Source organism: Palaemon carinicauda, chromosome 31 (assembly GCF_036898095.1).
Source record: "Palaemon carinicauda isolate YSFRI2023 chromosome 31, ASM3689809v2, whole genome shotgun sequence".
Lineage (NCBI taxonomy): Eukaryota > Metazoa > Arthropoda > Malacostraca > Decapoda > Palaemonidae > Palaemon > Palaemon carinicauda.
Genome location: NC_090755.1, coordinates 14,208,330 through 14,280,418, shown reverse-complemented (window position 1 = coordinate 14,280,418; position 72,089 = coordinate 14,208,330). Strand labels below are relative to the sequence as shown.

The following is a 72,089-nucleotide window of genomic DNA, read 5'->3' as shown; positions in this document are numbered from 1 at the left end:
TCCATTAGATGAGAGAGAGAGAAAAGGGTTACTTAGATGTACCTGCTCGAGAATGTTAGGCCATCACACGCCAGAAAGGAAATTTGCACTTTCCACTATCGGCACAATGAAAGTATACTTCCCAGATGGTCCACTCCATACCCTACCCGAAGGATAGCATCAAAACAGATATAGAGGCACAGGTGTAAGCTGAACCCGCCTGTTAGGACTGAGACCAAGAAATTATGGAATCATCCTCCCCATATCTGTAATGACGGGCTTCCGGCCAAAAGCCGAGAGTCCTACCCCAAGCATTGGATCCCCCTGGATTCCGAAGACCCAACACTTGAGAATAGTTCCGCCAAAAAAGTCCAGACCATCTTCGGGGTGGCTGAAATCATCCAATACTCTCACATATAGCTTTGAATGCAAACACCTCCCAACCGTGACACCTCCTCCCACTCATCAAAGCAGGCAGCAATATAGGATGTATGAACATCCACGCCGGGGCTACAATGGATGAGAAACATCCAAGCCATAGGAAAGAGAAAAAAAAAATAATAATAATAAATATATATGAATTGGCGTGCTACTGTTATAAGCACACATTGAGTATGAGTTGTTTTTCAGATGTATTTAAATGGTACATGAATACATCTTAATAGTTTTTAAGTCTTTATTATATAAAAACAACAGAGTTAAACATCTCCATCACTGGAGGAAGCTGTGTTGGTCCAGATGACCAATTCTGGTGAAGTTTAGATATGAACTGAATAAATTATCGATATCACAGATATCGTATGCTTGGTTTACTTTAGACACGTGACGAAATCGGAAGACACCTGCATCCGGTGACGTCACAAACTTTCACACGATGAGACAATGTGTTGACGTTTAAGAAGAATGTCAAATTGCTGAGACTTGCATTGTATGTCCGGTTTACGATTTGAATGACTACAGCAAATCCCAGGGTTAGCTCTTCCAACCAACATGACATATTACGTCATTTGTTTTAAACATGTAATATTAACTATTCTAATCATTACATATGTACATAATATATACACATATATAATGAGGGAAATTTTTCTCATTGAGTTTGAAAAGCAAGACGAAAGAAGGTTTATGAAATTAAGATAAGGTCGAAGTAATATTGAGAAAAAGAAAAAGGTGAAAGAGAGAAATTTAGATTCAAACTGGGGGAGTAATTTCCCCAAGTTCGAGAGCCCTCTTGCCCGTCACCAAGTTTCAGCAGGGGAGTGAAATGCCGTGCTGAAGCTCAATGACTTCTTCAAGGCATTCTCTCATTAAGAGGGTAGTACGAGCTAGATGAAACTTAAGAGCTCTAACTGGGCACAGTACTCTTTCAACCTCGTTGCCTACGATTTCTGACAGGCAAGGTATATCAAAAGATTTAGGCCAAGTACGAGAAGGCAGTTCATTCTTGGCCAAAAAAAACCAAGCTGAAGCGAACATGTGGCTTTATCTGTAGAGAAGCCGATGTTTTTACTAAAGGCATGGATCTCACTGACCCTTTTAGCCAAAGCCAAGCACACCGAAAAAAGCGTCTTTAGGGTGAGATCCTTCAGGGAGGCTGAATACAATGGCTCAAACCTGTCGGACATTAGGAACCTTAGGACCACGTCTAAGTTCCAAGCAGGAGTTGACATATGAAGCTCCTTAGAGGTCTCGAAGGACTTAAGGAGATCTTGGAGATCTTTATTATATGACAGATCCAAGCCTCTATGTCTGAACACAGAAGCCAACATGCTCCTGTAGCCCTTAATAGTGGGAGCACAGAGGGAGCGAACATTTCTCAGATGCAGGAGAAAGTCTGCAATTTGGGCTACAGAGGTACTGGAAGAGGAAATGGATGATGACTTGCACCAATCTCTAAAGACCTCCCACTTTGACTGGTAGACCTTGATAGTAGATGCTCTCCTAGCCCTCGCGATCGCTCTGGCTGCCTCCTTCGAAAATCCTCGAGCTCTTGAGTGTCTTTCGATAGTCTGAAGGCAGTCAGACGAAGCGCGGGGAGGCTTTGATGAAGACTCCTTACGAGGGGCTGCCGTAAGAGATCCATCCTTAAAGGTAGACTCCTTGGAACGTCTACCAGCCATTGAAGTACCTCTGTGAACCACTCTCTCGCGGGCCAGAGGGGAGCAACCAACGTCAACCTTGTCCCTTCGTGAGAGGCGAACTTCTGCAGAACCCTGTTGATGATCTTGAACGGCGGGAATGCGTACGCGTCCAGGTGAGACCAGTCCAGCAGAAAGGCATCTATGTGGGCCGCCTCTGGATCTGGGACTGGAGAGCAATAGGTCGGGAGCCTTTTGGTCAAAGAGGTCGCAAAGAGGTCTATGGTGGGCTGACCCCAAGTCATCCAAAGACTCTTGCACACATCCTTGTGGAGGGTCCATTCTGTGGGGATCACCTGACCTCTCCGACTGAGAGTCCGCCAAGACATTCAATTTCCCCTGGATGAACCTTGTCAACAGTGAGATGCCTCGATCTTTTGACCAGATGAGGAGGTCCCTTGCGATGACGAACAGTGTGTGGGAGTGAGTGCCTCCTTGCTTGGAGATGTACGCCAAGGCTGCGGTGTTGTCCGCATTCACTTCTACCACTTTGTTTCGGAGAAGACTCTCGAAACTCGTCAAGGCCAAGTGAACCGCCAATAGCTCCTTGCAGTTGATGTGCAGGCTCCTCTGATCCGACGTCCAAAGACCCGAACATTCCAGACCGTCCAGAGTCGCTCCCCAACCTAAATCCGACGCGTCTGAGAATAACACGTGGTTTGGGTTCTTGACCGCCAGGGACAGACCCTCTCGAAGACTTATGTTGCTGTCCCACCAGTTCAGGCACGTCTTTACTGGCTCGGAGATCGGGATTGAAACAGCTTCCAAAGTCTTGCCCTTGTCCCAATGGGAGTCTAGATGGAACTGGAGAGGGCGAAGGTGAAGTCTCCCTAGCGAGATAAATTGTTCCAGGGATGACAGAGTCCCTAGGAGGCTCATCCAACTTCTCACTGAGCAACGGTCTTTTCTCAGCATGAGGCGTACTTTGAGCAAGGCTTGATCTATCCTGGTGGCAGACGGAAAAGCCTGAAAAGCTAGACTGCGAATCTCCATCCCAAATAGAGAATCGTTTGGGAGGGATTCAGTTGAGACTTCTCTAAGTTCACTAACAGTCCCAACTCCTTTGCAAGATCCAACGTCATTGAAGGTCCTGCAGACAGCGATGACGGGACGACGCTCTGAGTAGCCAGTCGTCCAGGTACAGGGAGGCTCGAATCCCCGATAAATGAAGAAATTTTGCCACATTTCTCATGAGCCTCGTAAAAACAAGAGGAGCAGGGCTGAGGCCGAAGCACAGTGCTCGGAACTGGTACACCACATTCCTGTATACAAACCTCAGATACGGTTGAGAATCCGGGTGTATAGGAATGTGGAAGTACGCATCCTGCAGGTCGAGAGAGACCATCCAGTCTCCCTCTCTGACCGCTGCTAGGACGGACTTCGTGGTCTCCATCGTAAATTTTGTTTTGACAACAAAAACGTTGAGCGCACTGACATCCAGCACTGGCCTCCAACCTCCTGTATGCTTTGGGACTAGGAAGAGACGGTTGTAAAATCCCGGTGATTGAAGGTCCGAGACTTTCACCACCGCTCCCTTCTCTAGCAACTGAGACACCTGCTGTTGTAGTGCCTGTCTCCTTGACTCCTCTCGATACCTGGGAGAGAGGTCTAAAGGAACTGTTACTAGAGGAGGTCTCCGTACAAAAGGTATTTTGTACCCCTCCTTGAGCAACAACACAGACTCTCGGTCTGCACCCCTCTTCTCCCAGGCCTGCCAGAAGTTGTTCAGTCTGGCCCCTACCGCTGTCTGAGGACGTGGGCAGTCAGACTCTGCCACGGGAGGACTTGGATCCTCTCCTCTTGCCTCTTTTACTGTCGGCACGAGCGCCTCCCCTACTGGGGGCTCTGCCACGAAAGGGCGGGATAAACCTCGAAGCTGGGGTATCGAGCTTGGGTCTTACGACATAAGACGATGAAGGAGCAGCCTTGCGCGCCGACGTAGCCATCAGGTCGTGGGTATCCTTCTGCACCAGAGAAGCCGCAATATCCTTGATCAACTGCTGAGGAAACAAGGCAGATGACAACGGGGCAAAGAGAAGCTCCGACCTTTGGCAGGGAGTTACTCCTGCCGAAAGGAACAAGCAAAGAGTCTCCCTCTTCTTAAGGACTCCTGCCGTAAAAGTAGCGGCGAGCTCATTAGAGCCATCACGGATGGCTTTGTCCATGCAGGACATAATAAGCACGGAAACATCACGGTCGGCCAAAGAGATCTTCCTGCTTAAGGCTCCTAGCGACCAATCTAAGAAGTTAAAAACTTCGAAGGCCCTGTAAACCCCTTTGAGGAAATGATCAAGGTCCGAGGAGGACCACTAAACTTTAGAGCGTCTCATGGCCAGGCGACGGGGAGAGTCTACGAGGCTTGAGAAGTCTCCCTGGGCAGAGGCAGGAACTCCCAAGCCGAGAACTTCTCCCGTGTCATACCAGACGCTCGCTCTAGAAGCCAGATTAAAAGGAGGGAAAGCAAAGGCTGTCTTCCCCAAACTCCTCCTGGTGATCAACCAGTCGCCTAGCAAACGCAAAGCTCTCTTAGAAGAGCGAGAGAGCACTAGCTTAGTAAACGACGCCGTCGAAGTAGCTAGGCCTAGCGTAAACTCTGACGGAGGCGAACGAGGAGCAGCAGTTACAAAATGGTCAGGAAACAGATCCTTAAAAATCAGCATGATCTTTTTAAAGTCCATAGAGGGCTGAGCAGCTTTAGGCTCCTCTCCGTCTGACAAAGTCCCCAAAGGAATATCAGTTGGAGGGGGATCAGCAACTTCCTCATCTGACGGAACCTCGTCCGACAACTGCCGAGTCTCATGAAAAGGAGAGACCTGCCGCGGCGGCAACGCTTGACAGGCAATGTCAACAAGCAAAGGAGCAGCAGTAGCAGCAGAAGAAGCGACGCCACGCCGCTGCTGAAAGGACTGAAATCCTTGTGACTGATCAACAACAACAGCTGAAGTAGATTGACGCTCGACGTCACGTCAAAACTGCCTTGACTGCATAGACTGAGCAGGCAAAACAACCTCCGACTGCGGTGACTGACGCTCAACGTCACGTCGAGGCAACGGAGCCGGTCGGCGAACGTCAGTGCGGGGCTGCGGCGGCAGCGGCTGAACGTCAATACGAGACTGCAGCAAGGGAGGATCCACGTCATGTGACTGACGTGAAAAACTACTGACATCACGTTTCAAAGTACTAGAAACGTCAGCACTAACGTCAAACGGACGAGTAAACACTCGTTTGGGCGGCTGACGGCCAGAGTCTCGATCAGCGTAATGTCGACACGAAAGCAAAGGATCATCGTGAACCTGCTCAACGTCATACTCTTCCATAAGGGAGGCAAGCTTAGACTGCATGTCCCGCAGGACAACCCACTTCGGATCAACGGGAGTCGGAACGGGCCATGACGTCGGTAACGTCTGCGTTGGCAAAACATTGCCTCTACCGAGACCCTCGGACCCCGTGTTACGCTTGCGCTTAATAGGCGAACAGTCTTCCGACGACTGCAAAAGGTCAGAGCTGTCCCAATGGCTACAGCCAGGACGCTGGACCTGTCCTGAAGGGACTGACTTTCGCTTCAAGGGTCTAGAAACCTTGCGCCAAGGTTTCTTGTGCGATAAGTCATCGGAGGACGAGGAGAACACAGTCTCACCCGTCTTATGGTAAGGGCGATCTTGACGAGAAACGTCCAATAACAAAGAGGGAACGTCTGTACGTTGGTTAACGCCTCTCGTCCCCTTAAGTCCTACGACATTACTTCTCCCTGGTGCAGGGGAGCCTGAAAGAGGTCTCGGACTAGGGGAGCGACAAGCACGAACAGACGAACCCTCGTTTGCAACACTAAATACACTTTGCGCACTTATCACTTTATCACTACGATTTTCTGTTTTACCACTCTGACACTTCAACAACTTAACATCTGACATGAGTTGGTTACGGTCCGATGCTAAGGACTCAACTTTTTCGCCTAAAGCTTGAAACGCAAGAAACATATCCCGCATGGACGGTTCATAAGTGCTAGTAGGGGGTTCAGGAACAACTACTACAGGGGAAGGATTAGGTTCAGGGGCATGGGAGGAGGAAAATTCCAACGACCTACAGGAGCTTCTCCTCACCCTATCTCTCTCCAGCTTAGCCTACGAGTATATTTGTCATATTCAAGCCAGTCGAATTCCAACAAGACCACGCACTCATCACACCGATCTCCTAATTGGCAGGATTTACCCCGGCAATTAGAACAAACGGTATGTGGGTCGATAAGAGGCCTTGGGAAGACGTTTGTTGCAATCCCTCGCACACTTGCGAAATTTAGGTCCAGGGATAGGAGAAGGGTCAGCCATATTGAACAATCAGAGAAAATCCAAGTCAAAACCAAAGTCATTAACAATAAAAACTAGCCAAAAAAAAAGGGTTTCAAGAGTTTAATTGAAGAAAAAACACCCGTCACAGCGAAAGCTCAAAAACAACCAAAATAAAGTACTTCACCAAAAAGGTCGAAAACTCAAGGTCATCAGCGAGCGGAACCAACTTGTCGACAAGACCGACAGAGAAGAACTGAAGCCCTTGGCAAGTATATGCGGTATCTGGCCGATAGTCGGCGCTGGTGGTCACACCCGCAACCTTCATGGCGATCGCTCGCGAGTTTTTGGTATCTGTCGAGCCGTCCGAGACGTCAGCTATTATATATTCACCGGCTAAGTTTAATATTTAAAAAGCACATGTACAAAGAACGACAGCGCCATGGCGACACCGGCGATCGGCGAAGATCCGCACACAAGAAATACACAATTTCATTGCGAGGCTAGAACTAAATTACATATTGTAAAGAATCAATACTCAACTTTCTAGATAGAGAAAGAAGCCGTAGAAGCATAAATATTCCCAGAAATCAATCTGAAATGTCAGATCGACAGGGAACACCACCGTAGCGTGTCGCTACAGATAAAGGAATGACCGCCAGAGGGAATTGGCGTGGTTTTGATACGATTGTAGTAGGGGAACCAGGGTAATCTTTGTTGCGGTCACCCTTCTATTCTGCCACGTTTTCCCCCTAGAGCCTAGAGGCATAAAGGCTATTCGGGGTGCAGACTGCCATGTGGCGTGTCAAGAATACGTCCCCTGATGATATACGATACCCTTGAGAGTAATCTTAAAGGTAATCGCGCCAGAAGTTAGAATTCTGTGAAACCTTTGGTTTGATTCTCTGGGAATATCACTGTAGTCATATATACCCTTCGAAAGCTACTAAAGGAACCTTCCATTAGGACGTCATGGCTTGAGCCCCCCCAAAAAAACAACGTAGCCTTTTGTTTGGCAGGACTTTCAGGCACATAGAAAACGTGATTCTCCATTCCCTTTTCTGTGGTGTTTCGGAAGTGTTCATCATGTTACAAATACCTCCTTAATTTTTTTATCTAAGGGTTTATTGATATTTGCTCTTATGCTCAGAATTTAACATTACCTCATTATTCCTACGTTCAGGGAGCTACTATTTTGGCGTTATTATTAATCATAACTTAAAGGGTAAATACACACTTCACAAAGGGGTGAGTGTAGCATTGCGCTCCCATTTCCAAAGATCAGATTAAATACATCACACACACGTTTCTACCGCAACCTTTTACCATTACCATATTATAAGAGCTATGATTATATTGCATATTCCTATATTGAAAATAAATTACAGAGAGGTTTAGAAAATAAAATGCTGGGTCCTTTATTCTGTTCGAACAAGTTAACTCAAGACAGAAGCACTATTTATCAGTGTTTTTCTGACCTATAGGTGGAAGCAGGCTCCTCTGCCCGGTTTATTCAGTTACAGTCAGGGAATCCTTTTCTAATAAAAAATACTTTTTCCTGTAGGAAATCTCACTTTTCTTAAAAAAACGGAAAATTATTTTTGGGGCTAATAAGTAACTAACGAGACATACCCCAATATATCCATCGATAATGGGGGTTAGCCAGTTGGAAATGGAGTTTAGGGGAGGGAAAATATACTGGGGAAAACATAATGGAATAAGTCATTTTCTGGGACACAAATTGCCAAAATTGGAGCCTTTGTAGGGTGACGGCCAGATCCCGTAGAAAACGGGAATATTCTGAACTGTGGCCGTCGTTCTAAAAACGATTTTGACGGGAGAAGCTAACTTAAAAACCCACCAAACTTATGCTAAAAGCCGTATCCTTACCCAAGGGGGCTTCGCTAAATGACGTCACGTCCGTCCTCATCCTTCAGCCTGTAGCTCCTTGCTTTGGTCGGATTTCCCTTTGTGCGATTTTCATCGACTTACATCGCCATTATGTCATTACCTTCAGCCTCGCCTTCTTCTGGAAAGTTGAGTACCAGGTCCCAGTGTTGTTTAAATAAGCTCGTTTAAATAAGCTCTAGCCGTAAAGTAACTCCAACTTTTCGTAAAATATTGTGTTTTGTGGCGGAGCTGTGCCGATCCCGGACGCGCTATTTTATGGCGTCGCTGTTCTATTACATGCCTTATTTAGCTAGCCAGAACAGCCTTATCCAGTCTCTTAACTAATTTATATTATTAGTTATTTAGTCTTCATAGCTAGGAATTACTTATATCGTGTTTTAGCGCTCATCTACTCGGTCGTCGTTCGACCCCATACTAGATAGCTAGCTTAGCCCCTAGGCTAGATAGCCTAGTGCTTGTGTTCATGCATGATATTTCCCAGTGATCCTAGGTTAAGTTATGAAGATTGGGGCATTATTAAACATACTGTTAACTGTGATGTAAGTGTTCTCGCCTTCGGGGACCATATAGGAGACTGGGTTGATTGCGTATCTTTCCACCCTAACCTAAATGTAGGAACCCCTATATGTTCCCTAATCCCCTGCCTGCGGGCATTCCCTCTGTGTGGCCATGCTTCCCCTTCTATATAGGAGAATCTTGTCTACAATCAGAGTATTTATCGCTTCTCTGTCTATCCTAAGAGAATGATCCCCCATAGGGTTGCGACCGAGAAATAAGGAACGGCTCTGCCTTTCCTCAGTTGCATCTGGTTGGGTTACTCCTCCCTCCCTGCAACTTGCGATGTGTCTTTCAGCCTACCTAGCCTAGGAATTAACCCTCCTTCTCTAGGTTAGTCTCTGGGGGCTAGTTCTGTACTTTTATAGTTTGAGACGGTACTCCTGTACCAATATCATTCTGGTTACCTAACCTTGGTTAGGAAGCGTTCTCCCTCTCCTTGGTGGCCGTTCTTGTACAGAGCCTCGACTATGAAAGACCCCCTCTTCTTCTCCCTCCCCACCTATCCCTTTGGTGTAAGCTTGCCAATACACATCTGTCCTTAGTCCTAAAACTCCTCCCTTGGGTGGAGTGGAAGGGCCAACTTGTTCTCCTGCTGAGCTGGCCGCTCTGGTACACATACCCTTCATAGCGTTCTATGGGGGTAGTCGCCGGCAGCGGTCTGGCCGGTGGGGGTTTCCCTCTCTTGAGTGCCCTTTAACCCTCCCTTGGGTTACCCCAGGCACCCGGCCGACTGCCGGCCCCCTGCCGCAGGATGCTATGAGTAACTACTCCTATCATGAGTGCACTCTCTCCGGAGGGATGCCGGAGGGGTATGTGGTCTTACCCCTCCCATCCCTCCTTACCTTTCTCTCCATCTATCCTGGTGCCGGTCCCTTCCGCCTCTACTGCCGGCGATACCGCCTTACCTCTGGTGACATTCTTTCATGAGATACCCTCCCCCCTCTAAGACGTCAGCCTTCCGTCGGCATACAGCAGGCGTCTCACCCCTCCTTTTACATAGTAACAGCTGGCCGACCTTCGGAGCCGGCCACCGGCATGCCGGCATTGATTGCTGGCGGTCTAGGTATACAACCATATTCATATCCATCTTATGAATTGATCCAAGTTCACCAGGCCGTCAGCCTTCGGCTGCCGGAGCCGCCACCTCCTGCCGGCGACCCGCCGCTGTGCCGGCGGTCGCCACGATGGTATTATATTTTAGATACTCAATGTGTGTGTCTTGATGCCTTCCACCCTGCTGGACCAGCCTCCGGCGTGCCGTCGGTCTGCCGACACTCTCCGGAGACGTTATGGACATGCACCCCTTCTCAAACCTGTCAACAACATGCCGACAGTCAACATTCTGCAGCCAGATGGCTTAACCACTTCTATATATAGGTATTGTCTTACCATCTAAATCTGTGGCTGTGCTGTTTGATTGGGTTTCTCCTATTCCGCTTCTACTCCAGGGATCTGAGTGGTCTCAGTCCCTGCAACACCTCGCGGGCAATTTCTGTTAGAGGCTCAGCTTCTACCCACCACGGCTTTCCATATGTATTTCCGTTTTGTGACCTTCGGCCACAAAAGAAATTGCCTACTGATAAGGTTACGGTAACCGACTGGGCGGGATTCACAAGTATGTGTCTATCTACTTCCTTTCCCGCTCTCTACTCTTAGGCAATATAATACCTTATGAATCGTTTTAATGCTTAAAAACTTAGATTAAGTTATCTTAATTTTAGAGTAATGTTAGTCCTTCTTATGCCTTCCATGTACTCATGATCCCTTTCTTTTACAGGAGGTGTATATGAAGTGCAAAAGCAACTTTTGCGGAGTGAAGCGCCCGGACTTCTACGGGCACAAGGCGTGCCGGACCCACGCCCCCTGCGCCGCCAAGAAAGGCGACCTGAAATACTGAGACCTGCAGCACTGTACAGTCTGCAAAAGTCGTCTGGTCGAAGTGTTCGACGATCCTCCTTCAGCGGAGGCAAGGGACAACGCTCGAGAGAAGCTACGCAAGTGGGTGCGTGGCTTCCAGAAGAATGCCACCGGACCGTATCTCGCCAGCGAAGATTTGAGGGCCTTGCTGTTTTCAAAGGCATCTAAAGACTCCGTGGTCCCCAGTGATCAGATCCCCACCGTCCAGATTGTGTTGGAACCTGATATCGTCATGGCCCAGTCCATGCATGAGTGTCACTTAGATTCCGATAACGTGGAACGTATGTCGGAAGTGTCGGAAGGGACGGAGAGGAACCTCATGGGCGAGGAGCTCGACTATGAGGAAGATCAGGTGGAATACCCTGATTCGGAGCATGAGGTCGCTCCCACTCCTACTCCCGCATCGACTCCTGCACCGGCCGAGGAACCTGTTCCTTCGACTTCTGCCACCCCGGACCCTCTTCCATCAGGCACTCAGGAGGTCTTCAAGATACTTGAAGCCCTCATGGAAAGAAAACTTTGTGAGACCCAGGAGCAATTCAGGTCTACCCTAGTAAGTTTTAAACAACCGAAACGGATTTCGGTTAAGGACCTTCCCTCTTGCTCGGATACTAACCCATGGAGGTATGCCGAGCATATGCCGATCACGACTGGTAAGATCTTCATCAGTGAGAAGGTCGGCTCGATCTTGTTGGAAGAAGTGGAATTCTTCCCGAACTCCGAGGCTTATCCGGACTGTTACGTCCGGCTCAGGTCCGAACCAGCCTCAAAGGAAGAGACCAAACCGAAGGAAGTAATCCTGTTCGATCTTGCGAAGGTCCAGGCTATGCTAGCCAGTGCGGTGAAGAGTAGGGGTTTCACCAACTCCAAGATGCCGGCGCTCAGCAAGAAGCACCCAACCTTCGTTGCGCCGAATGATGCGACCTTCCCCTTTATAGAAAAGGCCTTCACTGCGGTCTTGAAAGCAGTGGAAGAAAGGAAACCTTGCCCTGTACTGGAGGAGTGCAGCCCCTTCTCCCTTACCGTCCCCCCCGATGATAGACACTGGAAAGACATCCAGTCAACCTTCACGGTGGGGAAGTTACAGCCTGACGTAGCCGGTCGTCAGTTCAATGAGGACCTCCCAAGGCTAAATGATCAACTCCTTCGTAGGGAACAGGATACGAAGGAGAGGCTTGCCGCATCGCTGTCCCTCCAGGTAAAGCTCGAACTTATGGCCGGAGACACTAGAGTCCCGGACTTCTACATGGTCCTAGCCAAAACACATTTGGCAACGGTGACTAAGGACCTGTACAGCTTCACTAGGGCTCGCAGAGCCTGTCGTGAATTCGTGTTTGGCAGGGCGATAGTAAAACACGAACCCAGGAGGCTGATTTCCTCCAATATCTGGGGTAAATATCTCTCTCCCTCTTCCCTGGTCAAAGAGATTGCCGACAAGGCCGCCACAGAGAACAGGAACCTTCTCCACAAGTGGGGCATATCAAAGAAAAGGAAATCCTCTCAGGACGATGGCCCTCAACCTAAGAGGAAACCCACAAAACCGAAACCCCAGCAACGTCAACAGAGACGGCAGTTTCCGGGTTCCGCTACTCCCCAACTGGCAGCACAGCCACAGCAGACCTTTCAGTTGGTCACCCAGCCGGTGGTGTCGCAGTCACCGGTCTTTACCCCTGCATTCGAGCAACATACTACTACCTTTCGTCCCAGAGGTAGGGGCTCAAGCAGAGGTTCCGGCAGATATTCGTCCTGCGGCCCCTCCAGAGGCAGAGGAGGAAGGGGAGCTAGCGGCCGAGGTGGCAAACCCTCGGGACATCAGAAGCAATGAAGTGCTTCCGGTGGGAGGAAGACTCCGCCAATTTCAGGATCGTTGGACCTTCGATCCCTGGGCACACAGCATCGTCAAGAAGGGACTAGACTGGAGCTGGACGCAACCACCCCCAGCCTTCCAGCAATTCTTCCAACAGTCAACCCCTCTCCTGGAAGAATACGACCTAGAACTCTTGAACAAGAAGGTGATCAGGAGGGTAAAGTCAACCAGGTTCCAAGGGAGACTATTTTGCATTCCCAAGAAGGACTCCGACAAACTCAGTCATTCTAGACTTATCCCCCCTCAACAAGTTCATTGCGAACGACAAGTTCAAGATGCTGACACTCCAACAAATAAGGACCCTTCTGCCTCAAGGGGCCTACACGGTCTCCATAGACCTGGCGGATGCCTACTGGCACGTTCCAATGAATCATCACGCTTCCTCCTACCTAGGATTTCGACTCCAAAGGAAAAGTTACGCCTTCAGGGCCATGCCCTTCGGGCTCAACGTGGCTCCACGGATCTTCACAAAGCTGGCAGACGCCATCGTCCAACAGCTCCGCCTTCGCGGCGTCCAAGTGATGGCTTACCTAGACGACTGGCTGGTCTGGGTGACAATCGCCCGAAGATTGTGTAAGAGCCTGCAACAAAGTCACCCAGTTCCTAATCTGGGATTCAAGATAAACGCCAAGAAATCTCGCCTCTCTCCAGCTAAAAAGTTCCAATGGTTGGGAATCCATTGGGATCTTCAGTCACACCGCCTTTCCATCCCGCAGAAGAAAAGGAAGGAAATAGCAGGGTCTGTCAGAAGACTGCTGAAATCCAAACGGATCTCAAGACGACAGCAGGAACAAGTTCTAGGCTCTCTACAGTTCGCCTCTGTGACAAACCCAGTGCTTCGCGCACAGCTAAAGGATGTCGCGGGAGTCTGGAGACGTTCCGCATCCATCGCCCGAAGAGACCTCAAGAGACGGCTTCCAAACAGACTTCGCTTACTATTAAAGCCGTGGTCGGAAGCAAAGGCCCTGAAAAGATCCATTCCTCTTCAACACCCGCCTCCATCGCTCAACATCCACACGGACGCTTCACTGGAGGGTTGGGGAGGTCACTCCCACCAACGACAGGTTCAGGGAACATGGTCTCCCCTATTCAAGACGTTTCACATCAACATCTTGGAGGCCATGGCGGTTCTTCTCACCCTGAAGAAACTCTCCCCGCCTCCCTCGATCCACATCCGTCTGACTCTGGACAACTCAGTGGTAGTCAGATGTCTCAATCGTCAGGGCTCGAGATCGCCCCAGATAAATCAGGTACTTCTTCCAATCTTTCGTCTGGCAGAAAAGAAGAAATGGCAACTGTCTGCAGTTCACCTACAAGGATTCCTCAACGTGACGGCGGACGCTCTATCACGGACAAGCCCGATAGAGTCGGAATGGTCTCTAGACGCAAGATCATTCTCCTTCATCTCTCGCCAAGTCCCGGAACTTCAGATCGATCTCTTCGCAATGAGCGACAACAATCAACTTCCTCAATATGTGGCCCTGTACGAGGAACCCAAGGCAGAAGCAGTGGATGCCATTTCACTAGATTGGAACAGATGGTCCAGGATATACCTGTTCCCTCCCCCCAACCTTCTGCTGAAAGTCCTCTCCAAACTGAGAACCTTCATAGGGACAGCGGCCCTAGTGGCTCCCAAGTGGCCCCGGAGCAATTGGTACCCCCTGGTCCTGGAGCTGCAGCCCACGCTGATCCCCCTCCCGGGCCCAGTTCTCTCTCAACAAGTACAGAAGTCGACTGTCTTCTCTTCATCACTGAAAGTCAGGGACCTTAATCTCATGATTTTCTCTCCCTGGCCGCAAAGAAAAGGTTTGGGATCTCGAAGAAAAGTCTAGACTTCCTCGAGGAATACAAGACTGAATCCACACGACGGCAATACGAATCTTCCTGGAGAAAGTGGGCCTCGTTCGTCAAAGCAAAAAATCCTACGGAAATCACCATTGATTTTTGCGTGTCCTTCTTCATTCACCTTCATGGACAAGGCTTAGCGGCCAACACGATTTCCACCTGCAAATCGGCTTTGACTAGACCACTACTGTACGCTTTCCAGATTGATCTGTCCAGCGATATCTTCAATGAACTGCCAAAGGCATGCGCTAGACTACGCCCAGCACCTCCACCAAAACCTATCTCCTGGTCCCTGGACAAGGTGCTCCATTTTGCCTCTAACCTGGACGATTTGTGCCCTCTCAAGGACATGACTCAAAAAGTTATCTTCCTTTTCGCTCTCGTCGGGAGCCCGAGTCAGCGAAATAGTGGCATTGTCAAGAGACGAGGGTCATATCCTGTTCACAGATACAGGAGAACTTACCCTCTTCCCTGATCCGACATTTCCGGCGTCAATGACCTTAGATGTCAGGATGCCTGAAAACTTTAAATCATTCATTCATTCATTCATTCTCGCAAAGAATGAATTACCCACCAAGAGATGGGGCCCTTGGAGAATCTGCCCCCTGAAGGAAGATGTCTCCTATGCCCAGTGGAGAGTCTTAAGGTCTATCTTCGAAAGAACTTCAGACTTCAGTGGAGGTCAACTCTTCAAAGGAGAAACATCGGGTAGCGACCTGTCACTGAAACAACTAGGAGCGAAAATCACCTACTTCATTCGCAGAGTGGATCCTGACAGTACACCCGCAGGTTATGATCCTAGAAAAGTCGCGTCTTCTCTGAATTTCTTACAGAGCATGGATTTCAAAAGCCTCGAGAGCTTCACAGGGTGGAAATCGTCGCGCGTTTTCTTCAAGCACTACGCGAAGCAAGTGCATGAAGTTATACATTTCGTGGTAGCCGCAGGTAGTGTTATGAAACCTGCCGTTTAACTCTGCATAGAACAGCGAGTTACTTGGGACTTTAACTCTACGGGTGCCTGTGTTGACCCTTGTGTGATACATAGTGATTTCATGGACACTTAGTGTTTCTAATAGACTGTTCTTTTCAAGGTGAAATGTCATAGACTTCACATGAGTGCCACATGCCCTAGGCCATGATGTGTTTTTCTTTGAAAAAGACTGACGTTCCTCCGGAACTTGTGTTTCTAGAAGTGAAATTTCTTTCAGATTCAAGATTGAAGTCTTTAATTTTCTATGTACATTATTCTTATTATTTTAAATTAACTTTACACCTTTTATTGCAATTGTTATCACTATAATCTGCAATCTCTGAAATAAAATGTCTATTTTATTACATGTGCGTCTCTCTCCGCTCCTATTATTATTATGAAATACATGATTGTCATAGTTTCATTTACCCCTTTCCTTTGGAATGAGAAGAATAATATAAATTTACCTGTATTATATACTCACTCATGCTGTGTAATATTCCTACTTGAATACTTACCTTCGTCCTGCCTTCACGACCAGATTGATCTCTCCTCCATGGAGTGTAGTGATTAATTATCACTTGTTTATACTTGAGAATATTCCTACCCGAATATTACCTTCTGTCTTGTCTCCGAGTCCTACACGAACTCTCCGCAGGGTGAGTAGCCCTTCAATGATCACTTCGGATTTTGGTATGATCCGCCGGGACTTCTCTGCCAGGGGGGCAGGAAGCTGCATCCCCACGGATACTCTGACGAGGACACATTACATACCTCTATTCGGAGCCCTTGGCACTTAAAAAGGGGAAATTTTCCACGATACATTAATTCTCTGGTACACTTCTATCAGGACGTCATGGCTTGAGCCCAAAAACCGGATTTTGAGCGAAGCGAAAAATCTATTTTTGGGTGAGATAGCCATGACGTCCTGATGGACCCTCCTGTCCATTCTAGTCCAGCCTTCCAGGCCCCACCCTATCCTGCTGTATCATGGAGATTAGCAAGGAGCTAGCATCAGGATGAGGACGGACGTGACGTCATTTAGCAATGGCGCCCGTTTGTTTACGTTTCGAGTACCAAAAGCAGCCACGGACGAGTGTAACTGTGGAACGGCTCCCCAGTTATTCTCCACCTTTCCATATCGAAGTGTTAACTCTATAAGGGGTGCAGTTAGCTATGTGGCGTGTTAATACATACGTCCCCTGTTGATATACGATATCCTAGAGGGAAACCTTTAGGGTACTCGCACCAGAAGTTAGAATTCTGTGATAACCTGTAGTTTAATTCTCTGGGAATATCCCTGTAGTTAAATATACCCAAAGGAGCTACTGAAGGAACCTTCCATCAGGACGTCATGGTTATCTCACCCAAAAATAGATTTTTTGCTTCCCTCAAAATCCGTTTTATTTTAGAAATGTAATGATTCTTGCATCGCCATGTGCTCACTTCCCTCGCGGAAAAGAAGTCAAGCTCCAAGTTTTAATTGCAGAGAAAAATTTGTAATTTTCAAAGAATACAGACGTTTTGCTATGTGAAACATCTGACACTTAGTAGAACTGCTTTTCCGTCCGTAACTATAATAAAACCGTAAAATTTTGGTTCATTTGGGGAGGGGGAGGGTCTAACAGAAGGGTTGATTTGCCCCAAGAATAGAAATCCAATTCGGAGGAACATTATTTAATAAAAGGAAAAAAGGTATATTCCAATAGAAAAAAAAATGTCCCTGACCTGATCTATAATTTCACCCGTCACACAACACAATGACAAAATAGGTTTTTTCCAAATTAAAACCTGTAACTTCGTTAATAGAGGTTTCCGCCATTGATATATGGTATTCCAATTAGTGTACTTACAATGATCTATTCAAATATGAGTGTTTCAATGTTCTAACTAATATTGCATTTCGCCATCTTGATTTAAACTATCAAGAGGAATAGCTCTATCCTTTATTTAATATTAAGCAAGTGTAGATCTGAGTCATACTGCATTTAAATAACTAAAGCAAGTGTTTACACAATCAATAACAGTATAATTGCTCTACAAATAATAATAAAGAGAGAAGAAATACTCACCTGAACAGAGGACGGTTTCTTAACGTGAAGTTGATCCATAATAAAGGGGAAGTTGGGAAACAAGTTACGGTTCCAGTATTTTGTTCCAGTAATTGTAAGCAATTGGCGTCTTACTAATTAATAACCTTACTTAATTACTATCAGTCTTTTATAATGCGAATACTATTTATAGATATTTATTAAATATTTGATAAATTATCAATCTTGCAAAATGGTGCATCAGTAATTATATACGTTCGTAAATTAGGTTTTAAAAGAATATGTTGTTATAAATTTTGTTTGGGCTATGATGATATTAATATGATTTTAACCAAAGACAGATTTTTGCTTTTATAAAATGCTTGTTGTTATGTATTATTGTAATAATGTACTATATTATTTCAAGTGTTGCAGGTAGGCTATTGCGCAACATTGCCTCATTTTGCATGAATAAAACATATTGTGCTTTGTACATAAGTGTAATGATTTGTTTTGGTATTAGGATTCAAACATTTGTTGGTTACCTCAAAGATAGGATGTGATTCTTTATAGTTTTGTACTGGAGTAGGATTCAAGTCTTTTCAGAGCGATGCTCTTTTGTTTAGCAATGTTTTGGTTTTGTCAGATTGTGTAAGACGCTCCACACACACACTTAGGAGTCAGCTGTCAAAGAGCCATGTAGTCACATATTTCATTAAAGGCGTATTTTAAGAATACCAACGTCTTATTTAATCCCACCAAGACCACTACACTTGTCATTTTATATATCACACAAAATTAGATATTTGTGATATATCTCAAAAGTTATATATTAACTCATAATTTCATGGGCTTTAAAATCTATTACAAGAAAATCAGGGGACATCAATAATCTTCTAAAAAGATTCGTCAGTAGCCATTAGCCATTTAAATCCCAGTTAAGAACTTATTAAAAAGGTTTAAAGGCCGCTCGTGAATGGCAGAAGAAATGGACAATGACAATGCCCTATCAAGCAGAACAATGCTCTATTACTAGGTAATAGGTTGACAGGGCACCAGCCACCCGTTGAGATACTACCGCAAGAGAGGTATGGGGTCCTTTGACTGGCCACACAGTAATACATTGGATCCTTCTATCTGGTTACGGTTCATTTACCCTTTGCCTACATATACAATGAATAGTCTGGACTATAATGTTCTTCGTTCCATTTCCTTATATCTGCCAATTTGATTTCATTAGTTGGTGACTTTTAACTGTTAATATACACATGTATGTCTTAATGAATCACTTATCATTATATATATATATATATATATATATATATATATATATATATATATATATATATATATATATATATATATATATATATATATATATATATATATATATATATATATATATATATATATATATATATATATACACTGTATATTATTGTTATTATTACCTCCGCCAACGAAGTTGGAAGGAGGTTATGTTTTACCCCCTGTTTGTGTGTTTGTTTGTTTGCGAACAGCTTCCAGGCCAGAAGTTTAATCGTAGATTAATGAAACTTGCAGGGATGAACTGGTATGTAAAAAGCTGATAATAATTAAATTTTGGAAGGTCAAGGTCAAAGGTAGATGTCAATGCCCAAGCAAAATGTCCAATTCACGTAATCAGCCATGAGTTTGGAAATCGTTGTCACAGAGACTTCAAACTTGGTTCATATTTGAGTGTATGAAAACCCACACTAATTAGTACATGTTAAGGTCAACGGTCAAGGTTAAGGTTGAGCAAAAGTTCGAGAAATAACCAGCCATGGCGGAGGTCTGTGTGCCCCTCTAATTATTATTATTATTATTGACACGCACTTACCGGGAACTGGATCAAACCGGTATATCATGACCTTGATAAGTAGTAGCCCTACGTGAGGATAAAAATGTTGCCTGCACGCGATAAGGAAAGTCTACGATAATGGATTGGTGATTCTTGATTTGATTCATTCGAAAGATAAGAATGGTGATAAGCTATCGCTGGGGGCCCATTTAAAACGCACAATGTACTACAGATATAAATGAATCTCCTATCACAATCCTACGCTGGTCTAAGAGTGACATTACACCATATTTCTTTCTATAATTTGCAGTCAAACAAGGTTAATGGCATGTATTTTACCAACTTACTTTCATTATTATTATTATTACTTGCTAAGCTACAACCCTAGTTTGGAAAGCGGGATGCTATAAGCCCAGGGGCTCCAACAGGGAAAATGGCTCAGTGAGGAAAGGTAACAAAGAAAAATAAAATATTCTACGAAGAGAAACAAGATTAAATTAAATATCTCTTATATAAACCATTAAAACTTTGACAAACCAAGAGGAAGAGAATAAGATAGAATAGTGTGCCCAAGTGTACCCTCAAACAAGAGAAGTCAAACCCAAGACAGTGGAAGACCATGGTACAGAAGCTATGTCACTACCCAAGATTAGAGAACAGTGGTTTGATTTTGGAGTGTCCTTCTCCTAGAAGAGCTGCTTACTATAGATAAAGAGTCCCTTCTACCCTTACCAAGAGGAAAGTACCCACTGAACTATTACAGTGCAGTAGTTAACCACTTGAGTGAAGAAGAATTGTTTGTTTAATCTTTGTGTTGCCAGGTGTATGAGGAAAGAGGAAAATGTGGAAAGAATAGGACAGACTATTTGGTGTATGTGTAGGCAAGAGAAAATTAAGCCGTAACCAAGAGGAGGGATCCAATGCAGTACTATCTGGCTAGCCAAAGGACCCAATAACTCTCTAGCAGTAGTATATCATCAGGTGGCTGGTGCCTTGCCCAGCCTATTACTTATCAAGAATCAATTTGGGGAGTAGTCTCCTACTATTCCGAACATATTCTTCTTTAGTCTGATTGCTCACAGGAAACCAACCTAGTATGGGTGTGCCTGACTAGTACAGCTTTCCTGATCCTGGCGATACACAAACCCTTTCACCACGCCAAGGTATCCCCACTCACTTTAAGGGTGAGTCACTGCGCAATATGCATTTTTGTGTAGGTCCGGCGACAACAAATCTCAAGGACCTCCCTGGGCGCCATGCACTTCAACTACGCCGCTGACAGAAACGTATATCAGGAAAGAAGATAAAAAATTAAGGATATAAAATTTACGATAATAACAGAAACATAATAAGGGGGTTAATACTGATAAGAGATAAAGAAGAATTTGGAAGTGAAGCAGTTAAAGTTAATAGAGAGGAGAAGATACACATGTAGCCCTATGGATAAGAATAGACGATTGCCGCATTAAGATTAGATTAGGTGTTAAGAGAAGTAAAAGAATAAAAACAGATAAGTATATCTGTTTTTTAGGGTTAGTGGCCGATGCAACGTCCCTGACTGATGAACTCCTGCCTCCTCACAATCCTTGTGAGCTAAGGAGTGCGGATTGGGAGATCCTATTATTATTATTATTATTATTATTATTATTATTATTATTATTATTATTATTATTATTATTATTATTATTAGCCAAGCTACAACCCTAGTTCGAAAAGCAAAATGCTATAAGCCCAAGGGCTCCAATAGGGAAAAATAGCCCAGTGAGGAAAGGAAATAAAGAAATAAATAAATGATGAGAACAAATTAACAATAAATCATTCTAAAAACAGTAACATCGTCAAAACATATATATCATTATTATTATTACCACCTGCCAAGCCACAACCCCAGGTGGAAAAGCAGGACGCTACAAGCCTAGGGGGCCCCAACAGGGAAAACAGCCCAGCGAGGAAAGGAAACAAGAAAAAACAAAACACTCCAAGAGGAGTATCAACACCAAAATAAATATCTCCTATACAAACCACAAAACTTTAACCAAACAAGAGGAAAAGAAATTAGATTGAACAGCGTGCCCGAGTGCACCCTCAAGCAAGAGAACTCCAACCTAAGACAGTGGAAGACTACGGCACAGAGGCCATGGCACCACCCAAGACTAGAGAACAGTGATTTGATTTTGATTTTATATAAACTACAAAAGGACTTATGTCCACCTGTTAAAAAAAAAAAAAATGCTACAACTTTGAACTTTTGAAGTTCTACTGATAACTTGGTCACAGGTGGAATAAAACTTCTAGAACACTGTGTAGTATTGAGCCTCATGATGGAGAAGGCCTGGCTATTAGAATTAACTGCCTGCCTAGTATTACAAACAAGATGGAATTGTCCAGGGAGATTTGAATGTGAAAGATGGTCAGAGTTATAGAAAATCTTATGCAACATGCATAATGAACTAATTGAACGACGGTGCCAAAGATTAATATCTAGATCAGGAATAAGAAATTTAATAGACCGTAAGTTTCTGTCCAACAAATTAAGATGAGAATCAGCAGCTGAACACCAGACAAAATGCTCAAAACAAGGTAGAATGAAAGAATTAAAAAACTTATTCAGAATAGATTGATCACCGAAAATCTTGTAAGACTTTCTCAATAAGCCAAGTTTTTGTGCAATTGAAAAAGACACAGACCTAATGTGTTTCTAAAAGTAAATTTGCTGTCGAGAATCACACCTAAAATTTTAGAAGAGGGATACAAATTTAAAAAAAACATAACAATACTGAGATCCGGATGTTGAGGACCCACCGTCCTTGACCTACTTACAATCATACTTTGAGTTTTGTTAGGATTCAACTTCATACCCCATAATTTGCACCATGCACTAATTTTAGCTAAATCTCTATTAAGGGATTCACTAACCCCAGATCTACATTCAGAAGATGGAATTGATGCAAAGAGAGTAGCATCATCTGCATACGCAACAAGCTTGTTTTCTAGGCCAAACCACATGTCATGTGTATATAGTATGAAAAGTAATGGGCCAATAACACTACCCTGTGGAACACCGGATAATCCATTCCTATACTCACTATGGTGCCCATCAACAACATCTCTTTGAGATCTATTACTTAAAAAAACAATAACAATGCTAAGAAACGACCCACCCACTCCCAACTGTTTGAGTTTGAAAACAAGGGCCTCATGATTAACACGGTCAAAGGCAGCACTAAAATCAAGGCCAATCATACGAACTTCCTGACTACAATCAAGGGATTTCTGTACAGCATTGGAGATTGTAAGAAGGGCATCACATGCTCCAAGGCCTTTACGAAAACCAAATTGCAAACTAGGGAATAGTTGATTACCTTCAGCAAACCTAGGACGTTATGGAAATTGGGCGGTAATCAGTGGGACTTGAGCTACTACAAACACTTTCACATAGAGGAGTAACATTACCAATTCTCCAACAAGTGCTAAAAGCTTCTCTTCTTGCTAACTTGTGCAAAATAACAACTTTGGAGCTAAGAAATCTGCTGTATTTATACAAAAACAAAGGAAAAATACCATTTGGGTCTACACCTCCATAAGGTCTATATGCTGAGACACCAGCAGTCATTGTCTGGTCCTCTTGGTTATAGCTTGGATAGCGAGGGGGTTTAGGCGCTGATCATTTGTATATATGGTCTGTCTGTCTCTAGGGCATTGTCCTGCTTGATAGGGTAATGTCACTGTCCCTTGCCTATGCCATTCATGAGTGGTGTTCAATCCATTAATGTAACTATTCTTAAAATATTTCATTTTCTTAATAGTTTATTTATTTCCTTATTTCTTTTCCTCACTTAGTTATTTTTTTCCCCTGTTGGAGCCCTTGGACTTGTAGCATCCTGCTTTTCCAAATAGGATTGTAGCTTAGCTAATACTACTACTACTACTACTTCTTCTACTACTACTACTACTACTACTACTACTACTAATAATAATAATAATGATAATAATAGTCCTTTATCTTTCTCATTTAAATTATATACCATCTTTCATTACCATCTTACTCAATTTTCTAATACAATCCTTCAAGCAAAGTTTATCAAAATACTTTACTGCCTCCCCAAACTTAACTAGGGCCAAGGAGGGCCAGGCAATGGCTGCTGATGACTCAGCAGGTAGAACTATAGGCTCCCCCCCCCCATCCTTAGCTCACAAGGATGGTGAGGTTGCAGACACTGCAAGAAACTACCGAGGTTGAGCGGGACTAGAACCTCAGTCCAGTAGATCGTGTCAGGGACGTTTCCAATAGGCCACTACTGAATCTATTGAATTTTAAAGCTAAATATATGTTAAGAAAACAGAAGATGAAGGAAATGAATTTAGAAATCGTTTTAGTAGAGATAGGATCAATATTTTTTGCAATGCTTCGGTGATCTTGGAAGAGGGAATGCAAAAGAAGAAGAAGAAAAAAGAAACTTTCAGCTTTTAGTAGAAACCAAAAAATTAAAAAAATATTTTTTTTATTTAGATAAAGAGAAGAGCAATATCATTATATAAATATATAAACTAAAAAAATTAGATCACTTAGAAGGAATCAAAATATTAGAAAATTTAATATACATGGGAATTAAACTAGAGAGTAATAGGAACATAATTCAGAAAAGGGAAATGGTTGAAAAAAGGATAAAAAACTAACTTAAGTTATAATAAATTACTAAAAGGAAACACGCTAAGGAAAAGCTTCCTTCTAGAAGAGCAGCTTATCATAGCTAAAAGTGTCTCTTCTACCTTTATCAATAGGAAAGTAGCCGAATTTTTCGATTATCTTAATGTTGTCAGTCGTATGAGGACAGATGAGAATGTGTTAAGAATATTATTATTATTATTATTATTATTATTATTATTATTATTATTATTATTATTATTACAAGCTAAACTACAACCATAGTTGGAAAAGCGGAATGCTATAAGCCCAGGGGCTCCAACAGGGAAAATAGCTCAGTGAGGAAAGGAAACAATATATATATATATATATATATATATATATATATATATATATATATATATATATATATATATATATATATATATATATATAGAAGAGCAACAAGATTAAAATAAATATCTCCTATATAAACCATAAAAACTTTGATAAACCAAGAGGAAGAGAAATAAGATGGAATAGTGTGCCCAAGTGTACCCTCAAGCAAGAGAACTCTAACTCAAAAGACAGTGGAAGACCATGGTAGAGAGGCTATGGCACTACCCAAGATTAGAGAACAATGGTTTTATTTCGGAGTGTCCTTCTCCTAGAAGAGCTGCTTACCATAGCTAAAGAGTCTCTTCTACCCTTACAGAGAGAAAAGTTGCCACTGATGAATTATTGTGAAGTAAGAGGAATTGTTTGGTAATCTCAGTGTTATCCGGTTTATGAGGACAGAGGAGAATATGCAAAGAATAGGCCAGACTATTCGGTGTATTTGTGTGTAGGGAAAGGGAAAATGAACCGTAACCAGGGAGAAAGATCCAATGTAGTACTGTCTGGCCAATCAGACCCCCTAACTCTCTAGTGGCAGTATCTCAACGGGTGGCTAGTGCCCTGGCCAGCCTACTACCTATATCAGAAAATTCGGTGCATGTGCAGGCATATGAAAAATAAGCCGTAACCAGAGAGGGATCCAATGTAGTACTATCTGACTAGTCAAAGGATTAAAACTACATGTAATTCTGTCTCATTTCTCTTCCATTTGTTTTGTTTAAAGTTTTTATTATTATTATTATTATTATTATTACTATCCAAGCTACAACCCTAGTTGGAAAAGCAAGATGCTATAAGCCCAGGGGCTCCAACAGGGAAAAATAGCCCAGTGAGGAAAGGAAATAAGGAAATAAATAAATGAAGAGAACAAATTAACAATAAATCATTCTAAAATAAGAAACAACGTCAAAACAGACATGTCATATAATAAACTATCAACAACATCAAAAACAAATATGTCATAAACTATAAAAAGACTATGTCCGCCTGGTCAACAAAAAAGCATTTGCTCCAACTTTGAACTTTTGAAGTTCTACTGATTCAACCACCCGATTAGGAAGATCATTCCACAACTTGGTCACAGCTGGAATAAAACTTCTAGAGTACTGCGTAGTATTGAGCCTCGTGATGGAGAAGGCCTGGCTATTAGCATTAACTGCCTGCCTAGTATTACGAACAGGATAGAATTGTCCAGGGAGATCTGAATGTAAAGGATGGTCAGAGTTGTGAAAAATCTTATGCAACATGCATAATGAACTAATTGAACGACGGTGCCAAAGATTAATATCTAGATCAGGAATAAGAAATTTAATAGACCGTAAGTTTCTGTCCAACAGATTAAGATGAGAATCAGCAGCTGAAGACCAGACAGGAGAACAATACTCAAAACAAAGTAGAATGAAAGAATTAAAACACTTCTTCAGAATAGATTGATCACCGAAAATCTTGAAAGACTTTCTCAATAAGCCTATTTTTTGTGAAATTGAAGAAGACACAGACCTTATATGTTTCTCAAAAGTAAATTTACTGTCGAGATTCACACCTAAAATTTTGAAAGAGTCATACATATTTAAAGAAACATTATCAATACTGAGATCCGGATGTTGAGGAACCACCGTCCTTGACCTACTTACAATCATACTTTGAGTTTTGTTAGGATTCAACTTCATACCCCATAATTTGCACCATGCACTAATTCTAGCTAAATCTCTATTAAGGGATTCACCAACCCAAGATCTACATTCAGGGGATGGAATTGATGCAAAGAGAGTAGCATCATCTGCATATGCAACAAGCTTGTTTTCTAGGCCAAACCACATGTCATGTGTATATAGTATAAAAAGTAATGGGCCAAGAACACTACCCTGTGGAACACCGGATATCACATTCCTATAATCACTATGGTGCCCATCAACAACAACTCTTTGAGATCTATTACTTAAAAAATCAATAATAATGCTAAGAAACGACCCACCCACTCCCAACTGTTTCAGTTTGAAAACAAGGGCCTCATGATTAACACGGTCAAAGGCAGCACTAAAATCAAGGCCAATCATACGAACTTCCCGACCACAATCAAGGGATTTCTGTACAGCATTGGAGATTGTAAGAAGGGCATCACATGCTCCAAGGCCTTTACGAAAACCAAATTGCAAACTAGGGAGTAGATGATTACCTTCAGCAAACCTATTAAGACGTTTTGCCAGAAGACGTTCCAAAACTTTAGATAATATGGGAGTTATGGAAATTGGGCGGTAATCAGTGGGACTTGAGCTACCACTAACACATTTACATAGAGGAGTAACATTACCAATTCTCCAACTAGTGCTAAAAGCTCCTCTTCTTGCTAACTTGCGCAAAATAACAGATAACTTTGGAGCTAAGAAATCTGCTGTCTTTATAAAAAACAAAGGAAAAATACCATTTGGGTCTACACCTCCATGAGCATCAAGGTCCATCAACAGAGCTTTAATCTCACGAGATCGAAAAGCTAAACTAGTTAGTTTAGCCTCAGGAAAACAGGAATGAGGAAGTTCAAGTTTTTCATTACTCTGTTTACTGTCAAAAACATCAGCCAAAAGGGTTGCCTTTTCCTTTGGACAGTGAGTGACTGAGCCATCTGGTTTAAGTAAAGGAGGAACTGTTGCATCTACACCAAAGAGTGCAGATTTAAGGGTAGACCACCATTTATGTTCCTGAGTTGTACCAGAAAGTGTTTCTTTTATGGTTAAATTGTACTCCTTTTCAGTTGAGGCATAAACTCTCTGAGCAAAAGCTCGAAGCTGAGTATAGTTGTTCCAGGTCAAATCTGATCTGTTACCCTTCCAAAGACGATAGGCCTCCTGCTTCTCCAAAAAAGCACGTCTACAATCATCATTGAACCACGGTTTGTCCTTCACTCGGTACCTTAGCACACGAGAAGGGATACGCCTATCAATTATGTTGACTAGATTTATGGTTTATATAGTCAATAATTATTTTAATTTCATTTTTCCTTGTTTCCTCTCCTCAGAGGGCTATTTTCCCTGTTGGGGCCACCGGGCTTATAGGATCCTGCTTTTCCAACTGGGGTTGTAGCTTAGAAAATAATAATAATAATAATAATAATAATAATAATAATAATAATAATAATAATAATAATAATAATAATAATAATAATAATAATAATAATAATCTATCTGGGCATACACGAAAAAGTTAAAATTACACATTATAAATAGACACAAAGGGGAAGTGTAAACAGTAATTTTTATAAAAATATGGAAGAAGATTTAACCCAATTTTTGTTACTCTGCCAGGAATATAAAGAAAAATATGAATTAATGGAGCTACATCAAACTTACGAAGAAGACTTAAAGAAAATAGTAGGATAATTCAGTATAGTGAAACAAATGTCGAAAATAAGAAAGAAATTTTATAACAGACGTGGCGAAAAAGATGAAAGTAATTTGAAAATAAAATGAACTCAAATCTCATGGCAAACTCACTAGGAGCGCCGTTACAAAGACTGAGTTTCGATACATGAGTTTTTAAAAAAGGTATGTGTAACACCCGTAGAGTTTAAATGTAAACAATGCTGTTGTTAACTTTTTATACCTTTGTCCAAATTTGTCTCCTCTGACCCCAAACTCTTGTGTTACCTTAAGGATTATCTCTGGTTCCTTTAGTTGTTTCAATTCGGTAGGTCACTTACTTTGAAGCAGGATAATATGGAAACATCCATGTCAATTTTAAATGTCCTAGGATCAAAAATACCAAATATCTGACGGTGGTGAAAATAAACTAAATTGATTTGGCGGAAAAAGCAACACTTTAATGCCGTAAACCACCTAAATGTTAAAATATCTTATGCATTTACCACCCTATAATGCAAAACAGTTAAAAAATATTGAATATGAGGAAGTTGTCAAAAAGAAAAAAGATATTTCCTCCGAGGTATATAACCCTATAGCTACCTCAGAAATCAATGTAAGGCCCTCAAATTATATAAAGTGGCCACAACCTCAAGTTAACGACCTCACTGCATAGCAACACTATTCACCAGTATTCACTGAAAATCTCATTAACTTTTATACATATCACTGAGGTATATATCAAAATGTAAAAGTGTAACATATACCAAGATTTGTACTTTGTTCGGTAACCTGGTACCGACCTGGTGACTGACGAAAGTTTTAGTGGCCGTAATTCGGGAAATATCGGAGGCTCAGATTGACGCATCCTACCTCTACCGATAGACATCACCAACTGACTCCGCACACCTCTAACTCTCTTGATAAGCAAAAATAACCCGGGGAATCTCTATAAGTATGGTTCTGCGCATGTGCCAGGTCCCCACATGGGGTCCACGATATGCACGTAAGGTTAAGGGCTGCTTTTCTTGCCCTACACAGCAGGGGAACCCTAATCTTTACAGGACCCCCACAGTTATTTTATCATGTTCGTTCCAAAGCATTCAACATTTCACACCGTATATTGCTCGTTTTTGGGCTCAAGCCATGGCGTCCTGATGGAAGGTTCCTTTTTGGTAGCTTCCTTGGGTAAATAACTACTAAGATATTCCCAGAGAATTTAACCACAGGTTATCACAGAATTCTAACTTCTGGAGTGAGTATCCTAAAGGTTTCCCTTTTAAGACATCGTATATCAACAGGGGACGCATGTATTAACGCGCCACATAGCTATCTACACCCCGAACAGAGTTAAGGCTTCGGTGTGTAAAGGCAGAGAATAGCTGGGAGCCGTTCCATAGCTAATCTCATCCGTGGCTACTTTTGGTACTCGAGACGTAAACAAACGGGCGCCATTGCTTGAATGACGTCACGTTCGTCTTCATCCTTCTGCTAGTAGCTTGCCTTACTTAGACGGATTTTCCCTGTGCCATCTTTATCGCCTTGCATCCTTATTATGTCGCTACCTTTGGCCTCGCCTTCTTCTGGAAAGTTGAGTACAAGGTTCCAGTATTGTTTAGTTAAGCTCTGACCGTAAAGTAAATATTACTTTTCGAAATAATTGTTGTTTTGTGGCAGAGCTGTGCCTCTACCGGACCCGCCATTTTATGGCGTCGTTGTTGTTCTGCATGCCTTATTTAGTTAGCCACAACAACGCTTCTGGCCTCAATTACTAATCGATAACATTAGTTTATTTAGTCTTCATAGCTAGGAACTTTTATATCGTGTTTTGACGCTTTTTTACCGGTCATCGATTGACCTCATACCAGTTGGCTACTATAGCCCCTAGGCCAGTGCGCCTATATATCAGTGTTCATGCATGATTTATCAGTGATCCTAGGCTTATTTATGAAGATAGTGGCATTATTTTACAATACTATTGACTGTGATGCAAGTGTTTTCGCCTTCAGGGACCATATAGGGGATAGGTTAGTTAGTGTACCTTCCTAACCTAACCTACATGTAGGACCCCTATATGCTCCCTTCATCCCCCTGCCCTTGGCATTCCCTCTGCGTAGCCTTGCTCCCCTTACCACGTAAAGGGATCAAGCTCTTACCAGAGTATTTTATCGCCTCTCAATCCTCCCTAAGGGAATGAACCCCCCTTAGGGTTGCGCCTGAGAGTGAGGAACGGCTAATCTTTCCTCTATGGCTAGGACTAGTCTACGACTGTCCTGCGATAGCGATATGTCTTCTATCCTTCCTAGTTCAGGACGCTCAGCCCTGCTCTAGGTTAGGTTTTGGAAGGGTAATTCTGTCCCTTGCTGAAACTGTACCCATGCACCGTTTCAGTCAGGCTTCCTTACCTTAGGTTAGGGAGTGTCCTCCCTTCCTTAGTGGCCGCTCTGGTACAGAACCCCTTTCATGGAAGACTCTTCTCTTCTCCCCTCCCCACCTATCTCTTGTATAGCCAGCCTATACTTAGGTTAGTCTATACCCATCTGTCCCCTGTCCTACAACTCCTCCTTAGGGTGGAGTGATAGGGCAACCTGGAGCTTCTGCGTACAGTCCGCTCTGGTACATATACCCTTCATAGTGTCCTATGGGGTTAGCCACTGGATGTGTTCTGTATACAGGGGTCTCCCCATCTTTGGGTGTTCCCTAGCCCTCCCTTGGGTTACCCTAGCTCCCGGTCCTCTGCGGCCCCTGCTTCTGGGTGATAGAGCCAGCCTCTATCATGGGTACACCCTCTCAGGGGGGGATGTCTGGGAGTCCATGACTGGACTCCTTACATCCCTCCCCCTGTCTCTTTCACTATCCGGGTGCCGGTCCCTTGCCGCCTCCACTGTCGGTGATACCCACCTCCTACCTTGGTGACTCCCTCCATACCCCCATGGCCGCCAGTCCTCCGTGTGCCGGGGGACTGCCGCCTGCCGCCGGCTTCCAGCCGATGGCTCTTCACCTCCCTCATAGCTTGGCCGTCCGCCCGCCGGCCGGCCACCGGAGTGCCGGCATCCACTGCCGGCAACCCGGTTCTGCTATACAGTAACTATCCTTGATCCTGTCACCACTCTGGCATCCTCCGGCTGCCGGAGCCGCCGCCCCCCCTGCCGGCGCGCCGCCGCCGCCACCCTGGTATTACTTTTGACTTATACTGTCTGTACTAATGCCAGAAACTCTGCTGGAGCGGCCTCCGGCGTGCCGGAGCTCTGCCGGACCCCCCCGGAGGCGTCAAGATGACTTGCACCCCCTTCTACTAGCTATCACCTCATACTGATAGCCCTACACTGCAACCAGATGGCCTGTTTACGTTAGTGGATCAGTACCTTGATACTGTTCTATTAGTAATCATGCTGTCCTTTTGCATTCTTCAGATTTCCAGCATGCTGCGTGTATCTTAGCGCGGCTGGTTGCCGGAAGCAGTTACCCTTGGAGATCCTTTAGCCCCCTAATTTGGGACTGAGTGACCTCAGTCCCAAACTTATCCTTGGTAATTTCCATGGAATTCCATTACCCTATGGATTCTGAGGGAATTCTATCCTGTGCCTTCGGCCACCTCGGATTATCCAAGGATGAAGCTTACGGTAGCCAGCTGGGCGAGATGCATGGAGTATGTTTCTTTACTCTCTCAATCCTCTGTGCATCACACCCTTTATCAAGTTAAAATTAATGATTAATATTAACTTAGCTTAAGAGCCATTCTTATGACTCCCCCCATACTCATTTTCTCTTTCTTCCACAGGAGGAGCAGATGAAGTGTGACTTTGACTTCTGCGCTGTGAAACGCCCGCACTTCTACGGGCATACGGCTTGCAGGACTCACGCCCCTTGTGCTAACAAGAAAGGGGATTTGAAATTCTGGGACCCACTGAATTGTACGGTCTGCCAGGCTCACCTAGTTGATGCCTTCCATAACCCTCCCTCAGCGGAGGTCAGGGACACTTCTTGGGAGAAGCTACGCAAGTGGGTGCGTGGCTTCCAGAAGAATGCCACCGGACCGTACCTGGCCACTGAAGAATTGAGGTCACTTCTGTTCCCTAAGGCCTCCCCTGATTCTGTGGTACCCAAGGATTCGATCCCCACTGTCCAAATTACAGTGGAACCTGATGTAGTCATGGCCCAGTCCATGCACGAGTGCCGCCTGGATTCCGAAGATGATGAACACATGTCGGATGTCTCGGAAGACACGGAGAAGACCCTTATGGCTCAAGGGGCTGAAGATGATGAAGACCAGGTGGAGTACGCCGAGTCGGAGCAAGAGGTCGCTCCTCCTTCCATCACCGCCCCTACTCCTACACCGACGGAAGTGTCTCTCCCGTCTACCTCCACTACCCCGGAACCCTTACCATCCACCCAAGAGATGCTCCGGATGATTAAAGCCATCATGGACGACAGGCTGAAGGAGAATCAGGAGTTCATCAGGTCTATGATAGGATCCAAAGAACCGAAGAAGATCTCGGTTAAGGATCTCCCCGCTTGCTCACATGCCAACCCATGGAGGTATGCTGAGCATATGGTTATAGCGACCGGCAGGATCTTCGTCAGTGACAAGATCGGCACGGTCCCCCTGGAAGACGTGGAGTTCTTCCCAAATTTCGAGGCCTACCCGGACTGTTACGTCCGACTTCGCTCTGAACCTGCCTCTAAAGAAGAGACCGAACCGAAAGAGGAGATAGTGTTCGATCTCGCGAAGGCCCAGGCTATGCTAGCCAACACGTTTAAAAGTAGGGGTTTTACCTGCTCTAAGCTTCCGGCCCTGAGCAAGAAGCACCCTACCTACGTTGCACCTGAGAATGCAGTCCTTCCATTCATGGAAAAGGCCTTCGCTGCGTGCCTCAAGGCTGTGGAAGAGGGAAAAGTCCTGCCCTGCACTGGAGGAGTGCAGACCCTTCTCCATAGTCACTCCCCCCGACGCTCGACACTGGAAGGACATCCAGCATACTTTCGTGGTGGGAAAGCTAGATCCTGACGTCGCCGGACGTCAGTTTAATGAAGACCTCCCGAAACTCAACGATCACCTCCTTCGTCGGGAACAAGATACGAAGGAGAGGCTCGCAGCATCCATGTCCCACCAGGTCCAACTGGACATCATGGCCTGTGACACCAGAGTACCAGACCACTACATGGTACTTGCCAAATCCCACATGGCAACCCTGGTGAAGGACATGTACCACTTCATGAAGGCTACGAGAGCCTGTCGTGAATTCGTGTTCGCAGGTGCCACTGTGAAACATGAACCCCGGAGGCTGATTTCCTCCAACATCTGGGGCAAACACCTCTTTCCTTCTGACCTTGTGAAGGAAATCACCGACAAAGCCGCCACGGAGAATAGGAACCTTCTCCACAAGTGGGGCATGTCAAAGAAGAGGAAATCCTCTCAGGACGACGGACCTCAACCTAAGAGGAAATCTTCCAAACAGAAACCCCAGCAACGTCAACCAAGACGTCAGTTTCCGGGACCCGCTACCTCCCAAGTGGCAGCTCAGCCACAGCAGACCTTTCAGCTGGTCACCCAACCGGTCTTGTCACAGTCACCGGTTTTCACCCCTGCTTTCGAGCAACAGACGCCTACCTTTCGTCCCAAAGGTAGAGGCTCAAGCAGAGGTGCAGGCAGAGACGCGTCTCGCCGTCCCTCCCGAGGCAGAGGAGGAAAGGGAGCTAGCGGCCGAGGCAGCAAGCCCTCGGGACACCAGAAGCAATGAAGTGCTCCCGGTGGGAGGAAGACTCCGCCAATTCCAGGATCGTTGGACCTTCGATCCCTGGGCACACAGCATCGTCAAGAAGGGTCTAGGCTGGAGTTGGACTCAACCACCCCCAACATTCCAGCAATTCTTCCAACAATCAACCCCCCTTCTGGAAGAATATGTCCTAGATCTCTTGAACAAGAAGGTGATAAGGAAGGTAAAGTCCACCAGGTTCCAAGGGAGACTGTTTTGTGTCCCCAAGAGAGACTCCGACAAACTCGGAGTCATTCTGGACTTATCCCCCCTCAACAAGTTCATAGCGAACGACAAGTTCAAGATGCTGACTCTTCAACAGATAAGGACCCTTCTGCCTCGAGGTTCTTACACGGTCTCCATAGACCTGGCGGATGCCTACTGGCACATTCCGATGAACCATCACGCTTCCTCCTACCTAGGATTTCGACTCCAAAGGAAAAGCTACGCCTTCAGGGCCATGCCCTTCGGCCTCAATGTGGCCCCTCGGATCTTCACAAAGCTGGCGGACGCCATAGTACAACAGCTCCGCCTCCGAGACGTCCAGGTGATGGCCTACCTCGACGATTGGCTAGTTTGGGCTCCATCGCCCGAGGATTGTGTAAAATCCTGCAGCAAAGTCACCCAGTACCTAGAACACCTGGGATTCAAGATAAACGCGAAGAAATCTCGCCTCTCTCCAGCTCAGAAGTTCCAATGGTTAGGAATCCATTGGAACCTTCAGTCACACCGCCTTTCCATTCCCCAGAAGAAAAGGAAGGAAATAGCAGGGTCTGTCAAGCGACTACTGAAATCCAAGCGGATCTCAAGACGCCAGCAGGAACGAGTTCTAGGCTCTCTACAGTTCGCCTCAGTAACAAACCCAGTGCTTCGTGCACAGCTAAAGGATGCCGCGGGAGTCTGGAGACGTTCTGCATCCATCGCTCGAAGAGACCTCAAGAGACAGCTCCCAAACAGACTTCGAATTCTCCTCAAGCCGTGGTCGGAAGCAAAGGCCCTGAAAAGGTCCATTCCTCTCCAACACCCACCTCCATCACTCAACATCCACACGGACGCTTCGCTGGAGGGTTGGGGAGGTCACTCCCACCAAAAACAGGCTCAAGGCACATGGTCTCCCCTGTTCAAGACGTTCCACATCAACATCTTGGAGGCCATGGCGGTCCTTCTAACTCTGAAGAAACTCTCCCCGCCTCCCTCGATCCATATTCGTCTAACCCTAGACAACTCGGTGGTAGTTCGATGTCTCAATCGCCAAGGCTCAAGATCGCCCCAGATAAATCAGGTGCTTCTCCCAATCTTCCGTCTGGCAGAGAAGAAGAAATGGCACCTGTCTGCAGTTCACCTACAAGGATTCCGCAACGTGACAGCGGACGCTCTATCTCGGACAAACCCGATAGTCGGAATGGTCTTTAGACGCAAGATCATTCTCCTTCATCTCCCACCAAGTCCCAGAACTTCAGATAGATCTCTTCGCAACGAGCGACAACAATCAACTTCCTCGGTACGTGGCCCCGTACGAGGACCCCAAGGCAGAAGCAGTGGATGCCATGTCACTGGACTGGAACAGATGGTCCAAGATCTACCTGTTCCCTCCCACCAACCTTCTGCTGAAAGTCCTCTCCAAGCTGAGAACCTTCAAAGGGACAGCGGCCCTAGTGGCTCCCAAGTGGCCCCGGAGCAACTGGTACCCCCTGGTCCTGGAGCTGCAGCCCAAGCTGATCCCTCTCCCGGGCCCAGTTCTCTCCCAACAAGTACAGAAGTCGACTGTCTTCGCTTCATCATCGAAAATCAAGGACCTTCATCTCATGATTTTCTCTCCCTAGCCGCAAAGAAGAGGTTTGGGATCTCGAAGTAAAGTCTAGACTTCCTCGAGGAATACAAGACCGAATCCACAAGACGGCAATACGAATCATCTTGGAGAAAATGGGTCTCTTTCGTCAAGACAAAAAATCCTAAGGAAATCACAATTGATTTCTGCATGTCCTTCTTCATTCACCTTCATGGACAGGGATTAGCAGCCAATACGATTTCAACTTGCAAATCGGCCTTGACTAGACCAATATTGTATGCCTTCCAAATTGATCTGTCCAGCGACATCTTCAATAAACTGCCGAAAGCATGCGCTCGTCTACGCCCAGCACCCCCACCGAAACCGATCTCCTGGTCATTGGACAAGGTGCTCCATTTCACCTCCAACTTAGATAATGATTCATGCCCTCTCAAGGATCTGACTCAGAAAGTTATATTTCTCTTTGCTCTTGCCTCAGGAGCCCGAGTCAGCGAAATAGTGGCATTATCAAGAGAAGAGGGTCATATCCTGTTTACTGATTCAGGAGACATTACCCTCTCCCCGGATCCGATGTTTCTCGCCAAAAATGAATTACCCACCAAAAGATGGGGCCCCTGGAGAATATGCCCCCTGAAGGAAGATGCCTCTTTATGCCCAGTAGAGAGCCTCAAGGTCTATCTTCGCAGAACTTTGAACTTTGGTGGAGGCCAACTCTTCAAAGGAGAAACATCGGGCAGCGACCTGTCACTGAAACAATTAAGAGCGAAAATCACCTACTTCATTCGCAGAGCGGATCCCGACAGTACACCCGCTGGTCACGATCCTAGAAAAGTTGCATCGTCTCTGAATTTCTTTCAGAGTATGGACTTCGAAAGCCTTAAAAGTTTCACAGGCTGGAAGTCCTCGCGTGTTTTCTTCAAACATTATGCGAAACAAGTGCACGAAGTCAAACATTTTGTGGTAGCCGCAGGTAGTGTTATGAAACCTGCACCTAACTCTGCATAGAACAGTGAGTTACTTGGGACTCTAACTCTTCGGGTGCCTATGTTGACCCTCGAGCGATATATAGTGATGTCGAAAACACTTAGTGCTTTCTTATAACTGTTCTTATCCCAGGTGAAATGTCATAGTTGTCACACAAGTGCCGCATGCCTAGAGCATGATGTGTTTTAATTAAAGACTAACGTTCCTCGAGGACGAGTGCCTACTAATAAATTTGAAATTCCCTTTCAGATTCAAGAGCAAGTCTTTATTACTATGTACATTATAATTTCTGTAAATTAACTTTACTTATTGCTGTAATTCATTTAATTTCTGCAACTGTGAAATAAAATTTCTATTTTATTACTTGTGCGTCTCAATCCGCTCCTACTTACTATGAAATACATGCCTGTCATAGTTTTATCATCCCCTTTCCTCATGGTTCATGGAGATTTTAAGGTCCTAACCCTTATTTTATATTCACTCTTACAAAGTAATATTCCAATACGAATACTTACTCTTCATACCCTGGAGACGAAACCAACCTTCTCAGCACACAGTGTCCAACCACCACCTGTCTGCCTTCCAGAATGTTCCGATACGAATGCCAACCATTCAGTCTCGTCTCCAAGTTCTTTAGGTTCTTCTAACAAGGTGAATAGCCCTTCAATAACCACTTTGACCTCGACATGGCCCATGGGAACTTCACTGCCAAGGGGGGCAGGAAGATTCTTCCCTACGGTTCTTTATTAAGATTACTATGCTAATTTGTTCAAAGCCCTTGGCACTTACCAATAGGGGAAAATCTACCACGATACATTGATTCTCTGGTATTCTTCCATCAGGACGCCATGGCTTGAGCCCAAAAAACGGATTTTGAGCGAAGCGAAAAATCTATTTTTGGGTGAGATAGCCATGGCGTCCTGATGGACCCTCCCTGCTACTTCGTCCAGTTTTTAGGTCCCACCCTGCTCTGCTGTATCATGGTGATCGGCAAGCAACTGGCTTCAGGATGAAGACGAACGTGACGTCATTCAAGCAATGGCGCCCGTTTGTTTACGTCTCGAGTACCAAAAGTAGCCACGGATGAGATTAGCTATGGAACGGCTCCCAGTTATTCTCTGCCTTTACACACCGAAGCCTTAACTCTGTTCGGGGTGTAGATAGCTATGTGGCGCGTTAATACATGCGTCCCCTGTTGATATACGATGTCTTAAAAGGGAAACCTTTAGGATACTCGCTCCAGAAGTTAGAATTCTGTGATAACCTGTGGTTAAATTCTCTGGGAATATCTTAGTAGTTATTTACCCAAGGAAGCTACCAAAAAGGAACCTTCCATCAGGACGCCATGGCTATCTCACACAAAAATAGATTTTTCGCTTCGCTCAAAATCCGTTTTATAGTCAAATCCACACTATCAAAGCACTTAGAGAACATGAAAGTCTTCAGTTTCCTCTTGAAAGCCTTAATATCATCAGTCTTTTGGATGTCTAGTGGGAGCTTATTGTAGTCATGGGGCCAGTTATTTAAAGTCTCTAAAGCCTACAGTAGACATATGTCTAGGTTCCAATAATTTGAAACTATCTGTAATTATTCTTGTGTCAACACGATCAGTTGGCTGCACAATATCTAGCAGTTCTCTTACATTTTGAATGTTTGGATTTGATAACTTGATGGGTTATTGTACATTGTTATTTATCCTGGTACTGTAAATCCTATTAGCCTTGTGTCAGAATATGGAAACAAACAAAGTTGCAATTCTTTAATACAACCTTTATTTTAATTGCAGAAGTAAACACATCAGAGACGTGTTGTCTTCACTATTCCAACCAATTCGGATTTAAGAATTGTCAATTCTCAATTACCTATTACTTTTTAAGCAAAATGAACTCTGATTCGAAGGTAAGTTTGTTTTGTAAAGTGTGGACATGTTTTTCTACTTTTTTTTTTCACAGAAGTGTGCATACAATTTGTACTTTATTAACAAAAGTAAATCTACTCTTAACTCCTTCCTTTCAGGAAGGTGTAATATTGTCTGTTGATCCACTGTCGTGTCTTCATGATGAACCTGTTCATATAAAGGTATCCGGTTTAAAGCCAAACCAGGATGTCACTCTTCGGACGTCTATGAGGGATGTCCGAAACGTCCAGTTTGTGTCCTATGCACATTACAGGTAAAATGATTGCTGTTCATGTTGAAGTAATGAAGTATATTATGTTTTTCGTATGATGCATTATTCTTTTTGACTGACAGGCTTTTGGTGAATTTATTCTGTCTCTATTTTCCGTTTGTTCCTACTCCTATACAAACCTTTCGTCTTTTCAAATAGGAAAGTGTGTTCAATGTCGATGGAACATGTTTTCCCCTAAAACTTTTTATGCCCATAAAGTATTTGTTTAGGTTTTCATTTTCTTAGTACGTATTTAAATGTATCATCATGTGTCAGTCAATATAATCTTACATTTATTTTGATATTTTTATAAGATCTTTGTCTCTTGTTGAACAGCTTGGTGGTCTCATTATTCATGGAATAGTTTTTTTTTTTCAACTATGATACTTTTAATATAATGCCACAATTTTGAATTTGGGTAGCTGAACAATTTTATCAAATATTACTAACTTTCATGCCCAGAAATGTATTTTGTACTGTACTTTATTTACTCATACATCGTATCATTATTATTATTACTAGCTAAGCTACAACCCTAGTTGGAAAAGCAAGATGCTATAAGCCCAAGGGTTCCAACAGGGAAAAGTAGCCCAGTGAGGAAAGGAAACAAGGAAAAATAAAATATTTTAAGAACACCACCACCAAAATAAATATTTCCTATATAAAGAGGAAGAGAAATAAGACAGAATAGTGTGCCCGAATGTACCCTCAAGCAAGAGAACTCTAACCCAAGACAGTGGAAGTCCATGGTACAGAGGCTAAGGCACTACCCAAGACTAGAGAACAATGGTTTGATTCTGGAGGGTCCTTCTCCTAGAATAATAATCACTTATTTGAGATTATGCAGATCCAGCTAGTCTCTTTGTTTGTTATGTTCTGGTATGATGATTCCTAATCAGAGTCCTGAAGCTTAATTTTCCGTTCAAAAACTCTTTAAACTCCAACTTAGCCACTTCCCTAAACACCCTGCGCGTAAAAGGTACCTGTGTCATCCGATGCTTATGTTTCAGAGCTAATGGCAACGGTGAGGTTAACGTCAATGAGATGAAATCATTAGGTGGACAGTACAAGGGGCTATTCCCCATGGGACTCTTTGGATCTCTCGTCCCTGCACCGAATGAATACAAATATATTCGCTTTTACAAAAGAGACGTTGAAAATCCTAACATCGTGAGTAATTTTTTTTTTTTTTTTTTTTTTTTTTTTTTTTTTTATGATTGAGATTTCCTCCCCCCCCCCATATTTTTTGTAGATTGAAGAAGGATTCATTTTGCATTGCTTTTTTTTTTTTTTTTTTTTTTTTAGATTATTTCTCATTCCAGGGTCAATTAATTCTTGTTAGAAGTTTCCAGCTGTAAAGCCTAGGACAAGAGGAAGTCTGTAGGTTAGTCTTTGGAAATTTCTCTCATGACTTTTTAGTCCATTAAAACAAAAGTATGACACTGGCAACTCAGGAGCTAGGAACTCAGTTCTCTTAAAAAAAAAAAGAAAAAAAATATTTCATCTGGATCTTTGCCTCTAAAAACAACAAAGTCCAGTAAAATGTTTTTAATTTTGGTGAACCTAGAAATTGATTAGTGAACTTAGCTTTAGGAAAACTGGTAGGAAGAAGATCGAGTTTCACATAGCCGTCAAACACGTCAGCGAAAGACAGTCAAGTCGTAACACCAATGTTTGTGGTTAAGGGACCTCTCCTCCAATTGAGCAGAATAGAACTTAAGCTGAACATTAGAGTTTAATATCTTTTCCTGTAGATTTCGCAAGTTCTTTTCTTTATTGCTTTGTCCTTTTAGACTATTGGGACATCTTTTTAGCGAGTATTAAATCCTTTGGGCCCACAGAATCTTTTGCAAAATAAAGGAAGTCAAGACAATTTCAAATGTAGAATATGAGGATGAGATCATGATGAGGGGTAGAGAGAGATGGTTTGGGCATGCTCTTTGCTCTCCCCAAGAGAGATTAGTTCACTAAACGTTCAGATGTGCTCCACAAGGCACTAGAGGAGTTGGAAGACACAGGCCTACATGGCTGAGGACTATGAAGTGTGAAGTAGATGATGAATGGCGAAGTATTGATTCAAAAGCTCAAGATAGAGACGACTGGCAAAATCTAACCGAAGCCCTTTGCATCAATAGGCATGGGAGGAGATGATGATGATGAAAGTACAGTACTCTCACCAATGCAGCAAGAGAGGCTCACTGAAGACAATACCTGCTAGTCAGAATACTATATAAACTCATGTTAGTAGTGAAACTTTTGGAAACTGAAGAAAATTACGGACCTTTGCCTGGTGGTAAAGTCATTACAGTATTTTGTGTCGTCTCATTTCCCCAGAAAGACAGCATAAAAGATTTTGGTGTATCAATCTGGAATTGAGTTAATTGGTGATGAAATCCATTTATGTTGAGAACTTACATACAGTGCCATTAAATACCGTAAATTTCCCCTTAGGTTACAGTTGGCGTGTATGACGGACATGTTAGTATTGAAGCGCTGTGCGTATCAGAAGAATTGAAACCTCTTTCATCTGTTATTCACGAAAGGCACTACATGGGTCCTGGCGTACAGCGCATTCCAGTGCGTTATGGAAAAGTTAGAGGCTCCCTGTTTTTACCTCCAGGTAAGGCACCTACTTTTACTTACTTTGACAGCTGCTTTTCCGGTCCCATAGAGCAGGGGAACCCCATTCTCTACAGGACTTCCACTCTTGTTATATTTTGTTCGTTCAGTTTTTTCAACATTTCATATCGCGTATTGCTCATGTATTGTCAAGACATGTACAGTACAGTAGATCTTTCAGCAGCCTCAGAATTTTGAGGAAATAATTTTGTCCCAATCGGTAGAATTAGCCAGATAATCTGACCTAACTAGGCCTTTCAGTCAGGAGCTTCTAAAATGGTTGTATTAGCTCCTACTTTTTCTGACCTCTTGCCGTACTAAATCGTTTTTTACTATGAAACTACACCTGACCTTAGAAGGTGTAATGCGTTTTTGATCAAGTTTCATACTTTAGAATTACTAAATCTGATGTGAAGATCTGTTGCAATTTGTATTTTATTCAGAAATTGCTGAGTTGAGAACCTGCTTCTCTTGTTACACATGTATGAAGTTGGGCAAACCTTCTAACCCGTTTCCTTCCTAAGTAGTCTTCTTGAGGAAAGGGAAAGTCGTCTATGTAAATTACTCTACTATACTTAGATCAGTATACTGTACTGATGGTGCATTGGGACTATTAAGAAGTGTCTTTGAATATGTTCTAATAATGATAATGGGTTTGTGTGATAAAAAACCTTAATTCTTTTGTATGTTACGAAAAAAAATACTTTCAGATTTTCCATTTATTATTATTATCAATTGCTAAGTTATAACCCTAGTTGGAAAAGCAGAATACTATAAGGCCAGGGGCCACAACGGGAAAAATAGCCCAGTGAGGAAAGGAAAACAAGGAAAAATAAAATAATTCAAGAACAGTAACATTAAAATAAATAAGTCCTATATAAATTATAAATACTTTAACAAAACAAGAGGAAGAGAAATTAAATACAATAGTGTGCCTGAGATGCAAGAGAACTCAAACCCAAAACAGTGGAAGGCCAGTACAGAGGCTATGGAACTACCCAAGACTAGAGAACAATGGTTTGATTTTGGATTGTCACCATTGTATTTAATTAGTGGCAAGCCCCTCATAATGTTTTATTGTTTTTGTTTCATTTAACAGATGGCTGGTTAAACGTCCGCAAACCACTACAAGGTACAGTATATAAGAGACTCAATTTTATGGGACTGAGTTTAAGGGAACCTAGTCAGCGCCATTATTTCATTTGATGAAAGAGGATTCTATGATACCATGGTCTTCCACTGTCTTGGGTTAGAGTTCTCTTGCTTGAGGGTACGCTCAGGCACACTATTCTATCTTATTTCTCTTCCTCCTGTTTGGTTAAAGTTTATATAGTTTATACATACATACATACATACATACATACATACATACATACATACATATACCATGGCACTTCCCCCAATTTTGGGGGGTAGCCGACATCAACAAAGAAACAAAAACAAAAAGGGGACCTCTACTCTCTACGTTCCTCCCAGCCTAACAAGGGACTCAACCGAGTTCAGCTGGTACTGCTAGGGTGTCACAGCCCACCCTCCCACATTATCCACCACAGATGAAGCTTCATAATGCTGAATCCCCTACTGCTGCTACCTCCGCGGTCATCTAAGGCATCGGAGGCAGCAGCAGGGCGTACTGGAACTGCGTCACAATCGCTCGCCATTCATTCCTATTTCTAGCACGCTCTCTTGCCTCGCTCACATCTATCCTCCTATCACCCAGAGCTTCCTTCACTCCATCCATCTACCCAAACCTTGGCCTTCCTCTAGTACTTCTCCCATCAACTCTTGCATTCATCACCTTCTTTAGCAGACATCCATTTTCCATTCTCTCAACATGGCCAAACCACCTCAACACATTCATATCCACTCTAGCTGCTAACTCATTTCTTACACCCGTTCTCACTCTCACTACTTCGTTCCTAACCCTATCTACTCGAGATACACCAGCCATACTCCTTAGACACTTCATCTCAAACACATTCAATTTCTGTCTCTCCATCACTTTCATTCCCCACAACTCCGATCCATACATCACAGTTGGTACAATCACTTTCTCATATAGAACTCTCTTTACATTCATGCCCAACCCTCTATTTTTTACTACTCCCTTAACTGCCCCCAACACTTTGCAACCTTCATTCACTCTCTGACGTACATCTGCTTCCACTCCACCATTTGCTGCAACAACAGACCCCAAGTACTTAAACTGATCCACCTCCTCAAGTAACTCTCCATTCAACATGACATTCAACCTTGCACCACCTTCCCTTCTAGTACATCTCATAACCTTACTCTTACCCACATTAACTCTCAACTTCCTTCTCTCACACACTCTTCCAAATTCTGTCACTAATCGTCCAAGCTTCTCTTCTGTGTCTGCAACCAGTATAGTATCATCCGCAAACAACAACTGATTTACCTCCCATTCATGGTCATTCTCGTCTACCAGTTTTAATCCTCGTCCAAGCACTCGAGCATTCACCTCTCTCACCATTCCATCAACATACAAGTTAAACAACCGCGGCGACATCACACATCCCTGTCTCAGCCCCACTCTCACCGGAAACCAATCACTCGCTTCATTTCCTATCCTATCGACATCGACATATAGTTTATATTGAGATATTTATTTCAATGTTGTTACTCTTCTCAAAATACTTTATTTTTCGTTGTTTCCTTTCCTCACTGGGCTATTTTCCCTGTTGGAGCCCCTGGGCTTATAGCATCCTGCTTTTCACACTAAGGTTGTAGCTTAGCTAGTAATAATAATAATAAACGGAGTCTGTTTTTGGGTGAGATGGCCATGTCGTCCTGATGGAAGTTACTAAAGGGTAGCTTCCTTGGGTATATATAACTACGGCGATATTCCCAGACAATTTACCTTAAGGTACCCAGAATTCTAACTCCTGGAGTGAATATCCCTAATAAAAGAACCAGGGATATCGCGAAATATCAGAGGACGTATTCTTGACACGCCACATAGCAATCTGCACTTCGAAGGGGTCAATTGGCAAGAAAACGAAAAACGAGAAAGAAAAGAGCCGCTCGCAAGGTATCTCTCCTCTCCCGTTTCGTAAGCGTGCATTGCGCCGCTCACGGCGCCATCTGTATTCCTTGTAGTGATAGACGAGGTGCTACAGATACTGTATGTTGGGGAGGGGACCTACAGCCCTATTTAGAAGAAAAGGGAATGGCGGGTCCATCAGGACGACATGGCCATCTCACCCAAAAATAGATTTTTCGCTTCACTCAAAATCCGTTTTTTGGGCTCAAGCTATGTCGTCCTGATAGAAGTATACCAGAGCATTACTGTATCTGTGGATTCTCAAAACGTGCCGTACTCCCCAAAGGTATTTCCCGGCCAACTAGACCTAGAGACCTAAGATGTTACCGTCATACATCTTTTCATCTAACCATAGACCATGTTAGTGCTTCCTGCCCCCTACAGGGAAGAGTCATACTAGACTCTGGAAAAGTCTCGAAGAGTACATATACCTATGTATGAATAACAGACAAGCCAATATAGTGGTCTCACCCTATATCATGTAAAGCATAGTTTGTAAAGAACCACTGAGTCAATATGAAATATCGACCAGTTCCCCATTCATTACTGGATTGGACAAAGGTTTATATCCGGGTAGGAGGAAAACTTGCATATCCGCCACCGTCCCCTTAGGGCATGGAGTCCTCCCGCTAGGGGAAAGCATAAACCAATGCAAAAATGCTTGCATAAAGGAACAATCTATTAGAATTATCCCAGATAAATATACATAGTAAATGTAATGCTAAATCATTTCAAGTCAAATGACACAGGCGAAGGAGACGCAAGGTTCACAAGAACTAGTTTATTGACAAACAATAAAATAAAACAGCTTAAACAACAATTATACATATATAAGAGGAGGATAACCAATAAATAAGCTTAAGCATGATAGTAAACAGAAAACTTGTTTATCTGAAAGAAAAACATTAGCGCCACTTTTAACATACCGAGGTATCAAAATCATAAAAGTCTGTATTACTAATCAGTTACATTAGCGTTGGAAACGCTTGGCACACATGTCTGCACTTATGCTAGGTTCACCTTTGAATATGGAACAGTCAATGTGGGCACCCTAGTGCCCTAACACTTAGTTTGTAGAACAGTTTGTAACTACACACTCACCCCGGAATTAATCGTCCCAATTAAATCCACTGTTCCTCGCAGAGTTAAACAGCAGGGTTAACGACACTACCCACTGCTACCACAGACCTCTTCAGTTGCTCCACTTGCTTCGCATAGTGACGAAAGAAACTCTGGAAGACTTCCAGCCAGTGTATGAGCGAAGATGTTCGAAATCCATACTATTGAAGAAATTTAAGGATGAGGCAACTTTCCTCGGATCGTGACCTGCGGGTGTACTGTCTGGATCCGCTCTGCGAATAAAATAGGTGATTTTCGCCCTAAGTTGTTTCAGTGATAAATTTGAGCCTGATGTTTCTCCCCTGAATAGTTGACCACCCCTGAAGTCTGAAGTTCTACAAAGATAGACCTTTAGGCATTCCACTGGACATGGAGATGCATCTTCTTTCAGAGGGCCGATTCTCCAGGGACCCCACCTCTTGGTGGGTAACTCGTTCTTGGCAAGAAACGTAGGATCCGGAAACAGGTTCAGTTCTCCCCCATCCAAGAACTCAACACGACCTTCCTCCCTCGAGAGGGCTACAATTTCTCTAACCCTGGCCCCCGACGCGAGTGCAAACAGAAAAATAACTTTTTGGGTCAAATCCTTTAAAGCACACTCCTCATTGTTCAACAGTGAAGCGAAATGAAGAACTTTATCTAGAGACCATGAAATGGGCTTTGGAGGTGCTGATGGTCTGAGCCTAGCACAGGCTTTCGGAATTTTATTAAAAATATTGTTAGAGAGGTCGACCTGGAAGGCATATAAAATGGGTCTTGTCAAAGCAGATTTACACGTTGATATTGTGTTGGCTGCTAACCCTTGACCATGGAGGTGGATGAAGAAAGATAAGCAGAAGTCCGTCGAGATCTTTTGCGGATTCTTCGCCTTGACAAAGGCCACCCATTTTCTCCATGATGACTCATATTGCCTTCTAGTGGATTTGCACTTATATTCCTCTAGGAAGTCTATACCGTCTTTCGAAATCCCGAAACGTTTTCTCACCGCTAGGGAGAGAAAATCATGAGCTGCAGGTTCCGGGTTTTCTGTGATGAAGCGCAGACAGTCGACTTCTGAACTCGCTGGGTCAGAACTGGACCTGGTAACGGTAGACACTTCAGCCGTAGTTCCAATGCCAGAGGGAACCACACGCTGTTCGGCCACTTGTGAGCCACTATTGCCACTACTCCCTTGAAAGATCTGTTTGTTGAGGACCCTCAATAGAAGGTTGTGAGGAGGGAACAGGTAAATCCTGGACCATCTGTTCCAGTCAAGGGACATCGCGTCCACTGCTTCTGCCAAGGGATCCTCGTACGGGGACACGTAAAGGGGTAACTTCTTGTTGTCTTTCGTCGCAAAGAGGTCTATCTGCAGTTCTGGAACTTGACTCAAGATGAAGGAGAATGATCCTGCGTCTAGGGACCATTCCGACTCTATCGGTGTGAACCTGGATAGAGCGTCCGCTGTCACATTGCGGACTCCTTGAAGGTGAACTGCCGACAGGTACCACTTCTTCTTTTCCGCCAGTCGAAAGGTGGCCAACATCACCTGGTTGAGTGGTGGTGACCTCGATCCTTGTCGATTCAAGCATCTCACAATCACCTCGCTGTCCAGTACCAACCTTATGTGGATCGAGCGACGAGGGGAGACTTTCTTCAAGGTAAGGAGTACTGCCATAGCTTCCCGAAAGTTTATGTGAAATGTCTTGAATAGATTGGACCAAGTTCCTTGGGCCTTCTTCCGATGAGAATGACCTCCCACCCCTCCTTCAAGGCGTCTGTGTGAATAGTTAACGAGGGGGGAGGTGGCTGAAGAAGCACCGACTTCTTTAGTTGCCTGACTTGGGACCAAGGCCTGAGAAGCGTACGTAGATGAAGCGGTACTGGTCTTATCAGATCTCTTCGCTCGTTTGATGCATAACTTCTCCAAACTCTGGTTGCATCCTTTAGCTGTGCTCTTAGCACTGGGTCTGTTACTGAGGCAAACTGGAGAGACCCCAGCACTCTCCTGTTCGCGTCTTGATATCCTTTCGGAATCCAGAAGTCTCTTGACAGAACCAGCTATCTCCTTCCTCTTCTTCGCCGGGATGGAGAGTTAGTGTGACACTAGGTCCCAGTGGATTCCCAACCACTGGAACTTTTGAGATGGAGAAAGTCCAGACTTTTTTCTGTTGATCTTGAAGCCTAGATGCTCTAGGAACTGGATCACCTGTAGGGAAGCTTGCAAACATTCTGTCTTGGATGCTGCCCACACCAGCCAGTCGTCCAGGTAGGCTACCACCTGGATTCCCTTTAGGCGTAATTGTTTGAGAGCTACGCTCACAAGCTTTGTGAAGATCCTTGGGGCTATGTTTTGCCCGAATGGCATGGCTCTGAAGGCGTAGAGTCTTCGATGTAGCTTGAACCCTAGGTAGGGGGAGAGTTGACGATTGATTGGAACGTGCCAATAGGCGTCTGACAAATCTATGGAGACGGTATATGCCCTCTTGGGCAGTAAGGTCCTTATGTGTTGCAGTGTTAGCATCTTGAACTTGCAGTTCACTATGAACTTGTTGAGTGGCGACAAGTCCAGAATGACTCTGAGTTTTTCTGAGTCCTTCTTGGGAACACAAAACAGCCTCCCTTGGAATTTGATGGACTTTACCCTTCGGATTACTCTTTTCTCCAACAGGTCTTGAATGTACTCCTCCAGAACGGGGGTGGAGTGTTGGAAAAATCGAGGGCACGGGGGTGGAGTGCTGTACCAGCTCCAACCCAGTCCATTCTTGAGTAGGCTGTGGGCCCAGGGATCGAAGGTCCACTGATCCCGAAAATTCTGAAGTCTCCCTCCTACCGGTATCATCTCACTTTGGCTGCTGTTGCCCTGAGGTCTTGCCTCCTTGACCGCGACCACCCCTGAATCCCCTCCTCCTTGAGGGGCGTCTAGACAAACCTCTGGCTGCTCCTCTAGGCTTCGCTCGAAAGGTAGTTGACTGCTCTTCGAACGCTGGGTTAAATGCCGGAGACTGCGTCGACACGGCTTGGGGTACCCACTGGTACGTGGTCGGGGTTTGTGCCACCATCTGGGGCACTGTAGGCATAGGAAGTTGTTGCTGCTGCTGTTGTCTGAATAGCTTGGCTGGCCGAGAGGGTAGCCTAGTCTTCTTAGTCTTCCTCTTTGGTTGGGGACCCTCATCCGGGGAAGACTTTCTCTTGAGAGATAGGCCCCACTTCTGGAGAAGGTTTCTATTCTCTGTGGCGGCCTTATCTACAACCTCCTTGACCGCTTCACTAGGGAAGAGGTCTTTGCCCCAAATGCTGGAGGAGATTAGCTTCCTTGGCTCGTGCCTCACCGCAGCCGAGGCGAACACGAACTCCATACAAGCCCTCCTAGCTTTGACGAAGCTATTAAGGTCCTTCGTCACTGTGGCTAGGTGTGTCTTAGCCACTACCATAAACATTTCATGGACCTTGGGGTCACTTGCCATTGTCTCCAGAGTCGTTTGATGAGACATTGAGGCAGCAAGTCTTTCTTTTGTCTCAAGCTCCCTGCGCAAAAGAGTCAGACAGCTTGGGGAGGTTCTCACCGAACTGACGTCCGGCAATATCAGCCTCCAACTTCCCGACTGAGAAGGTAAGATGGACGAGAAGGTAAGATGGACGTCCTTCCAGTCCTTGTGATCCTGGGTAGGGCCAAAGACAGAGGTTTACACTCCTCCAAGGAGGGGCATGGCTTACCTGCCTCGATTGCTTTCAGCACAGCCGTAAACCCTTTCTGCATAAAGGGGAAGGCTTTAGAAGGAGAGGACACAAAGGAAGGGTGCTTCTTACTCAAAGCAGGTACCTTTGAGTTTGTGAAGCCCCTCTCTTTCATCGAGCTTGACAGTAAAGCTTGAGCCTTAGCGTGGTCCAAAACTATGACCTCCTTCGGCTCCGTTTCTTCCTTTGAGTCTGGTTCCTTCCTTAGACGGATATAACAGTCCGGATACGACTCCTTGCTGGGCCAGAATTCCACCTCCTCAAGGGGGACTGAGCCCAACTTCTCCGAAATGACGATTTTTCCCGTTGTCATAGGCATGTGCTCGGCATACCTCCAAGGGTTGGCATCTGAGCACAAGGGAAGGTCTTTCATGCTGAGCTCCTTCTGGGGCCCACGTGATGCTGCAAGTCTCCGCATCTCCAGCTTCATTGCAGCAGCCTTCTCATTATTTTCCCTCTGCATCTGTTGGATCATTCCAACGATGGAGGAAAGGGTCTTTCCCAGCTCATCTGGGAGAGAGGACGATGTTGAGGGAATAGGTTCAGGGGCCTGAACCGGAGTAGCCGACACTTCGTCGAACTCTTCCTCTTCATTGTCTGGAGCCTGCCCTTCTTCCTGGTCTTCTTCCAAACGTTCGGACACCTCCGACATCCTATCGTCCAATTGGATGTCCTGCAGGGCGTCCGCGACTTCAGCATCCACCGGGATCTGAACCAACAGTATCTCAGCTTGAGGCTGGGGAATCACTGCCTCAGCTGACGCCTTGGGGAAAAGGTAAGCCTTCATCTTCTCACTTGGAAGATAGGGCCCAGAAGTGTTCTTCTGAAAGCCCCTTACCCAGGTACGAAGCTTTTCCCGTGCTGCGTCCCTTGACTCCGCCGTCTTAGGGGAATCAAAACCCTCAGTAATCAGGTTAGAGCACACGGTACATACCTGACGGTCCCAATACCACAGATCACCCTTGGAGACAGTGCATGCTGCGTGCCTCCTACATAACTCATGTCCGCAGAAGTTCTTACTGCGGACGTTGCAGAAAACGCTTCCACACTTCGGATGGTCCTCCTGTAAAGAGAAGAAAATTTCATGAGTATCAAGTGAACTACGTATCACTGGATATACATAGCTTAGCATAACTAAACTAGAAAGGAAAGACACACACTTGTATTTCCCGCACAGTCAATTGCTGCAACCTTCCAGATAATAAAATCGTATGGTTAATCTATTCTAGAGCGACCAATAAATAATTTCCAGAGGAAACAGGTGTAGCTCACACCCAAATAAGTGATTTTAAAATGCTGGATAGTAGATAAGAAAGAACTCACTTTCTTTATCTGTATGGTTACACCAAAGGGCTGTGCAAGACAACACAAAAGTGTTAGAAAAAACTTAGTGTTGTAACAAATACTATACTATAGTTTTCTCCCTACAGTATATACTATACTGAAAAATACTGGCTACAGTATAGAAGGTAATGTGCCGGCCGGCACACACCTTAATTAGTTCCAAAGTATACTACTTATAGACTATAAGGTAGAAGAACGCTGGTTCAAATGCGTGTGCCGGCCGGCAACTACACAAGATAGCACCCGTCTGCCGGCCGCCAAACGTAGCGGCCGGCAGAACCTCGGTGTGTTTCTATTGCTGGCCGGTAGGGGACTGCCAGCCGGCAGCTAAACAACAACAACACCCGGCTGCCAGCCACTAATCGTAGCGGCCGGCAGAACAAAGGTGTGATATATAGCCGGCCGGCAGCAAAAGAACCAGAGAACTCCGACTGCCCGGCTGCCGGCCACTTAGGCCGGCAGCCGGGCTAGGGTACAAACACTAGAAGAAAAACAGAATGGATGCCGGGATAAGAGACTGTACTGCCTCATAGCCCGGCAACCCGAAAGAGTGCACATAAGGAAGGGGAGAATATAACTTCAGGCTTCCTGACCAATGCCATCTGGCTCTACAAACAAACATGGATGAGAGACCAAGGGAGGTCCGGGCAGCACTCAAAGCAGAAGACCCTTGCCGGCCGGCAAGGGACTAAGTCAACCCCACATCCTAACCTATACTAGGTGCAGATGTAGAATGACGGACAGAGATGCAGTGGCTAGGCCATCACTAAGGAAAGAGGGGAAAAGGGGGAAGAGGGTCCTGCCAACCTTGCTCTAATAATGAATCACCCGCAGCCAAGAAAACTCATCTTAGCCTCGGGGAGATCCGAGGAGGGAGGCCAGCAATACTTGCCAACTCCCTCGGAACCAAAGCAAGGAAGGCGTTGTTATTCACAGAAGAAGAGGATCTCATCCTCCACACCGAGAACAACAACACTGGACTAGTCTGCTAGATCACAAAAAGAAGGAATCATCTCGTACAGAAACCTTCGAAAGTGAACTAAGGAGGCTAAGCCTCCTATGTCTGCTGTCAGTCTAGCAAGGGAATCTCAATCATAAGCTAGACAGAAACAGACTCAGACTAAGAACTCTGATGTCCTGCCCCCTTCCTGAAGCCAGACTTACTGGAAACAGGAAAGAACAGAAACACCCTAATATAGTTGTATTTAAAGTCAATTCAGATAAATCATTAGGGTTAACCCCAAGGCTTAAGCAGAGGGAAAGGGATTGCACACCTTCTACGAAGAGAAGAGAGCAACCGGGAAGTGTGAGAAAGTATACTATGGCCCCATAGACAACTAGCCTAGGCGAAATCACCGAAACTCCCTCGTATACTATCTTGGAAGAAAATCAACAATCTTAAATGTATAAAACTGCCTAAAGCTTCAATAAAATTTTAAAACACTCGGAAATCTGAATATCATGCAGGAAAGTACTAGGGCCAAACGACTAGGCTACAAGGTCTAGCGTAGGTCCGAATCGGCAAATCCTTCGCCAAAACGGAAATACTAAAAGCATCATATAAAGAAAACCTATGTAACGCTGAATAGCTAAAATTATTAAAGCGAAACAGCCGGGAACGTCACTCTGGCTAACTAAATAACTCATACATAGCGAGCGACAGCGTCCAGGACGCCTCCGGTAGGCAACAGCTCTTGTAACAACGATATCACTATCGAATCACTTTTAAAATTACCAAGAGCTTACATTTATACATAAAAGAAATAATACTCAACTTATCAGAAGCAGAAGTTGGAGAAAGCATTATAAAGTTGAAATAATCCAAGAATTGCGAGATAACACAGGGAAAAACACCGAGTTATTAAGGTACGCAAAAAGGAATACAGATGGCGCCATGAGCGGCGCAATGCACGCTTACGAAACAGGAGAAGAGAGATACCTTGCGAGCGGCTCTCCTTTCTTTCTCGTTTTTCGTTTTCTTGCTAATTGACCCCTTCGTAGTGTTAACTCTGTTCGGGGTGCAGATTGCTATGTGGCGTGTCAAGAATACGTCCTCTGATATTTCGCGATATCCCTGGTTCTTTTATTAGGGATATTCGCTCCAGGAGTTAGAATTCTGGGTACCTTAAGGTAAATTCTCTGGGAATATCGCCGTAGTTATATATACCCAAGGAAGCTACCCTTTAGGAACTTCCATCAGGACGTCATGGCTTGAGCCCAAAAATAATAATATAAAAGTTGTAAATTGGAAATTTTCTTAGTTCACTCAACTTTTTTATCTGTATTTTATCAATGTAAAAAAGCCCCTTTCAGCGGTGATTATTGTTCTTATGGAAGTTTTTGTTTTTTTCAATAAGAGAATGCACAAATTGTGTGATAAAATTTCCCTACCTTTTCTTGTTTAAATGACAAAAATCAATCAATATTAAGAAAGTACAGTAGTTGCAATTTTTCTAGAAAAAAAAAAATCCGTTTTGAGAAATTGGGCTTCAAAGTTTTGTTGAGATTGGTTGAATATACTTTAGTATGCATAAGTATGGGCTTTGACCAAATGGCTATTTTTGGGGCAAAATTTATGCTTCAGTTATTGCCTGACACTTTATGCTTCTTTCAGCATGAAAATTGTATGGATAAAAATGAACTGACAAATGGATACGATGAATATAACTTAAGAGAAATGTGCAACAAACGTTTATTTAAGATACCATCAAGTAAAGAAAGAAATGATATTCTCTTCTTGAGAAAATTAGAGGAAATTTTGTTGTTGCAGTTTATGGGACACTGAAGTGACTCTTTCCCTCAAATTCTTGAAGAAAAGTAAATAAATAGGTAGCCTGATCAGAAAGGGGTATGTAAGGGACTGGATGGGCTTGTGTGTGTATTAATAAAGAACATTTTAGTCATAAAGGTGTTTTCATTAAAAAAACAATTTGAAACATGAAATATAAACTTTCTCCTAGCAAAAAATGCAACCATCTGAATTTCCAAAAGTCCAAGCAGACATTGCGAGTTGTACCCCTTAAGACAAGTGTCTTTTAAGCCTCCATTTCTTGTTAATAAAGTTATAAAAGAACAGTGGACGAAGGTGTGAAATGGTGTGACAGAAAAAGGTGCACCAAATATAGTATTTCCGGTGTTTAGTGTCTCTTTGCATTGGGGTGACAAAAGTGTCCTCACAGCCTGTCCTTCGACCCTGTTCTGACCATCTTTGGAGCTGTAAGCACTGATACGGGATGGGCCAATGTACCTGTATTTTATGTTATTATAAGATTCCCTTTGCAGGTGATGGTCCATTCCCAGGAATTGTAGATATGTTTGGTACTTCTGGAGGCCTACTTGAATTTAGGTCAGCCCAGTTTGCTAGTCGTGGCTTTGCTTCACTTGCTCTGGCTTTTTTCAACTATGATGATCTTCCCAAATTCTTAGAAGAGTTTGACATTGCGTATTTTGAAGAGGCTGTAGAGTATCTTCAGAAGCATGAGAAGGTTAGTATATCTTTTCTTTTTAAAGTAGAGGGAAACCTTATCCCTGGTAACTAGGTTCCAAGCCACAACAATTCTATTATTGCAGAATTCTGTGGATGATATGCAAAATAAACTAAAGATGATATTTCTTGTATATATACACTTTTGACCTGTAATTGTACTTTAAATGTAAAGTACCCTACAGTAGTTAATGCACTGTGCTGTAATTATATTATACAATACATTATATTATAATGGCAATGTAGTATTAACCCCCCTCTATGCTTAATTGATATTTTATCTGATTCTGTTTTTTGGGGTCATTTCAAACTGTTTCTCAACCGATTTTCATAATTTAAGAAGCATTGCAAAGATAATTTTCTATCAAATATTTTTTTAGAACAGATTATTGTTATCCATCCTGTTTGTCCCCAAACATTGGCAATATTAATAAAGATTGCCATTTTTTCATATATAGGTTTTTATAATTTTTGACAATCATTCTATAAATCTTTAGAGCATAAAATTTCCTATTTTTTCATATATGAACGTTAAATATTAAACAATAAAAAAGTACTTTAAATTTTGTCTCTGAAAATTTCATGTACTGTATTGAGAAATTGGCTTTTTTTCAGAAATCATTTGAATAACTTCATTAAGGGTTAGTTTTGACTTTTAAGGGTAATTACACCTCGCCACTGGGTATTATACTTACCTGGTAGTTACATATATATAGCTTAAATCCCGCGTTTCAACGCGGCACGACAGAAATTCAAAATTCGTGGCGATCGCCACCATGACAGTAGGTGGTCATGCATGAGCGCCATCACTTGTAGGTTATTAGACCCATTCCCAACATCTTCAGAAATTCGATGTCTCTGTTTTCAGAGGGGAGGAGGGAGGGCCCTTTTATATATGTAACTACCAGGTAAGTATATTTAAAAATTTATTTTATAATAAAAATACCATTTTTAAATATGTAACTTCCCTGGTAGTTACATATATATAGCTGATTCACATAGTTGGAGGTGGGTTGAAAACCTCATCCCCTTGGGAATACGTATAATTATTAATAACTACAATAGTAGTACTAACAATTTGGTTCTAACCTGATAAGAAAGCTGGCTTCACAATGATACTGCCTCATTTCGCCTGCATTCCTTAAGAGACTCAGCGATCCACTCAGTGGGCTGTAAAAGTCTCTTGGGGTTGCCACAAGGTCCTCGACCTTAGTGTGGCTAGACCACCACCCATGCAAACCTGGCAAAGCCAAGGATACTGATTCTGTCATTCTAATCTGATAAGGAAGCTGGCTTTAAAATGATACTGCCTCATTTCGCCTGCATTCCTTAAGAGACTCAGTGATAAACTCAGGGGCTGAAAAGTCTCTTGGGGCTGCCACAAGGTCCACGACCCTTAAAGTGGCTAGACCACCATCTTTGCAAACCTGGCATAGCCAAGGATACTGATTCTGGCGTTACAACTTGATAAGGAAGCTGGCTTCACAATGATACTGCCTCATTTCGCCTGAGTTCCTTAAGAGACTCAGTGATCCACTCAGGGGGCTGAAAAGTCTCTTGGGGATGCCAGAAGGTCCACGACCCTTAGAGTGGCTAGACCACCACCCTTGCAAACCTGGCATAGCCAAGGATTCAGTTGATGGAAGGCTGCGACAAGCCTCACAGACAAACTGTGAACGCATTAAAACTAACTTGACTTGCATCAGAGACTGACGGAAGGCTGCGACAACCCTCACAAACAACATGTGAACAAGTACAAGAAAAAAAGGCAAGGGTATATATTAAGTTATAGGGAAGAGGCAGTAGACCCTTCTCCAACTACGAAACCGGAGGTAATGTACAGACCCAGGGAATAGTAATCCCCATACTGGGTCTGGACATCTTTGAGATAGCAGTCTGTGAAGATTGATTTACTTCATCAGAAAGTAGGCTCCAAAATTTGACTTCATTTACCTATTGAGTTTGTAAGTCATAGAAATTGCTACAGCTCTAACCTCGTATGGTTTTACCTTAAGGATAGGGAAAACTTCTTACTCACAATCTTATAGTTTCCCTTATTAAATCCTTTGAAAAATTCTTTGATAAAGGCAAAGAGGGCTTTTTAACTGAGCATCAGAGGCTGTCTGTCTCGTCTTTGAAAAGAAAGCCTAGCTGAAGGGAGCAAATTGCATTGTCTCCATTAAAGCCCATCTTCTTGCTGATGGCTTTTAACTCTCCTAATTTTTTGACTGAAGCCAATGAAATTAGGAAAAAGGCTTCTTGGTAAGATACTTCCAAGATGTCTTGTTCAACTGTACAAACCTACTTGAGGTTAAAAAGGCCAGGACTACATCTAGGTTCCACGAGGAGGTTGGATTGTCCTTCCTCTTGGCCGTCTCAAAAGATCTAATGAGATCTGAGAGATCCTTGTTACCTGACACGCCAATGTGTCGGTTACGAAAGACAGAGGTTGATATGCTGAGTTAACCCTTCATGCAAGGCATAGCTAGCTTCTCTTTTGTACTTAGATACAACAGAAAAACTCTGCTATATTGGCTATAGAGGTATTGGTAGAGGAAAATAAAATCTATTATTCCTGCACCGCACTCTAAATATGTACCACTCAGATTAATCAACCCTAATAGTGGTCATGATCTGGGGGTATCTACCAGCCACTCCATCATCTCCGCAACCCAATGTCTCATAGACCAAAAAAGGAGCTATCATGGTAATGTGGACGTTGGCCGAATCCCTGAATCTTTTCAGGACTCTGTCCAGGATCTTGAATGGAGGAAAAGAGTACACATTTAGACCTTCCCAGTTCAGAAGAAAAGCGTCCAGTGCGACTGCTTCCTGGTCTGGTACTGGAGAGCAAAATACCGGCAACCTCTATGTCATTTGTGAGGTGAAGAGGTCTATCGAGTGTTGACCCCACAGTCATCCAAAGGTTGGTGCACACCTCGTGATGTAGGGTCCATTCTGCAGTAAGAACTTACCTTCTTCTGCTGAGAAGATCCCTCCTGACATTATTCTCCCTTTCTATGAAGTGAGTAATCAGGGCTTGGTGAAAGGCCACTAGCTCTTTGATATTTATGTGTCATTTCCTCTGAGACTCTATCCATAGATCCCTGTCGCAAATCGTATGCGTCAAACAGGGACGAAATTGACTTCTCTAGTTTAAACAGACCAGACACATGAAGCACGCCGTGTGCGCGAACTAAACCATGTGCTGATTGCTGCGAGGGATCGTCAACCGTAGCTGGGTGACCACCAGGGGAAAGTCCTTGCGACATTTCCGGAGCGCCTTGAACGCGAACTGAACCAATTTTCATCCTCAGAAAATTAAATTCTGTGAGGGTGTTAGTTGAGATTTAGCCAGGTTACCATCAGACCTAACTGTTGCGTTAAGGGCATTATCCTTTGAAGAGCCTCCAGACACTTTACTTGTGATTCTGCTCTGAGTGGTCAGTCGTCCAGGTACAAAGAAAAAACCTAACTCCCTTTATGTGTACAATGGACTGACGTCCAGAACAGGTTTTCATCCCGCCCCCGAGTTTTTTGGAACTAGGAAAAGTATATTGTAAAAAACTCTCCGCGGAGGTGTCCTCTACATTACTATGAATGATTTTGACAGCATAAGGCTCACTTGTTCTTAAAGAGCTGCTGCCTTGTCTCCTGAGTGGACTGTTGTCAGCTCTAGGGGTATAGACGACATGGGAGGCATAAAACGTCTCACTTTTTTATTAGGTCTGTTGTCTTGAGAATCTAGTTTGATCTCCAGTCGCAATCCTCTGAGTTCTCTTTTTAAGAACTCCTGCCATGAAAAGGGCGGAAAGTTCGATGGGGACATCCCTCCAGGCCTTAACCAAATAGGCAATCAGATGTATCTAAGCCTTGTTCCTAGGGTCTGTGGCTTCTGCGAGAGTTCTGAGAGTCCAGTCCATAAGGCTGAAGACTTTTACTGTCTAAAAGTTTACTTCAGCTGATGGTCCATTTCAGAATTGGACCACATAAACTACAACTTGCTCATGGTTGACCTGAGTGAGGAAAAGAAAAAGGAGGCCTTCCCTAGAACCTTTCTCTTGGACGTCCATTGGTCGAGAGTTGAGAAAACTCTCTTAACCGATCGAGCCAGAACCATATTTATTTTTTTCAAATCAGCTGACTGTAATGAATCCTGAGATTCATCTTCTAATTCGGCTAATGGAACATCGCTTCCCTGATTCGAATGAGTAGGAGACAAAACCGCGTCATCGTGACGGTTACTATCTTCCAAATATAATTCATCTTGTTTGGAAGAAATCTCGTGAAGGATATCATCCAGTTGCGAAGAAGTATCACGTTTATGTACTGTAAGCCTCGAGTGAGAGACACGTTCTAGTGCTTCTAGCATAAGATCATCATGCTGTAAGGGAGCATCAACATCTGTAAACCCATGCGATAGAAAATCTTGATCGCGTGCGTCCAGCATGCGTTCAGCATGTTGTATGTCAACAGCGTGAAGCGAGGGAGCGTTAGTTGTGCGTTCAGAAAATCGCGAACGAAAGATAAAAAACTTGTCTATCCTGTTGCGAGGACAAGTCCCGACCATATGTGTCCATCATGGGTCTAGATTGAGACTGTTGTATGTTTCCATGAGAGGTATCAGTTTAATGCATGAGTCCCGAATGTCGTGAGTTTGCCGCGAGCCGTGAGGAAGCATTAGTATCGCGTCCAGTCAATCGCAAAGAAGAGACAACTGTTTGTCTATAGTGACGTGTGACAAAACCTGACTGCATGTGTCCAGTATATGTCCAGACTGCAGCATGCGTCCACTTTGCCGTGAGTTTACAGACAGCTGCATGCGTCCAGGTTGCCGTGACTTAACCTACTTGTCGCATGTGTCTCACCTGAGCGATAGTCACGCGTCCCGCAGAACGCGAAGGTGAGACAACTGCTTGACTATCTTGTTGAATGGATAAATTTTGACTGTCAGATTCCAGCATACGACCAGACTGGAGTCTGCCGTTGCCGTAGCGTCTGCGTCTGCGTCTGCCGTAGTGTCTGCGTCTGCCGTGAGGGAGAGACCATACTGCTGCATGTGTCCGCCCTAACGCTAGCCGTAACGCGAGCTGATCGCTGCGAGGGAGCGTTTCGCAGAGAGGTAACGTCAACCGTCGATACTTCTATGTATCGATTGTTGTGAGAGATCTCCTCCGAGAGACCAGACTGGCGTCTGCGTCTGCTGTGAAGGAGAGAGCAGACTGGGGTCTGCGACTGCCATGAGGAAGAGACCAGACTGCCGCATGCGTCTGTCCTAACACGAGCTGATCGCTGCGAGGGAGCGTTGCCGAGTATCGGAGAACTATGCTGTCCGATACTATCGGAAGACTGCTTTCTTGGTCTATCGCTGTGTTTAGATTCTTTTAGGTGTAATTTTTCTGCCCGAGAGTCGTAAGCGGTAACAGAGACGAAATAGACCTCTTTAATTCAGACAAATCAGATACATAATGAGCGTCATGTGCTCTAACTGAACTATGTAGTGATCGTTGAGAGGTATCGTCAACTGTCGATACTTCTAGCGCGCCTTGTGCGCGATCTGAATCGTGTATCGATTGTTGTGAGAGACTGGTGTTTGCGTCTGTAAACAGCATTAGAGTCTGTCCAGGTGGTTACCAGGGGAAAGTCCCTGTGACAATTCCCAATATGGGGCCAGGGAAGGAGCGTGTACCGACGTAAACTGAGCACCTTCTTCATCCGACGGACTATGCGTCTTACGCAATTGTTTCGGTGCTGACACGTAGTCTTAGTCCGAAAGGAACACCTCCGGCAAACACCAGTCACTTTAGGAGGGTTAATAGGAGACTTGTCTCTTGCGTGGTTTAGAACGTAGTGGTTGGCTCCAACCACATCGCGGTTTTGCGTTCGATGAAGACGCATACATTTTAACCTCGCTTTTACTATTAAGATGGAGCGATCTGTACATTAACATGATCGTTCGAGGGGACGTCCGTTCGCTAATCAAGGTCTGCCATATCCTTTTGCCTTTCGACTTTCCTTCTCGCAGGGGTTGGGGAGCATGTAAGAGGTCCCCGGCTGGGATTATGACGGACACGAATGGACGCACCCTCCACTGCACTGACACTGAATAGTAGCACTTTTAATTATTTCACATTAGATCTTAATAGACCTACCCGTTACGAGAGATTATACTCTTTCATCAAGGGCTAGAAAGAAAATACAATAGAATATATGATTAATATTAGTATTTTCAAAATCGAAATATAAAATAACGATACCAGTAATTGTGAAAACAAAAAACGATTGTCAAGAGTATTACGTATTGTAGCTTGACTGCATTGCTTCATTATATGTGCCATTGAACACTAGCTCTTTAAACTATTTGACATTAGATCATAATAGATCTGCCCGTTGCGAGAGAACATTCTCTTTAGTCAAGGGCCAGAATGAAAATACAATAGGATATATGAATATTAGTATTCTCAAAAGCGAAATACATGTACATACATGCTCCCTGTTAATTACAGTGCAGGAAGAAAGAGCAGCTCGAAAGCTGGTCTAGCCCAACAACCAAATTTTAACAACAGAAGAGCCATTACTGGGTCTGGACATCTTTGTTTGAAATCAAGTTCACTTAAACTGTCCAAATTGGACCCACAAAAAAAACTATCCTATACAATATCTTCGATAGTTGAAAGGCAGAGAAAGCTATTAACAATAATCAGACAAAAGGTACTTCACCAAATTGTAGAATAAAGTAATATATCCACGAAAAGAATTCCCGAGGTGTTGACTCGATCAACGACAGAGAATTTCTGAAGATGTTGGGAATGGTTATAATAACCTACGAGTGATGGCGCTCATGTATGACCACCTACTGTCATGGCGGCGATCGCCACGAATTTTGAATTTCTGTCGTGCCATGTCGAAATGCGGGATTTAAGCTATATATATATGTAACTACCAGGGAAGTTACATATTTAAAAATGTACACGTGCCAAATGCCTACGTGACTATAAGTTGCTAGCATAAAATATTCATATCTGCGTATTTTCTGAGCAAATTTTACTCTTTGGGGCACATTTAGTTATAGTATCTGGCACTGCATTGTTCAGTATGTCCATAACATGAGAATTGTAAATAAATAAAAAAACAGAAAAGAAATGCAATGAATATGACTTAGCCCTCTTTCACACAATGCGAATTCACCTTTGTCAGTCGACTGATAAGAGTATATGAACCCTTTCACACTAGAGTGGACCGAATTTTCCTCCGCAGCAGCAGCACCGTCTTGCATGAGCGGTGCCCCACTGGCCTTGCGCGGATCCGCTCCGCTGATGGCGACAGTTGGCTATTATGGTCAATACGAGTCTTCACACCATGCAATTTTTTTCCGCCTCTTGTTCAGCCAGAATTAGTGAGCCAGACAGTGCTTCTCATGGATGTGAATAATAAACACACAGGCATGGAACAAAATATTGATATTGAATTATTTACTTCTTTAGTAGAAATGAAACCAGTATCATGGGACAAAAATCTAAAAGAATACAAATGTCGGAGTTCTGTTATGTCGGCTTAGAAATGTTTGCTGTGGATTAAAGGAGGATTTTGAGAGTCTGGATGATAAAGAAAAGAGTGAATTTGCTGAGTATATTAATTTTTCAATTTACAAACCTTCCTAAGTATACCAATTATGGCAAATTAGTTTTTGCAAAGATAATTAGGAAATTGTATAATTAATACACAAATCCAGTTACATATAATGACATAAATTCATATTTTAGAATATTGTCGACTCAAAGTTACCTCTTCTCTCACAAAAAATCAGGTAATGTTTTTAATTTGCATGCGGCGACCGCAATATAGGCAGTTTTTGTTCTGTATACCAGCAGTGCGGAGACCACCTCGTGTGTGGAAAAAACGCATTGTGTGAAAGAAGCGTTAGAGAAACGCAACATATATTTTTTCACGACACGATCGAGAAAAGAAAGAAATTACATTCTCACTCAGCCCTGATCAAAGAAAATTGCACATTTAAAGTTTATGGGTGACTTCACCTCAAATTCTCGACAAAAAATTAGTTATTTGCTTACTCTAGTCGGAGAAGGGTCGTATAGGTGAACGGATGCACTTATGCAAATACTATAAGAAAAGGATGTTATAGCCATAAAGCAAATTGTTTTCATTAAAAACAACATTTGAAAAGGGAATATAGACTTTCTCCTTGCCGAAAATGCAATGATTTGAATTTCCAAAATTCCAGGCAGAGGTCGTGAGCAGCGCCCCTTAAGGTTGTAGATAAAGAGAACTCCTTAGAATACTTTGATGGGTCAATCAGTTGGGGGTCACTTAATAGATTAAAGGTCTCAGGCTTGTAGTCAGTAGTTAGGAGAGTTACAATTTACTTGAAAAAACGATTTGTGATATTTTTGGTAAACAAAATTTTTGACAAGATTATTTTATTAGTTGGTTGAAGGTCTAATTAAAATAATTTTATTCATGTGGTTGGTATATGCAGTGGGGTGTTTAACTTTAAAAACGTCTTTTTATAATTGATAGGGGTGTTTTCAAATTGTAATGGGGAAAACCAAAAGGTTGCAGTTATCTTTTTATTGTAATATGATATAAATTTTTTCAATCCAGATTTAAATTTCATATTCATAACCCCCAAAAATAGATACATTACAATGGAACCGCTCCCTTTCTGTCGTCTTTTATCGTGGTTCCTTCTTGAATAAATCTCCGACTTACCTGAGAAAGAGTTAGAAGAAAAGTCTGCTTGAATTTCCACCTCAAAGAGAGACTCTACATAAGTGAAGTAAGATAGAAGTACATTAAGTGAGACGCCAAATTGATTCAATTTCTGTATATTTTTTCAGGTACTTCATTCTGGTGTAGGTTGCATTGGTACTAGCAAAGGGGGAGATTTAGCTGTGTCAATGGCTACATTCATACCTTCTGTTGTTGCTTGTGTCGCTATCAATGGGTATTTTGCACCTGTAGAAAGAGGTATGAAAGTGAGAGACCAATTCTATCCAGCATTCGCAACGAATAATGATCTGCTAAGATTGAGTGACGATGGAATACTCATGGCTTCTGCTGCTAGGCCAGACATTAAAGCAGTGGAAAAACTCATACTTCCTCTTGAGAAGAGCAATGCAGCTTTTCTCATCCTAGTAGGAACGGACGATCGTGACATTACATCAGAAATTCAAGCTCAGCTTGCCCGCCGATATTTCTCTTCTCATGATTATAAGTATAGTTATCATGTTGAGTCCTATCCTGGTGCGGGACATTTGATTGAGCCTCCCTACTCTCCACACTGCTACGTTTACTTTCTACACACCATCATGTTAAATCTTTGCATGGGCGGCACTGCGAAATACCACACCGAGTGTCAGGTCGATGCTTGGGAAAAAGTTCGGAGATTTTTCTGGCATCACCTGGTGGAAAAGAGAAAAGCCAATGATGAAATTAGATCACCTACCATTCCTGTGAAGAGTCAACTTTGAATGTTGTGAAAATTTAAACTGTCAGTGTTGGCAGTTAAAGAGTTTATATTTTTACTTTTTTGAAATAAAGTTTATATTCTAAAGCATATTTTTATACATAGTTTTGATCCAACATGGATTCACTTCATGTACACAAAATTATTAAAATCTAGGATCTTTTATCAATTAGTTTTAGGATTATTTTTGTCTCTATGCCTTTTACTGTACTGTACGATATATATTTTCTCCACATTAAGCATACAGTAGTAAGTTGCTACAGACGATTATTCCACTTAGTCATGAGATTATGTGAGTATTGTATATGGAATGTTCGATTGTCTTGTTTGTACTTTTAAAAACTGTTCACCTTGAGAAATATGTAAAAAATCTCTCTCTCTCTCATTATTTTTTTATTCAATTAAGAGGTAGTAATCATGTCATGCAATATATATAAATTTAATAAGAAATCCTTTGGAATGTAATTGGGTAGATGTATTTACCTTCTCCAAATGGTTTTATGTTTTGATCAGCATGTATTTATTCATTTATGTATGTTTGTTTGTTTGTGATTTGCAAAACTCGAAAACTATTTGACCAAAATCTCGTGAAAATTTGGTGGGAGGATTGGCCATGATCCAAGGACAATTTGATTAAGTTTTGGAAGGGATTGGGTCGGAGGTCAAAGTCGGGTTAACAAAACGATAAAGAACGTCTTTTTTTATACCGTGGTCAATTCCTATTCCATTTGCATGAAACTAGTACCAAAAATGTTTATAATTCAATAGCCTCTTGTGATATACAGCGCGATACAGTACAGTAATGCCTCAAACCACAAAATTAATTTGTTCTGGAGTGGCTTTCGTAAAGTGATTTTTTCGTGTTGTGAGTCCCATTTCACATGCAAATTGCCTAATTTGTTCCAAACCCTACAAAACACCACATTAAATCTCATTATAAAGCTACAGTATAACCACAATGAAATACTGTACAGCCAAATACATTTGAACCATTCAATATACCTAAACTAACTGTTAATACCTGTAAAAGTAGTTATTACAACATATGTAATAATAAATGGAAAATAATACAATACATACAGTACAATACTATACTATTATCATTATTATTATTATTACTAGCCAAGCTACAACCCTAGTTAGAAAAGCAAGATGCTATATGACCAAGGGCTCCAATAGGGAAAAATAGCCCAGTGACGAAAGGAAATAAGGAAATAAATAAACGATGAGAATAAATTAACAATAAATCATTCTAAAAACAGTAACAACATTAAAACATATGTCCTATATAAACTATTAAAAACATCAAAAACAGATATGTTATATCTAAACTATAAAAAGACTCGTGTCAGCCTGGTCAACATAAAAACATTTGCTCCAACTTTGAACTTTTGAAGTTCTACTGATTCAACTACCCGATTAGGAAGATCATTCCACAACTTGGTAACAGCTGGAATAAAACTTCTAGAATACTGTGTAGTATTGAGCCTCATGATGGAGAAGGCCTGGCTATTAGAATTAACTGCCTGCGTAGTATTACGAACAGGGTAGAATTGTCCAGGGAGATCTGAATGTAAAGGATGGTCAGTTATGGAAAATCTTATGCAACATGCATAATGAACTAACTGAACGACGGTGCCAAAGATTAATATCTAGACCAGGAATAAGAAATTTAATAGACCGTAAGTTTCTGTCCAACAAATTAAGATGAGAATCAGCAGCTGAACACCAGACAGGAGAACAATACTCAAAACAAGGTAGAATGAAAGAATTAAAACACTTCTTTAGAATAGATTGATCACCGAAAATCTTGTAAGACTTTCTCAATAAGCCGATTTTTTGTGCAATTGAAGAAGACACAGACCTAATGTGTTTCTCAAAAGTAAATTTGCTGTCGAGAATCACACCTAAAATTTTAAGAGTCATACAAATTTAAAGAAACATTATCAATACTGAGATCCAGATGTTGAGGAGCCACCGTCCTTGACCTACTTACAATCATAGTTTGAGTTTTGATAGGATTCAACTTCATACCCCATAATTTGCACCATGCACTAATTTTAGCTAAATCTCTATTAAGGGATTCACTAACCCCAGATCTACATTCAGGGGATGGTATTGATGCAAAGAGTAGCATCATCTGCATATGCAACAAGCTTGTTTTCTAGGCTAAACCACATGTCATGTGTATATAGTATGTAAAGTAATGGGCCAAGAACACTACCTTGTGGAACACCTGATAGAACATTCCTATACTCACTATGGTGCCCATCAACAACTCTTTGAAATCTATTGCTTAAAAAATCAATAACAATGCTAAGAAACGACCCACCCACTCCCAACTGTTTCAGTTTGAAAATAAGGGCCTCATAATTAACACGGTCAAAGGCAGCACTAAAATCCAGGCCAATCATACGAACTTCCCGACTACAATCAAGGGATTTCTGTACAGCATTGGAGATTGTAAGAAGGGTATCACATGCTCCAAGGCCTTTACAAAAACCAAATTGCAAACTAGGGAATAGATGATTACCTTCAGCAAACCTATTAAGACGCTTTCCCAGAAGACGTTAAAAAACTTTAGATAATATGGGAGTTATAGAAATTGGGCGGTAATCAGTGGGACTTGAATTACCACAAACACATTTACATGGAGGAGTAACATTACCAATTCTCCAACTAGTGCTAAAAGCTCCTCTTCTTGCTAACTTGCGCAAAATAACAGATAACTTTGGAGCTAAGAAATTTGCTGTCTTTATAAAAAAAAAAAAAAAACAAAGGAAAAATACCATTTGGGTCTACACCTCCATGAGCATCAAGGTCCATCAACAGAGCTTTAATCTCATGAGATCAAAAAGCTAAATTAATTTGTTTAGCCTCAGGAAAACAGGAATGAGGAAATTAAAGTTTTTCATTACCCTGTTTACTGTCAAAAACATCAGCCAAAAGGGTTGCCTTTTCCTTTGGACAGTGAGTGACTGAGCCATCTGGTTTAAGTAAAGGAGGAACTGTTGCATCTACACCAAAGAGTGCAGATTTAAGGGTAGACCACCATTTATGTTCCTGAGTTGTACCAGAAAGGGTTTCTTTTATGGTTAAATTGTACTCCTTTTCAGTTGAGGCATAAACTCTCTGAGCAAAAGCTCGAAGCTGAGTATAGTTGTTCCAGGTCAAATCTGATCTGTTACCCTTCCAAAGACGATAGGCCTCCTGCTTCTCCAAATAAGCACGTCTACAATCATCATTGAACCAAGGTTTGTCCTTCACTCGGTACCATATCACATGAGAAGGGATACGCCTATCAATTATGTTGACTAGATTCTCATTCAAAGAGACAACAGGATCTACACTACTATATAATTATGACCAATTCAAGCACAAAAGATCATGCAAAATCCCATTCCAGTCTGCTTGGGATTTCATGTAAATTTTACAGTAGTTACCCCTATTATAGACTACAGCTACATTTTCTGTTGTCTGAACCCATTTTCTTCAATTCTCTGATGGGTGACTATTTTATTCTCAGCCTGGGCGGCAAATCTCTTTTTTTCGTAAAGTGAGTCATAAAAATATTCGCATCTCGTTTCGTAGCTTGAAAATTTCCTAAGCAGAGTCTTTCGTGAAGAGAAGTATATCTGTATAAGTGAAGGTATGCGTTGTGCCGAGTGCCTATTCTAATTTAAAAGGTGTATTAATATAAAAGATATAGGATAGCCAAAGGTAAGGAAGAGACAGTAGGAATTGAAAACGGCAGAACTGATATTAAGGGTAGAAAGCCGTGCATAGGCCTGAGTGAACTGAACATAAAAAAGACAAATGTAATTATAGATGTGAGCCCATGTATAATAGGACCAAGGTACACACAAGCAGATCAGACCGAAATGGAATTATCATTGACTTATCCATCTGATATTGTTGTGTGGGCCTAGCTATAAATGATTACCTTTAGGCCTATGCTCTGTCAGCCACACCAGTTTATACACAGAGTAAATAACTCAAAATAAATTTTACTTTATTGTGGGGCATTTTTTTTTTTTTGGTAAAAATGTTTTAATAATTGGTAGGTTCCTGAATGATCAAATGAAACAAAAAAGTAGATAGACATTTCAGATTTTAAGTTCAACCAGCTATAAGCACAAGTCTCTCATGGTTTATTTACAACAAATCAATTTTACCTCTGATTATTATCATTATTATTATTATTATTATTAGCTTTAACACCAGGTCGAAAAGCAGGATGCTATGAGCCCAAGGGCTCTAACAGATAAGAAAAGTTGCCCAGTGAGGAGAGGAAATAAATAAGCTACAAGAGAAGTAATGAATAGTAATTACAAAAATATTTTAAGATTAGTAACAAGATTAAAAAAAGATCTGTTATATATAAACTATAAATGTCAGCCTGTTCCACAAAAAAAACATTCTCAGCAAGTTGTAATTTTTAAAGTTGCAATGATAGACAGAATATAGAATTACTTCCTGATATAAAAAGAAAAGATTCAAAACAACTACCAATGCATCACCAACACCACAAAACAACTGAACACAAAAGAATACTAAAGGCTTTAAAGGCCACTCATGAATGGCAGAGGCAAGGGACAACAACATTCCCCTATCAAGCAGGACAATGCCCTAGAGACTGACCATATACTGTATACTGTACATATCAGTGCCAAAGCTAGGACCAAGGAGGGCCAGGCAATGATTGCTGATGACTTAGCAGATAGACTCATAGGCTCCCTCAATCCCCCCACTTTAGCTCACAAGGATGGTGAGGTTACAGCGACCACTAACGAGTTTGAGCGGGACTTGAACCCCAGTCTGGCAATCACCAGGCAAGGATGCTACCACCAGGCCACCATAACCCTAAAGCATACGAAAAGGCAATTAAAAAACTCAGTCCTCACTACCAATGATCTTGAAACAGTCTCTCTCCAGGGTTCCCAACGTGGCTTCATGAGGACATGGAGTCTTAACCTGGGGCCATGCCAGAATGTTGCAAATCATTTACTGTACAATACAGGAGGTCCCCAACTTACAAACATTGGGAGACACAAACATATCCAACTGAAAACATAAAACCTATATATTGTACCAAAAGCTTATGAAATACTAATAAACCAATATACAGTATAATTTAGTGCAGTATATAAGGCGACATTTGCAATATGAAACAGAAGATTTGTTGACATTTGCAGCTGATAATCGTAGGTATGCAAGTTAGGTGAAGCCTTCCCTAAGCCAAAACTTAACATAATTCGACTTGCAAACAATTCAACCTACAAACAGCCTCTTGGACCCTATAAGTTTGTAAGTTGAGGACTTTCTTTAAATTTCAGAATATTGTTAGAAATCAAAATTTGTATAATCCCCATCGTAGGATAACTTACCAGTGGATTCTCTCTGCTACTCAGACGCGAGCCTTCCAAATTTGGCTTCTTTCCGCAAATGGGAAGGATGGTATTAGAGCGATATCAACACAGATGTTTTCCCACAACCTGTTCAAATTAAAATGAAAACTAATCATATATATATATATATATATATATATATATATATATATATATATATATATATATATATATATATATATTATGATGGGTCAAAGTTTATTCTTACAGGGCTGGGACAAATAAATTCGGGAGGGAAAGATATATGTATAAAATGTAAATGCTAAAAATATAACGATTAAAACCTATGATAGACATCTAAATTTCAACTTTAAAACCTATGCTTCTTAAAAATGGCAAAGTTAAAGTAATTTGTATTTTTCCTAATGATACAAACCTTGAACTCTTTATTAGGAAATATACTTTCAGCAAAGCTGAATGACTAACCATAAGACTCTTAGCCAGGTGTAACCACCCCACTGCTACTTGGGGGGGGGGGGGGTTAGGGGATTACTAGTACCGACTACCCTGCTAACACGCACACCTGTCTTCTATCGTCATTTTTGCTTGTAGGCAAGACTTATCGGGGGGGGGGGGGGATAGGTGATGGTGTCCAAATTTTGTAAAAAGAGCTCAATTTTTGTATCGTTTGGAAAAATGCTAATTACTTTAAATTTGTCATTTGTTCCAACACTAAATACAAACCCTGTCACTCTTTATTAGGGAAGACTCACCCTAAGGTGGGTGGAAGTGCTAACCAACAGGATGGCTTTTGACCTGAGGGTTTTCCCCCTTCGTGCTACGCACATAGCCTATAAGGGGAGAAAACCCTGACACCTGGCTAAAACCTATGTGCAATAGCACGCTTTAGCGGCCTGAGCATTCTCTGTGATTGTGTGATACCAGCAGTGTGACTAGTCTGGGTAAGAATTCTCAAAAATGAAGGAATCCTTGAACCAACCATAGACATTACCTAATCCCACCCAGCCAGGTGGTATGGGGACGACAAGATATCTCTATATCAGGTTACACAAGGGAAGTGGTTTTACCTGCAGACAGAGGAAGCCAGCTTGCAGAGTACCATAGGTGCTCTTCCCCCAGATATGGGAAGATGAAAGAAAGAGCCAGTCATTCTTGTCATTCATCCCAGACTTAATCCCGGGTAACCTCTGCACTACACCATCTGCTACTTGCCCATCAAGGAGCCGAGGTATTTAAACCATTTGTTGAGTAGTCATCACAGGGCCAATGGAGAACGTATCCAAGTTCCTGAGTTACGTCTTGCAGGTAGTTCGTGGTGAAGGTCGTCTGATGCTTCCACACACCCGTTTGCAGCACCTGTTTCAGTAGTTTTCTGGAATGCTAGGGATGTACCTATGCCCCTAACGTCATGAGCTGTGGGTCATTTCGTTTAAGGAGAAGGATCAGGATTCAACACTCAGTCTACGACCTTGCAAATCCAAGCCGAGAACGTGTTCTTGGTGATCCTTCGCTTGACCTTCCCCGAGCTGACGAAGAGTATTGACACTCAGGGGTGAGCTCCTGTAGTTCTCTTGAGGTAGCACCTCAAGTTCTTCCTTCAGCAGTTGATCTGGATCGTTGGTCACGCTACATAGGACTCCCAATCTGAATGGTTTGAATGTGGGATCCAAGCTTCTAGGAACAAAGTAGAGTATTACCTTACCCATTGCTAGGAATGAGACATTGAAAGAGGACCAAAGGATTTACCAACTCTCTTGGCTGAAGCCAAAAGGAGTAAGAGACCTGTCTTCAAGGACAGGTGAAGATCTGCTGTTCGGCATCCTGGGTTGGGGGGCTTTTCTCCCCCTGTCTTTAATGAAAAGGTTTTGTGGAGATTGGTGTCTAGAATCATTCCCAGATATACCAGTCTTCTGAGAGGGGAGAAGGGAGGACCTCCACAAGTTTACCATGATTACCATGATCAGAAGTTCCGGTGCTAACACAAAGTTGCCACCGAGTCTGCTTAGGTCAGTCAGTCGTCCAGAAACGGAGGAGACAAAAGCCGGTCCTGCAAGTCCAGGATGGGTGCTGTGGAAAGACCGAAGCACAGAGCCCTGAACTGGTGTTTCTTGTTTGCCTAGACTGAATCTTTAATTCTTCCTAGAAGATGGATGGTTTGGGCCTGGAAGTCTGCGTCCTTTAGGTCCAGCGTGCAAGTGAAGACTTGTGGTCTTAGTCCTTGTCCGAACTCCTCCAACATGGTGTGCACGTCGACCCAAAGGGACAGCTCCTTGCGGATCCTTTCACAACGGGAGATTGTTGACGCTGGGGTCTTGACTCGTGGCGGAAAGGATGGGACGCGATACCCTATGTAAGGATTCTTCCCTGGGAGGGAACTCCTACTACTGATGGAAGTAAAGCAACACTTAACCCTACCAAGTGCCCTGATGGGATTGATGCTATTCCTTAGAACAGCATCGGTCTGGCGAATGTTAATCAATGGTTAACGGCTGGGTATCGTGGTTACTGTGCAGTTAGAATGTGCTTGCAAGTAGTCACCTGTCAACAGGCCGCTGATGGGGGCTATCAATCATTTGCTGATCGCTTCAGTGGATTGGTGTGATGGCGAACAAGTGTGTTGTATGCCTTCCGATCTAGGGAACCATGGGCAGAGGTCGACTAACAAGTCTGAGTGATGAACTGCTGGTCAACGGCGAACTGCCGATGAGCTGAAGATGGTAAGTGACAGGCAGATGAAGGCTGTCTGGTCAGTCAGCCAAGGAAGGTTGGCAATTAATGAGTTGGTGATTGGCTTGGAGAACCCTGAGAGACAGCAGAATGGTTTAATGATCGTCAGCTGGTGATCGGTGAGCCATTGATGATCAGTGCTCGATCGTGGACAGGTGATCGGTGAGCTAGAGATCAGCAAGCTGACGATTGGCTAGTCAGAGATCAGCAAGCTGACGATTGGCTAGTCAGAGATCAGCGAGCTGAGGTCAATGGTCGAAGAAAGACGAGCAGCCCATCGGCGATCTAGTGATCAGGAAGCTGATGATTGGTTATTAACTAGCAATTGGCGATCTGGTGATCTGCGAGCTAGTGATCAGCAAACGGTGATCTAGCGATCAGTCGGTTGATGATTTCTCATTGGTGGAAGATGAGCTAGAAATTGGCGATCGTGCTAATGATAGGCTGTCTGCAACATTCAGATCATGCTTGCTGACAGGGGTACTGTCAGGAAAAAAAACTCCAGAAGAGGAAGGGACCTAGAGTTCCCTGCGAGGAGTTTCGATCTATGGTAGGTGCGGTTGATTCGCCTTAGAAGATGGAATCTTCGGGATCTTGAACCCTTCTGTAAAGCCTCTTCCCTTTTTTCCCGGCGAGCATGCTGTAATGCGTTTGCGGGGAGGGGAATGGGGCAATGGTGACCTGTGCACAAGTTTTCATTCTTTTTGCCTCTCGCGGGAGTGCGCAGGAGAGTACTGGAGTGTTGGCGCACAGGATGATGCTGGTGCTT

The 72,089-nt window shown here is 43.2% G+C and overlaps 1 protein-coding gene across 2 annotated transcripts; it reads left to right on the top strand.

Moving 5' to 3' along the window:
* Positions 1-27,900: 27,900 nt before the first annotated feature.
* On the top strand, positions 27,901-63,311 carry LOC137624316 (acyl-coenzyme A thioesterase 1-like). 2 transcript variants are annotated; one of them, XM_068354978.1, is made up of 8 exons: positions 27,901-28,021; positions 38,009-38,121; positions 38,239-38,393; positions 39,401-39,560; positions 40,842-41,010; positions 42,109-42,141; positions 53,536-53,738; positions 62,596-63,311. In XM_068354978.1, exons 2-8 carry the CDS (start codon positions 38,104-38,106, stop codon positions 63,226-63,228), a joined length of 1,371 nt encoding a protein of 456 aa, XP_068211079.1. In that variant the 5' UTR covers positions 27,901-28,021; positions 38,009-38,103; the 3' UTR covers positions 63,229-63,311. The 2 variants fall into 2 exon arrangements, with proteins under 2 accessions (XP_068211079.1, XP_068211080.1); XM_068354979.1 differs by lacking the exon at positions 42,109-42,141 and having other exon boundaries at positions 27,902-28,021.
* The last annotated feature ends 8,778 nt before the right edge of the window (positions 63,312-72,089 follow it).

Bases quoted from the DNA above. Each gene is read 5' to 3' on its own strand.
- LOC137624316 (XM_068354978.1), top strand. The intron at 39,561-40,841 runs GTGAGTAATTTT...ATTTCCCCTTAG, and splicing joins ACGTTGAAAATCCTAACATC to GTTACAGTTGGCGTGTATGA. The intron at 53,739-62,595 runs GTTAGTATATCT...ATATTTTTTCAG, and splicing joins ATCTTCAGAAGCATGAGAAG to GTACTTCATTCTGGTGTAGG.